Raw genomic sequence first — 72,089 nt, 5'->3', positions numbered from 1 at the left:
CTTTATAACAAATAATAAAGGAACTTCTCTAGGCAGGAAAAACCAGAGAAGGAAAAGACTTACAATAGCAAACCCAAAACAATTAAGAAAACGGTAATAGGAACATACATATTGATAATTACCTTAAATGTGAATGGATTGAATGCTCCCACCAAAAGACATAGACTGGCTGAATGGATATAAAAACAGTACCTTTATATATGCTGTCTATAAGAGACAGACTTAAGACCTAGGGACACATACAGGCTGAAAGTGAGGGGATGGAAAAATATATTCCATGCAGATGGAAAAGAAAGCTGGAGTAGCAATTCTTATATCAGATAAAATAGACTTTAAAACAAAGACTATTACAAGAGACAAAGAAAGACACTACATAATGATGAAGGGCTCAATCCAAGAAGAAGATATAACAATTTAAATTACTTATGCACCCAACATAGGAGCATCTCAATACAAAACACAAATGTTAACAGCGATTAAAGGGAAAATCAACAGTTACAAAATCATAGTAGGGGACTTTAACTCCCCACTTTCACCAATGGGCAGATCATCCAAAATGAAAATAAATATGGAAACACAATCTTTAAATGATACATTAAACAAGATGGACTTAATTGATATTTATAGGACATTACATCCAGAAACAATGGAATACACTTTCTTAAGTGCTCATGGAACATTCTCCATGATAAATCATATCTTGGGTTACAAATCAAGCCTTGGTAAATTTAAGAAAATTGAAATTGTATCAACTATCCTTTCTGACCACAACACTATGAGATTAGATAACAATTACAGGAAAAAAATCAGTAAAAAATACAAACACATGGAGGCTAAACAATACGCTACTAAATAACTAAGAAATCACTGAAGAAATCAAAGAGGAAATAAAAAAATACCTAGAAGCAAATGACAATGAAAACACTATGACACAAAACCTATGGGATGCAACAAAAGCAATTCTAAGAAGGAAGTTTATAGCAATATAACCCTACCTCAAGAAACAAGAAACATCTCAAATAAACAACCTAACCTTACAACTAAAGCAATTAGAGAAAGAAGAACAAAAAACCCCAAAGTTAGCAGAAGGAAAGAAATCATAAACATCAGATCAGAAATAAATGAAAAAGAAATGAAGGAAACGATAGCAAAGATCAATAAAACTAAAACCTGGTTCTTTGAGAAGATAAATAAAATTGATAAACCACTAGTGAGACTCTTCAAGAAACAAAAGAAGACTCAAATCAACAGAATTAGAAATGAAAAAGGAGAATAAATGTCACTGCAGAAATACAAAGAATCATCAGAGGTTATTACAAGCAACTAGAGGCCAATAAAATGGACAACCTGGAAGAAATGGAAATTCTTATAAAAACACAACTTGTGAGACAGAACCAGGAAGAAATAGAAAATATAAACAGACCACTCACAAGCACTGAAATTGAAACTGTGATTTAAAATCTTCCAGTAAACAAAAGCACAGGTCCAGATGGCTTCACAGATGAATTCTATCAAACATTTAGAGAAGAGCTAACACCTATCCTTCTCAAAGTCTGCCAAAATATAGCAGAGGGAGGAACAGTCCCTAACTCATTCTATGAGGCCACCATCTCGCTGTATCACACCAGACAAAGATGTCACAAAAAAAGAAAACTACAGGCCAATATCACTGATGAACATAGATGCAAAAATCCTCAACAAAATACTAGCATGAAGAACCCAACAGCACATTAAAAGGATCATACACCATGATCAAGTGGGGTTTATCCCAGGAATACCAGAATTCTTCAATTTACACAAATAAATCAATGTGATAAACCATATTAACAAACTGAAGGAGAAAAACCATATTATCATCTCAATATATGAAGAAAAAGCTTGTGACTAAACACAACACCCATTTATGATTAAAACCCTCCAGAAAGTAGGCATTGAGTGAACTTACCTCAACATAATAAAGTCCATATATGAGAAACCCACAACCAACATCCTTCTTAATGGTGACAAATTGAAACTATTTCCACTAAGATAAGGAACAAGACACGATTGCACACTCTCACCACTATTATTCAACATAATTTTGGAAGTTTTAGCTGCAGCAATCAGAGAAAAAAAAGAAATAAAAGGAATCCAAATCATAAAAGAAGTAAAATCTCACTGTTTGCAGATGACATGATACTATACATAGAGAATCCTAAAGATGCTACCAGAAAACTACTATCAATGCATTTGGTAGAGTAGCAGGATGCAAAATTAATGCACAGAAATCTCTTGCATTCCTATACATAAATGATGAAAAATCTGAAAGAGAAATTAAGGTAACACTCCCATTTACCATTGCAACAAAAAGAATAAAATACCTAGGAATAAACCTATGTAAGGAGACAAAAGACGTGTATGCAGAAAACTATAAGACACTGTTGAAATAAATTAAACATGATACAAACAGATGGAGGGATATACCATGTTCTTGGATCGGAAGAATCAACATTGTGAAAATGACTGTACTACCCAAAGCAATGTACAGATTCAGTGCAATCCATATCAAACTACCAATGGCATTTTTCACAGAATTAAAACAAAAAATGTCACAGTTTGTATGGAAACACAAAAGAACCCGAATAGCTAAAGCAATCTTGAGGAATAAAAATGGAGCTGGAGGAATTAGACTCCCTGACTTCAGACTATACTACAAAGCTACAGTAATTAAGACAGTATGGTACTGGCACAAAAACAGAAATATAGATCAATGGAACAGGATAGAAACCACAGAGATTAACCCATGTGCATATGGTCACCTTATCTTTGATAAAGGAGGCAAGAATACACAATGGAGAAAAGAGAGTCTTTCAATAAGTGGTGCTGGGAAAACTGGACAGCTACATGTAGAAAAATGAAAGTAGAACACTTCCTAACACCATACACAAAAATAAACTCAAAATGGATTAGAGACCTAAATGTAAGTCCAGATACTATGAAACTCTTAGAGGAAAACATAGGAAGAACATTCCATGACATCAATCACAGCAAGACCCATTTTGACCCACCTCCTAGAGAAATGGAAATAAAACCAAAAATAAACAAATGGGACCTAATGAAACTTAAAATCTTTTACACAGCAAAGGAAACCATAAACAAGATGAAAGACAACTCTCAGAATGGAAGAAAATTTTTGCTAATGAAGCAAATGACAAGGATTGACCTCCAAAATATACAAGCAGCTCACACAATGCAATATCCAAAAAGAAACAACCCAATCCAAATATGGGCAGAAGACCTAAATAGACATTTCTCCAAAGAAGATATACAGATTGCCAGCAAACACATGAAAGGATGCTCAACATCACTAATCATTAGAGAAATGCAAATCAAAACTACAATGAGGTATAACCTCACACCTGTCAGCCATCATAAAAATTCTACAAACAATAAATCCTGGAGAGGGTGTGGAGAAAAGCATACGCTTGCACTGTTGTTGGGTATGTTAATTTGTATAGTCACTCTGAAGAACAGTATGGAGGTTTCTTAAATAACTAAAAATAGAACTATCGTATGACCCCGCAATCCTGCTACTGGGCATATACACTGAGAAAACCATAATTCAAAAAGAGTCATATACCACAATGTTCATTGTAGCTCTATTTACAATAGGAAGGACTTGGAAACAACTTAAGTGTCCATCAAGAGATGAATGCATAAAAAAGATGTGGCACATATATACAATGGAATATTATTCAGCCATAAAAAGAGATGAAATTGAATTATATGTAGTGAGGTGAATGGACCTAGAGACTGTCATACAGAGTGAAGTAAGTCAGAAAGAGAAAATCAAATACCATATGCTAACACATATATATGGAATCTAAAAAAAAAAAAAAAGGTTCTGAAGAATTTAGAGGTAGGACAGGAATAAAGATGTAGACATAGAGAATGGACTTGAGGACCTCAGGAGGGGGAAGGGTAAGATGGGACGAAGTAAGAGAGTGGCATAGACATATATACACTACCAAATGGAAAATAGATAGCTAGTGGGAAGCAGCCGCAGAGCATAGGGAGGTAAGCTCGGTGTTCTGTGGCCACCTATAGGGTTGGGATAGGGAGGGTGGGAGGGGGACACAAGAGGGAGGGGATATGGGGATATATGTATATGTACAGCTGATTCACTTTGTTATACAGCAGAAACTAGCAAAACATTGTAAAGTAATCATACTCCAATAAAGATGATAAAAAGAAAACCAAATTGATACTGCAGAAAATGTCCTATCTTTTAAAAAGAGTTAATAAAAACAGATTATTCATTAATTGTGGTAAGTTTCCAAGAGTTTTATAAAGTATAGGCTGATTGACTATGTATAGTTTTCAAGTAAAAGAAAAAAATAATATTGAGATTTCTGGTAACTTTCTGTATTGTTAAAATTAAATGCAAAATGAAGATCAGACTTGAGAATTCCCTGAACAGACAAAACCATGTAAGCCACATAAACAAAACTAAATCTAGCTTATATTATAACTTTAAGAAAAAATTAACTTAGAATTTGTCTCTGATAATCATAAAATAAACATGTCATTTTCCTAAAGTGGTATAAGATGATCAGTTTTAACCAATTCTCTGCCATCTGGAAACCCAATTATAATAACCAATCATTGTAAAGTTTAAACAACTTCCTCTTTTTCACATTATCAGCCATCCTTTAAGTCATGCCTCTGAGCTTCCTATCCATTTGAGTTTAAAAGCTCCCAGTTTGTGATGTTATATGCACAATAAACTCTTACTAAATATTATTTTACTGCTCTGGTTTTATTTTTTACTATTTCTGGATTTTTGACAGTATTAGTATATGTTTCCAGGCTCTGAAAAAAAACTATTTCTCAATGTATTTCCTTTATATTTGCTGCTTTTTAACCTATGACAACAATAACAAAAAGATTAGTAAATAACATTTTTGAAATGTATATGTCACACATGACATTTTTATGTATTATTTTAATAAAACTATAAAAATACCCTCAAGATTATAGGTCAGTGGTAAAATATAAAATACAACAGTTTTGCGTTTCACTTCTTGAATGTTGGAATACACTTATGGTCGCTAGCAAAATATAAGTTCTTAACGTATTTTTTGTTTCTTTCCTTGAGACTATACATTTTCTTCATGCTCTTGTTTCAGCAGTACTGGTACATATGGGTTCCTATCTATGTTTTTGAAGATAATGACAAGAATGAGATTTTCTGAAGTGAAGTCAACTTTCCATACACATCACCCTAAGTGATTATTATGCTGGCAACCATGCAGCACAGCAAAAGGAAAGGGGTTGGCAGTCCTACAATCTGGATTTTAATACTTAATCCATGAAAGTGTGATCCTGGATAATTTATTTTTCTAAAACTCCATCTCCTCATCTGTAAACTGAGAATCATCATCTATTTTTATACTGTTTTGTGGGAATTAATTAATCTAATGCCTATTTTGATTGTATTGGAGTTAGTGCTTGACAAACGGCTGCTGACATCCTCAGAGATGGTCTTATCAAGGGGACACTTGCCATGTCAGGCTCAGATCAGCATTGCTACAAAGTGTAGCTCTTTTTCCTCCATTTATATTTCTTGATCCATTTTTAGTTTTTGTCTTTTCATTTTTTAAATTACAAAATAACAAAGGAATGCATTTTCATAAAGCATTTAAGGAGCATTAAATTAGGGAAAAATCTCGGAAATTATCCATTATTTCACACTTGCTCTGACAGGCTGTTGCATTTCACTCCACAAACTTGACAGTTTGGTGTATATTTTTTTACAGAATTCTTTTCCTATTCCACTTGTATATATATATATATATATATATATACACATTTACACACACATATACACACCTTCTGATTTGATGTTTAACCATAAATAAAATCTTATCATATGGATTTCCTTTAAGCATATTAAAGACTCTGTGTTAGACCATACATACCTACTTACTTAAGTATATTACATTTTTGCCATTTTAATAGTCCAATTTATTTAACCTAGATAAAAACAAAAAGAGTTTACCCACTTTTCCCTCTCCCCCCTTCCCTCCACATCTGGCAACCACCAATCTGTTCTCTGTATATACGAGCTTTGTTTATAAAAATTATTTATTTATGTTTAGATTCAACATATAAGAGAGATCGTCTGGTATTTGTCTTTCTCTGTTTAACTTATTTTATTCAGCATAATGTCCTCAAGGTCCATCCATGTTGTCACAAATGACAAGATTTCATTTGTTTATGTGGCTGAATAACATTACATTGTATATGTATATATAAAACCATTTCTTTATCCATTTCTCCTATGATAACTAGGTTGTTTCCATATCTTGGCTATTGAAAATAATGTTGCAAGGAACATGGTGTGCATAAATCTTTTTGAGTTATTGTTTTTATTTTCTTCAGATAAATACCCAGAAGTGGAATTGTTGAAACATATGATAGTTCCATTTTTGATTTTTTGAAGAACCTCCATACTCTTTTCTATAGTAGCTACACCAATTTATATTCCCACCAACAGTGCAGAAGGGAAAAATATCTATTCAGATCTTCTGCCCATCATTTGGGCCTTTTGCTATTGAGTTGTATGAGTTCTTTATATATTTTGGATATTAGTCCCTTATCAGATATATGATTTATAAGAATTTTCTTTCATTTAGTAGGTTGCCTTTTCATTTTGTTGATGGCTTCCTTTGTTGTACAGAAGCTTTTTAGTGTGATATAGTCCTTGTTTATTTTTGCTTTTGTTGCTTTTGTTTTTGGTGTCAGACCCCAAAAATCATCACCAAGGCTTATGTAGAGGAGCTTACCACCTATATCTCTTCTAGTAGTTTCATGTTTTGGGGACTTATATTCAAGTCTTTAATCCATTTTGAGTTAAATATTTTGCATGGTGTAAGAGAGTGGTTCAGTTTCATTCTTTTGCATGTGGCTGTCCAGTTTTTCCCAACACCATTTTTTGAAGAGACTATCCTTGGTGCATTGTATATCCTTGACTCCTTTGTCACAAATTAACTGACCATATATGCATGGGTTTATTTCTGGGCTCTTTATTCTGTTCCTTTGATCTATGAGTCTGTTTTTATGGTAGTACCATATTGTATTAATTACTATAGCTTTGTAATATAATTTGAAAACAGGAGGTGTGATGCTTCCAGCTTTGTGCTTCTTCCTCAAGATTGCTTTGGCTATTTGTGGTATTTTATAGTTCCATACAAATTTTAAGGTTGCTTGTTCTATTTCCATGAAAAATTCTACTGGAATTTTGATAGGGATTGCATTGATTCTGTAGATTGCTTTGGGTAGTATGGACATTTTAACAATATTAATTCTTCCAATCCATAAATATGGAATATTTTTCCATTTATTTGTATATTCTTCAGTTTCTTTCATTAACGTCTTATAGGTTTCAGTACACAGGTTTTTTACTTTCTTGGTGAAATTTATTTCTAAGTATTTTATTCTTTTGATGCAATTGTAAATGAGATTGTTTTCTTCATTTCTCTTTCTGACAGCTTACTATTATTTTATAGAAATGCACTGATTTTTTGTACTGATTTGCATTCTGAAATTTTACTGAACTGTTTATTAGTTCTAGCAGTTTCTGGAGGGAGACTTTGGGGTTTTCCATATACAATATCATGTCATCTGCAAATAGTAACAGTGTTATTTCTTCCTTTCCAATTGGGATGCCTTTTATTTCTTTTTCTTGCCCAATTGCTCTGTCTAGGTCTTCAAACACTATGTTGAATAAAAGTGACTGAGTAGGCACCCTTACCTTCTTTCTGATCTTAATGACTGTATTCTTCCCGCCTTCATGATTACTAATTTGGAATCAGGAATGGCTGTTAAATTTATCAAACTTTTGTGGTATGTTTTCCAATTTTTATTTCTTCAGATATTTTAAGTATTCCATAGTATAAATGAACCATTATTAATTCAACTATTCCCACATTTAGTTATTTATAATTTTTCAGTGTTAAAAGCAATGCTGAAATGAACACTCTGGTGAATGGTATCTTTGAATCTGTATTTGAGTGTTTCTGTAGTATGACTTTGTAGTTTCATAAGGCTAGAATTACTGAGAAAAAGTGATATGTACATTTTCTGTCTTGATAATGTCATGTCAAATAACAGGTCTTCAAAAAGATTGTAACAGTTTAGGTTCCTTTAACAGTTTATGAATGTGTTTGGGGCTTTGATTTCAAAAAAAGGATCTTTTTTTCCCTCACTAGGTAAACAGAAAATTCACTCTTATTTCATTCTAATAATTTTTACTTTTAATATTTTCCATCCATTTTTGATAAATCAAATATATTTTTGCATGCAATGTGAGAGAGAAACCTAACTTTACTATTTTACCAGTATAGCCAATATCTCATCACTATTTAATGGGTAATCATCTTTACCACTGATTCAAAATGCTACCTTTAGAATAAAATAGTTTCACATTTATACAAATAATATATGTCTATATATCTATACCTGTGTCAACACCATGCTGTTTTAATTACTACAGTTTCTGATATATTTTTATAAATATCTGCTAAAACAAGTTCTTCTCTATTATTTTTAATTATTTTTCTTTAATTATGTTACTTCTTACAGATGAACTTAGGAATCAAGTTGTGAAGTTATATAAAGATTTGGAATTTTTATTGAGATTTTTATTAGACACATTTATTTGGAAAACTAAGCATTTAACATTATTGAGTCATTTAATTTGGGAACATAAATGGTTCTTCACTTATTCTGATCTTCATTTCTCTACTTTAATAAAGGTTAATGATTTTCTCTACATAACTCCTGAACATTTTTGCCAGTTTTAATCCAATATTTTATATAGTTTTATTGTGCTTATTTGGCCAACTTACTGAGCTCTATTTTTTTAATTAATTTTTTAAAAGATTTTTCTCTTGAATTTTTCAAGATAATTATATTTTCTTCAAATAATGTCAGTTTTGTATCATCCTTTCAAATAGCCTTTTTTTCCCCCCTGTACTTATTGAATCTTAGTGCAAAGTTGAACAGTAGTAAGGATAGCTTTTGCCTTATTTTAATCATGATATTTTAACATTATAATGATGTTTGCTATAGGTTTGTTTCAGATATGCTTTATCAATCTAAGGAAGTTTTCTTCCAATCTTTGTTATTACTAATTTAGAATCATGAATGGCTGTTAAATTTATCAAACTTTTGTGGCATGTTTTCCAATTTTTATTTTTCCAAATGTTTTAATCTAGTGATTATTACCTACTGTTGAAACATATTTTATATTTAACCTTACTTGAATGGGACATATTAGTCTCATGACATAACTGCTAGCTTCCCTTTAATAATGTTTTATTTAAGAATTTAGTGTATATGTAAATAATGAATGAATGTATTAATCACAAGTGGTTTTGTTAGACCTTTAGAAAATTTACTATTTTTTATGCATGGATTTAACTTCCATAGATATTACCTATATTTAATGTCTTACAAAATTTCCTGAAAGGCATCCAGAACTGGTGCTTATTTAGAAATAAGTGTTTGGCTATCTTTTCAATTTATTTTATATATACTAGTCTCTTCATCCCTTTTTCTAAAAAAATTTTGGGAACATATAGGTTTTTAAAAATTATCCATTCCCTCCCAATTTTCAAACATATTCATATAATCTCTCTATATAGTATAATCTTATTTTAAAATATCGTTCATAGTGATAGCTATGCACCTTTTCTCACTTTCAGTGTTGTTGTTGGTGTGTGTGTGTGTGTTTGTCTTGTTATTTTCTTGATTAACCATGTGACATTTGGTTCTGATTTACATCAAAATACAAGTTTCTCCACCTGCATTTGTTGTCTTTGGCTGCTGTAACAAATTAGCACACACTGCATAACTTAAAACAACAAAAATTATTCTTTCACAGTTTTGGAGGCCAGAAGTCTGAAATCAAAGTATCAACAGATCTGGGCTCCCTTCAGAGCCTTAGAGGAGAGTCGGTCCTTGCTTCTTCCCTCTCCAGGTGTGGCTGCATCAGCCCAATCTCTGCCTCACATTGTGGCACTGCCTCTCCCCTGCTGCCTCTTAACTTCCTTTCTTCCTTCTTATACAGATACATGTGATTGCATTTAGGTTCCAGCCATATAATCCAGAATAAGCTTCTCCCCCAAATCCTTCAATTAATCACACTCCTTTTTTGCCAGATAAGGTAATATTAAGAGGTTCCAGGGATTAGGACACAAACGTATTTTGGAGGCCACCATTCAGCCCACCGCACCTCCCTACATTCCACTTCCCATTTTTAGGCACCTATAAATTTTTCCACATTGTTATGGAAATTAAGATTTTCATTCTCTTCTGAAGCCAAATTTAAGTTTTCCATCTCTTAGCTGTGTGCTGATTCTAGAAGGTAAATGCTGAAAATAAAAATAGCATTTACACTATTGTGCCTAAATATGTATTGGCTAGACATGATATTAGGTCTAGATAAGTATTGTTCACTGCAACATCCAGTGTGTGCTAGTTACCTTCTCTGCTTAATGCACCACCCCTCTGCCAATTGAAATATTTTTCTTAGTGTTTAGCAAAAAGGAATTCTTTTTTCTTCTTTTGGTTAATTCCATATTTTACTTTCTTACATAGGCTGTTATATTTTCTTTTCCTCTAGGTTTTCTCATTGCTTTCTTCCTGTTGGTCAATACAAGACATTACATTTTCTTCACTGTGCCTCCAAAGTTCTCCAGAACCTTGATTATTTTCGCTCTCTTTTTTTTTTCTAAAGTCCATTCAGTTCTTCTTCCTTAAGATCTTCTTACAGGTCACTGACTTCTTGCCTATTACTTTCTCCTATTTTATATTCCAAATACTTTTCTCTTCCAAATGTTGTCATCATTTTCTGAATACTTCCTTAAATATTCAGAAATATAATGCATAGGAGGTGATTTTACACAGTCCTTGATTGTTTTAAAATATCTCCATATGGTCCTCACAATTAATTGATACTTTGCCCAAGGCATAGAACTCTGCATTTATGATCATTTACCTTGAAGGTACCTAAGCACCTTGAAGACGATTTTGTTGGTTGTGGTTTTGAAGGTGTTTTTTGCATCCTAACAGTGCTTCTCAGGATGCTGATGGAAGACTGATGACAGTCTGACCCATGTTCCTTTAAAGGTGACCTTTCTCTATTCTCTCTCTTCCTCTGGAAGGTTTTGGGGTCTTTTCTTTTTATCCAAATTATAAAATTCCATAATGCAATTCTACTTAGCACCTGGAGAGCTATTTTCATTTAAAAACTTGTTTACTTCTATGTTGATTTGATGTTTTCAGTTCACTTCAGCTTTTTATTATTGTCATTGCTATTAATGAAAATAAATTCACCAAAAGGATATTGGGTAGGTACCACAGTCTTTATTTCTGTAATTGGTCAAAAGACTATAGCTGATATTTATGCTTTCTTCCTGCACTAATTGTTTCATGATCCATTTGTCTTCAAAAAAATCTCTCAAATTGTCTGTTCTTTATCTGGAGAGATGACCCAATCCTTTATTTTTTAAGGGATCTGAGCCCTTCATGCTCCTAGTTGGGTGGGTTTGCCATACTCTTCCATTAACTTTTACCACTGGTCATGAATCCATTAGATTCTCTTCTGCAGAGGGGACATTTTGTTTGTTTTTGAGTCAATCTGAATCAAACCACTGAAATAATAATTCTTAAGTATTGCTTTCAACTTCTCTCCAGGCTTTCAGTTATCCAACAACAAACTTTAATCCTTCCATCTTTCCATCGCATTATAAGCAAAGGATTACCCAAACACACATGTTCTTTATATTTCCTGCTTTTCTCAAGCCATCTACATATGATGGTAATCTAGCTTCTCCTTCTGCAGGTTAAAAATATTCTTTTCTCTTGAGTTTCATTCTTTTTTCTTTCCTTCAGTTCTATCTTTCCTTTCTTTAAACTCTGAAGTGTAGGGTTAACGGAGTGTTGGGACTCCTTTCAGAAAACAGTGCATTATTATCTCTGCCTTATTCTCTTCCTTTTCATGACAATTCCCTCAGTACTTAATTCCCAGCTTTTTTTTACCTTCCTTCACCACATTATTTCTGCTGTTGTCATGTATATCAACTCTTGGGCTTTTAAACTTCTTAAGAACATCCACCATATTTTATTTATACAGAATCTCCTTATAGGACCAAGTTCTGACTGCACACAGGAAAAATTAGGTAAATATTATTCACACATTTAATGACATTCATCCAACAAATGCTTACAGAATACTTCCCATAGCACAGACATAGCTTTAAGAGCTGAGGATGCAGAACTGCACAGAAGGCCCCTGTCCTCCTGGGGCTTATATTCAAATGCTTCATTACAGGACATGTTATTCTATTTAAAATTGGGTTGAATTTATTTAATGTGATTAAACTCAAACTTGTTGAGCACCTATTCCATGCACACTAATATGTTACTCTCTCAGTGGGGAGAAAATGATGAAAACATGAAGACATAGGCCCAGGCCCTAAAGGTATTGACCAGTTAATGATGCACAACACTGTATAGAGATACAAGTAACCTGAAGGAGGACTTTATGGGTCAGAGGCTAATACTCTGCAGGAATATAGTGAAGTTTTCACAGGAGAAGTAACATCTGAGTTGACCTTGAGGTAGAAGGGATTTGGGTGGGTAGAGTTGAGGCGTTGAATCGAGAATGATCAAAGCTGTGATACTGTCCTCGGCTCATGGGATCCTGGTTTTCACCTCAGAGCTACTATGAATCCCTCCTTGTTCACCACCTGGAACGGCATACTGACCTCAAGGAATGGTCAGTTCTAATGATTACCAAGGCCAGGAACTCAACTGTCCCTGTTCCAACTGTGATCTACCAGATCTATATGCAGCTCCTGTGTAGCTCTGGTCATACAAAGAGTCTTCTCTGGGACATTAAATTTTAATTCACTGTCTGCAAAATATTTCTTTTATTCAGTGTATTTTATTTATGTCCCATTTAAGTTCTCTTTGTATACTTTTGTTGAATTCTTTCTTCTAAAGTATGCTACCTGTCTTTCCAGGGTTATTTTTGAAACCACAAACCCCTCTTGCTATAGTCTTTGTTTTAAATAATTCACAAAGCCATTAGAGTCATAACCTAGAAAGGAATTTTTCTTTCTTTATAAAAGTCTGCCTGAGCCCCTTACAAACCTAACGAGCAAATAAAATCCTGGATCTGAGTTGTTTTAAGAGAGTTTACAGGCATATTTTTGGCTAAGGTTCAAGGTTCTCTTTAAATATTTCATCATAAAGTCTCCTGACTGCCTCTCTTTGTGAAACTGAAATAGCGTGTTGGGAAAATATGTATTTTCATTTAAAATAAAAAACGGTCACACAGTGCAAACTTTTTGTCCCAGGAAGCTTGTATTACAAGCTCACAGCTAAAGCTTCTTTTGAAGTTTTAATTCCTTTGCTTATAAAGAACAGAGCACCAAGCTATATAAATATCCATAATGCAGAAATATGGCCGATGCAAGCATCAATAGCTTTTACTCTGGAACACCTGAGAAAAACGTAAGTATTATCTGAGTATATGCTATTCTTTGTACTGAGACTAGGTCTTTATAATTTTTAAACCTTTTGTAAACTAAAAATAAACAGCAATAATAAAAAATAAAGATGGTACATTTTAAATTATTCAGGGACTAATGGCTCAGTTTCAGAAATATTTGAGCACTAGTATTTTACTCACTCACTTGGTTCTTACACTGCATCCTCACCTAAAAAGAGAATGAAATGGGACAAACCTAAATTTAAGCTCATCTTTTACCTGTGTGAAAGTCTGGTAAGGGGCTCAATGAGAAGAAAGTTGAAAATAATTCAGCAACTTAACGTTACCTACAGATGTGAAATAATGCATGCTTTTCTCCTCATTACCTTAGAAAACAGGAAAGTTGCATAAATTGATCTGAGAAAGAAAACACCAGCCTTTTTGTAATATAGAATCAGCATATTTTCTGCAACCTCAAGAAAGGTATAATCCAGAATATAGGGAGGCTATGGCTACACATTCCAGTTAAATTTATTGCAAACAAAAGGAGTCATTTAAATGTAATTAAATAAAATTTTTTTGAGAAGTAAGATAGCCATAACAGCATTTACCTCACGTCTTCACTCACATTCCCCTGTAAAGAGTCACTCTCTGTTTTGTCAGTTTCTATTTCTTCAGTTTAGTCAAAGGTCACTTATCAGGGCAGTGGACACTGAATATGAGATAATCACTGACATTTGTAGTTCACTTGAGATTTGATAGATAAATTTTAGATACATCCTCTCATTTGATTCTCTCAACAACTCTAGTTTCTAGAAAATGTTTCTATTTTACAAGTGTGAAAACTAAGGGGAAAAATAGATAATAGATTTATATATGGTACCCAGTTAGTTAGAGAGGTGACTATGACCCATTCAATAAAGAAAACCCAGCACTTTTCTTTTGCTTTCAAATAATAAAAAGAACATTTGCTGATTATATATATGCCAGGCACTATACTCAGCACGTGATGATAATTATCTCATTTAATTCCTATAAGACTGCAGTAATGTCATCAGTGTCCCCATTTAGCAGATAAAGACACAACTTGGAGAAGTTACATGACGTGTCCAGGCTGTTCTGTTGGTGAAGGAATGGCTGGCCTCATGTCCTCTTGGTTATACTTTCTCTGGGACCTTATTTTGAGTAATGGGAAATCCCCTAAACAAGCAAATGTGTGTGAGTCTCTTTAAAAATGGATTATCTTTTAGAAAATTCTGGTGACTATTTTCTTGTCAGGACGCCCCCAATACAGTAAATACAGCTTGGTTTTTATTTTAAAGTGCATATTCTAGAGTGTGGGAGGGGTGCTGACCAAAGAGCAACAGGACAGGTTTAGGAGCAGATTAGTTCAATTATAAAACAATTCTTCTCAAGTCTTATTTTACTGAGCTTTGGTTGTTTTGAGCTTTTACTCTTTTTAAAATTTATTTTTCATTCTCTATGGATAGCTGTAATGTGTCAAAGATGAATCAATTCATATTCTTCTAGGTTGTACTTATTATTCTCTGGAAAACTGTATTCTTTTGACAAAATAATCTCACACAGAGAAAATAAATTATGTGTTTATATGGGAACCTGTTGCTGATGAGTTTATCTGGACATGGCTGAGGCAGTTAACTCCTGCAATGGATTCTTTGGTCTGACCCACCCCCACAATTCCTGTTCTTTCTTTTTTTAAATAGCTTGTGCCTCCCCATTAAAAATGTATCTCAACCCTCAGGGGTGGTAGCTGTGATTTTACTCACAGCGGGAATCTCAACTAAAAAAAAAAAATCCAAGTGAGATTCTAATCCCATTATAAGATGCAGGTGGATCAACTGCAGTGTGATAAATTAGAATTATTTAAAATTTTGGAATGTCCTAACACCCTTACGTGATCTATTAATGGCAAGTTATACAGACTTATTCCCAGCCTAAGCCAATATACTAATCAGAATTTTATTATGTGTGTGGAACTACTGAATTTTATTAAATTTTTGAGCATTTAAAAAGAACATTCCCTTCCCATCAGCTTAGCTATTGTCATCCTGGTACCAAAGGACCAAGTCTGAGGTCTTAGAAATTGATTTCTTTTGTACTGTACTTTGGTACATGGTGAGATACATATGTGTGTGTGTGTATATACACACACACATATATAAAAACATTCGCACATATAACTATAACTATGACTATCTATATAGATCTACCTATATAGAAGCAGATTAGTTTCATTGTAAACTAAGTTTTCTCATGTCATTTTACTAAGCTTTGGTTGTTTTGAGCTTTTATCTTTTCTTTTTTTCATTCTGTATTTATATAGATAAGCATAGATACAGACATGATGTAGATATACACAGATACACTAAAGAAAATGAGAAATACTATATTTTAGAAATCCAGGATTAGGAAAAAAAGGTTCATAATGGATCAGAATAGAAAAAAATATAAATATTACATTTAGTTTATAATTATTTTATATAATCTTTTTTGGTTTCCTATATATGATCTTTTTTATGGATTTTCTCTCATAGTAGCAGAGGATAAAGCAGCTACTGATCATTTATTTAAATCACCAAACTGAAAGCAAAGCTTGAAATTTAAAATGTCCATGTCATTTTCATTAATATACAACCAATTTGTGTTATTGACTATTTTAGAAGTAAGTAATTCCATTAGGGATCCCGTGTTTTTAACTTGGTCATATGACCATAAATTTATGTTATGTCTATTTTGCATATTTTGCAAATTTTGCTCATAATAGTAGTAAAAGATAGCCTTTCAACTTTTCAAAATATGGATAAAACAATTAAATCAACTTTGTTTATACTTTAGTGCACAGTTAAGGAGAGGAAGTTGGTTATCAAATAGGTTTGTTCCAGTTAGGAAAAATATATATTTAATGTTAATTAATTAGTTTATTCACTCCTTTACACCAAACACATTTCATGAGCACATTCTGATGTCAGGTACTATGCTAGGTGCTGGGGTAGCAGTGAACAAACAGACTCATTATCAAGATAATATGAAAGAGACTGAATTCATCTTAAAATACTAATGGACATGTTTAGTTAGGCTACATTACAATTAATAATGTCCTTTCCCAAATTCAAGTTAGACTGTATTGTTTTGCTTTTTTAAACATAGTATTTGCTTTTAATTTATGTACTTAATTTGAAACTAGATTACACTGATGACATATATAATTAGAATGCAGAATTATCCTAAAGGTTTATCCCAGATGCAAGCTCAGAAACCTGAAGCACGAGTATACCCATGAAACTCTGAATCTATTCTGAAACTCTGACCTCATTTCCACCAAAATAACTGGACATTCTACAAAATCCGTAATTCAGTGACATCTGTTTAATCTACAATGTCATTTGAATATGAATGCGTGCACTTTCATATACAGGTCAACAATACCCTTTTCTTGTTTTCTATGCAGGTTTAAGTTTCCTGTGTTTGGTGAGTTTTGCCAGATGACTAAGAATGTTTTATTTTGAAAGCTGCTATGTGGCTGACATTTTGGGTCCCTAAGTAAAATTTTATTCAAAAAAAGGCCTTGATCAGGAATTAACTCAGTAAATTCTTTCAGAAAGCTTTCCTGACTTAAGTATCTATAGCATTAAGAAGAAGAAGACGAATAAAAAAGGAAACAAAATCCTCCATACGTTGTCCTGACTTCTTCTTAATCCACTGATGGGTTAGAAGCAGGACAAAGGAAGTTTGCTTTCTGGTCCACTTACTCTTACCCATCACATTGTAAATCTGACTTGCAAAGTTCACAGAGTAAACTCACCTGATAACTGATGCTGCACAACATGTGGCTCACTAACCTTTTCTTTTGACAAACTCTTAACACCTGTTTTTCCTCTTTCATGGCAGGTACTTCATTTATAGTTATTGACACTATTCCACTTTTTACTAACCTTCAAAACTTCTTTACTTTGTAAGGAGAGCATAAGGTCCCATAGGTTGAATATTATTTATTAGCAAATCATAAAAAAAAGAAAAACTTTGTTGTGCTAAAAGCACCAGGTAACTCCATACCCTGGGTCTAGTGATTTAAACTAATTTTGGCTATTTGGTGCTTTAACAAAAGTTGTATTATTTAGTTAGCATCTCATAATATCGCTTTCCTTTATTGTAAGTTGAATTCAATTCATTTACTTGGAGGATCTGAGTTTATTATGTTGGTTATATTATGGTTTGTCCAAATATAATACTTTTATATGGCATCGTGTGTGTTGTAGGAAGTACATTTCAAACGTGATTGCACAGTTGGTTCACAGTAGAATCATTTGCATGCAAAATGCATATTCCAAGGTCCTTTGAATTATTATTGCAAAAATATTGGTAAGCTTTCAGTTTGATTCCCTTGTTTGGTGGAAATATAGAAAATAACATCCTAATGTGATTTGGTGTAATAACTATAATCTTTAAGAGTGACAAACATAAACAGAAGTATTAATAACAGACTCTAGAAAACTAACACGATTTTTTGAATTAACTATGCTTCAAATGTTATTATTTTTAATAGAGGGCAAGTACCCTTAAAATTTCACCCCATTAAAGACTTAGGATCTGGTCCAAGATGGAAACATAGGAGGCTCCTGAACACACCTTCTCCAGTGGGCACACCACATCTGCAGCTACACATGGAACAATTATCTCAGAAATAAATCCAGAAACTAGCTGAGTGAGTCCTCCACATTGGGCAAATGAGAAAATACCCACATCAAAACAAGTAGGAAAGGCTTAGGGACACTCTGCCATAAACCCCATTCCTGGCACAGTGACATACAGTCAGGAAGGAACTCTCAACTCCCAGCTTCTCCCTGAGGAGCAAAGTATTTGCATGAAACATCTAAGCTAAGCTAAATGATGATGCTCATCTACTACACAAGCCCAGTCTGTCAGAGTGGGAGAGGTGACTGTCTTACCTAATTCCCAGAAACCAACACAGTGAAGGAGAATAAAGAAACAGAGTTTATGTTTCAAACAAAAGAACAAGATGAAACTCCAGAAACAGATCTTAATGAAACAAAGGTAAATGATATACCCAATAAAGATATCAAAATAACAATTATAAATATGCTCACTGAAGTCAAGAGAACAGTGCATGAACAAAGTGAGAATTTCAGCAAAGAGATGGAAAATATAAGAAATTGCCAAACAGAAATCACAGAGTAGAATAATATAATTGAACTGAAAGATGCAATAAAGTGGTTCCATGAAAGACTAAGGAGAAGAGAGGATCAACAAACTTAAAGACAGGGAAGTGGGATGCATCAAGTTGGAGCATCAAAAAGAAAAAAAATAAAATAAAAAAGAGTGAAGATAGCTTAAGAGACTTATAGGACACCAACAAGTGGACCATTATACAAGTGATGGGGTCACAAAAGGAGTAAAGATCGAGAAAGGGGCACAGAGCTTATGCAAAGAAATTATGGCTAGAAATTCTCTTAACTTGGAGAAAGAAATATACACCAGATCCAAGAATCCCATAGAATTCTAGGATAAATTGAAAGAAACCCACATCAAAGCACATTGTAGTTAAAGTCAAAAGTTAAAAGAGAGAATCTTAAAAGTAGAAAGAGGAAAACAACTTGTTACTTACAAAGTAACCCCCATAAGACTAAAAGCAGAGTTTTCAGCAGACACTTTGCAAGCCAAAAGGGCTTGATATATCCAAATTACTGAAAGAAAAAAAATCTGTGAATCAAAAATAAAAAGCTGAAGGAATTCATCACCACTAGACTAGTCTTACAAGAAATGTTAATGGGATTTCTTCAGGCTGATAAAAGAATCCTATTTAGTAATAGGAAATAATATAAAAGTATAAATCTCATCAGTAAAGGTAAATAATAAATAAATCTCATCAGTAAAAGTTAATTTAAATTACTCTAATATAATGGTGGTGAATAAATCACTTATAAATTGATTATGAAGGTTAAAAACCATAGTAGCTATAATTATAAATGCAATAATTTGTTAATGGATGCCCAAGGTAAAAAGATAGAAGTGTGACATCAAAAACATAAAATGTGTGGGAAGGAGTAAAAGTATAGAGCTTTAGCATGCACTCAAACTGTTATAAACATAAAATATTTTATATAAGCTTTGTGGTAACTGCAAAGCAAAAATCCTATAGTAGATACACAAAAGGTAAAGAGAAAATAATTTAGGCATACCACTATAGAAAATCATCAAGTTGCAAAGGAAGAGGCAAAGAGAAGAAAGCAACAAAGAAGTTACAAAATAGCCAGAAAACATTGAACAAAATGGCATTTATAAGTCCATACCTATTAATAATTACTTCAAACGTAAGTGGACTAAATTCTGCAATCAATAGAGTGCCTGAATTGATTAAAAAAAAAAAAAACAGAAAGACCAAAAAACAAGAACTAACTATATATTGCCTACAAGTGACTCACTTCAGCTTTAAGGACACACACACTGCAAGTGAAAGGATGAAAATAGATATTCTATGCAAATGGAAACCAAAAGAAAGTGGGGGTAGCTATATTTATACAGGACAAAATAGACTTTAAGCCAAAGACTGCAATAAAAGACAAAGAAGGTCATTATATAATGATTAAAGGGTCAATCCAGTAAGAGAATATACCATTTGTAAATATGTATGCACTCAACACAGGAGCACCTAAATATATAAAGCAAAGATTAACAGACCAAAAGGGAGAAATAGACAGAAATACAATAATAGTTGGGGACGTCAATACCCCATTTAAACAATGGGTAGATCATCCAGACAGAAAATCAATAAGGAAACATTGGACGTAAAAGACATGTTAGACCTGATGGACTTAACAGACATTTATAGAACATTCCATCTATCACCAGAAGAATAAGATTCTTCTCAAGCATACATGGAGCTTTTTCCAGAATAGAACACATTAGCCACAATATGTCTTAAAAAATTAAGAATATTGAAATCATATCAGGCATCCTTTTCTGACAACAATGGTTTGAAACTAAGAGTAAGTTACAAAAAGAAAATTGGAAAATTTACAAATATGGAGATTAAACAGCTTACTACTGAACAACAGGGTGAAAGGAGAAAAAAAACCAAACCTTTAGACAATTGAAAATGGGAAGACAACATACCAAAATTTATGGAGCACTTTAAAAGCAGTTCTAAGAGGGAAGTTTATAGTGATAAATGCCCATATTAAGAAAAAAAATTTCAAACAACCTATCTTTACACCTCAAGTAACATCAACAACAACAAAGAGGACAAATGAAGCCCAAACTTAGCAGAAGGCAGGAAATAACAAAGATCAGAGTGGAAACAAATCCAATAGAAAGTAAAGAGACACTAGAAAAGATCAATAAAACTAAGAGCTGATTCTTTGAAAAGATAAGCAAAACTGACAAACATTTAGCTAGATTTACCAAGAAAGAGAGAGTACTCAATAAATAAGGTTATAAACAAAAGAGGGAACATTACAACTGACACCCCACAAACAAAAAGGATCATAAGAGATTACTATGAACAGCTGTATGTCAACAAATCAGACAACAAAGAAGAAATGGATGAATTACTCGAAATGACACCCTACTAAAACTAAATAATGAAGAAATAGAAAATCTGAACAAACTAATTACTAGTAAGGAGATTGAATCAGTAATCAAAAACGTCACAACAAAGAAAAGTACAGTACTAGATGGCTTCACTGTTAATTCTAACAAACATTTTAAAAAGAATACCATTCCTTCTCAAACTCTTCCAAAATATATAAGAAAACACATTCAAACCTATTTTACAAGACCACCATTACCATGATACCAAAATGAAAGACACCACAAGAAAATAAAATTATATACCAATAAGTCTGATAAACAAAGATGCAAAAATCCTCAACAAAATACTAGCAAACCAAATTCAACAGAATATTAAAAGAATCATACACCAGTATTAAGTGGGATTTATTCAAGGGATGCAAGGATGGATCAACATTGGCAAATAAGTGTGATACACCACATTAACAAACTGTAGGATAAAATTCATATGATCATCTCAGTACATGCAGGAAAAGCATTTGACAAAACTTAACATCCATTTATGATAAAAACTCTCACAAAGTACATATAAAAGGAATGTACCTCAATATAATAAAGATCCTGTATGACAAGCCCACAGCTAAGAGCATACTCAATGGTGAAAGGCTGAAAGCTTTACATCTAATATCAGAAAAAGGACAAAATACCTGCTCTCAATACTTTTACTCAACATACTATTTGTATCCACAGCAATTGAACAAGAAAAAGAAATAAAGGGCATCCCCCCAAAAAGAAAACAGAAATATAGATCAATAGAACAGTATAGAAAGCACAGAGATAAACCCACACACATATGGACACCTTATCTTTGATAAAGGAGGCAAGAATATACAATGGAGAAAAGACAGCCTCTTCAATAAGTGGTGCTGGGAAAATTCAACAGCTACATGTAAAAGAATGAAATTAGAACACTCCCTAACACCATACACAAAAATAAACTCAAGACCTAAAGGTAAGGCCAGACACTATCAAACTCTTAGAAGAAAACAGGCAGAACACTCTATGATACATATCACAGCAAGATCCTTTTTGACCCACCTCCTAGAGTAATGGAAATAAAAACAAAAATAAACAAATCTGACCAAATAAACTTAAAATCTTTTGCACGACAAAGGAAACCATAAACAAGATGAAAAGACAACTCTCAGAATGGGAAAAATATATTTGCAAACGAAGCAACTGACAAAGGATTAATTTCCAAAATATGCAAGCAGCTTATGCAGCGCAATATCAAAGAAACAAAACAACCCAATCCAAAAATGGGCAGAAGACCTAAATAGACATTTCTCCAAAGAAGACATACAGATTGCCAACAAACACATGAAAAGATGCTCATCATCACTAATCATTAGAGAAATGCAAATCAAAACCACAATGAGGTATCACCTCACACCAGTCAGGATGGCTATCATCAAAAAATCTAGAAACAATAAATGCAGGAGAGGCTATAGACAAAAGGGAACCCTCCTGCACTGTTGGTGGTAATGTAAATTGGTGCAGCCACTATGGAGAACAGTATGGAGGTTCCTTATAAAACTAAAAATAGAACTACCATACAACCCAGCAATCCCACTACTGGACATATACCCTGAGAACACCATAATTCAAAAAGAGTCATTTACTACAGTGTTCATTGCAGCTCTATTTACAATAGCCAGGACATGGAAGCAGCCTAAATGTCCATTGACAGATGAACAGATAAAGAAGATGTGGCACATATAGACAATGGAATATTGCTCAGCCATAAAACTGAATGAAATTGAGTTACTTGTAGTGAGGTGGATGGACCTAGAGTCTGTCATACAGAGTGAAGTAGTCAGAAAGAGAAAAACAAATACTGTATGCTAATGCATATATATGATATCTGAAAAAACAGTACTGATGAACCTAGTGGCAGGGCAGGAATAAAGAAGCAGACACAGAAAAGGAACTTGAGGACACAGAGGGGGAAGGTAAATCTGGGAGGAAGTGAGAGAGTAGCCTTGACATATACACACTACCAAATGTAAAATGGAGGGCTAGAGGGAAGCTGCTTCATAGCACAGGGAGATCAGCTTGCTGCTTTGTGACAACCTGCAAGGGTGGGATAGGGAGGGTGGGAGGGAAGTTCAAGAGGGAGGGCATATGGGGGTATATGTATACACAGAGCTAATTCACTTTGTTGTACAGCAGAAACTAACATGACATTGTAAAGCAATTATACTCCAATAAATATTTAAAAATATGTATATAATGGAGAAAAGACAGCCTCTTCAATAAGTGGTGGGAAAGCTGGACAGCTACATGTAAAAGAATGAAATTAGAACACTTCCTAACACCACACACACACACACACACACAAAAAAAAAAACTCAAAATGGATTAAATACCCAAACATAAGGCCAGCCACTATAACACTCTTAGAGGAAAACATAGGCAGAACACTCTATGACATAAATCACAGCAAGATCCTTTCTGACCCACCTCTTAGAGTAATGGAAATAAAAAGAAATATAAGCAAATCTGAAAATAAAATAAATAAAATAAAGTAAATAAAAGCCATCCAAATTGGAAAGTAAGAAAGAAAACTGTCTTTATTTGGAAATGTCATAAAACCCTACAGTCTCTACCAAAAATTGTTAGAACTAATAAATAAATTTAATAATGTTGCAGGATATATAATCTATATAGAAAAATCAGTTGCATATCTATACACTAACGAACTGTCAGAGAGAAAGAAATTAAGAAAACAATACCACTTATGATCACATCAAATAGAATAAAATACCTAGGAATAAATTTAACAAGGAGGTGAAAGATCTGTACAATGAAAACTATAAGGCTCTGGAGAAAGAAATTTAAGAAGACACAAATAAATGGAAAGATATTACATGGTCATGGATTGGAAGAATTACAGTTGTTAAAGTACACATACTACACAAAGCAATCTACTTAATCAGTATAATCCCTATCAAACTCCCAATGACATTTTTTTACAGAAATGGAATAAACAATCCTAAAATTTCTATTGAACTACAGAAGACCTCAAATAGCCAAGGCAATCTTGAGACAAAGAACAAGTCTGAGGCATCATGCTTCCTGACTTCAAACTATGATACAAAGCTGTAGTAATTAAATCAGTACAGTATTGGCATAGACACAGACACAGATCAATGGAACAGAATAAAAAAAAACATACAGATAAACCAAATGCATATATGGTCAATTAATTTACAACAAAGGAGACAAGAATGTACAATAGGGAAGGGTTAGTCTCTTCAATAAATGGTGTTGGGAATAGTAGACAGCCACATGTAAAAGAGTGAATCTGGACATCTCTTACACCAAACATTAGACTCAACAAAGCACTTATTAAAGACTTGAATATAAGACCTGAACAATAAAAATCTTCGAAAAAACATAAGGGGTAAGCTCCTTGACATCAGTCTTGGCAATGATTGTTTGTTTGTTTGTTTTTTATATTGGACACCAAGAGCAAAGGCAACAAAAGTAAAATTAAACAAATGGGACCACAGTTGAACGTTGAACAACGTGGGTTTGAACTATACAGGCCCACTTATAGGTGGAGTTTCTCAATAGAAAATACTGCAGTACTACACAGTCCATGGTTGGTTGAATTCTCTGATGTGGAGGAACCTTGGATACAGAGGGCTGATTATAAATTATACACAGATTAACTCCTGCATTGTTCAAGGGTCAACTGTATGTCAAACTAAAAAAAAAAAACTTCTGTACAGCAAAGAAAACAACACAATGAAAAGGCAGCCTACAGAATGGGAAAAAAAATACTTGCAAATTATCTATCTCATATGGGTTAATATCCAAAATATATAAAGAACTTATACTACTCAACAGCAAAAAGCAAAACAAAACAAATAACATCAAACAATCAATCCAATTAAAAAAAGAAACAAGGTACCAAATAGATATTTTTTCTAAAGAAGACATACAAAAAGCCAATAGGTACATGAAAAGGTGCTCAACATCACTAATCATCAGGGAAATGCAAACCAAAACCACAATGAGATACCATCTCACATCTGCTAGAATGGCTATCATCGAAAAGATGGAGATAAGAAGTTTTGGTGAGGATGTGGATAAGAGGGAATCCTTGTATACTATTACTGGGAATGTAAATTACTGCAAGTACAATAGGAAACTATATGGATGTTCCTCAAAATATTAAAATAGAGCTACCATATGATCCAGCAATGCCACTTCTGGGTATATATAAAAAGGAAATGAAAATAGGATATCAAAGAGATATATACACTGCCATGTTTATCACAGCAAGATTTACAATAGCCAAGATATGGAAACAACCTAAGTGTCATTCATTAGATGAATGGATACAGTAGATGATACTTTTATGTATAAAATGATGGGATATACTTCTTTATCATGGTCTCCTCTGAATACAATTTCATATCTTCCATACCAATATGATATATGGAATGGTATTCAGGGGAGACCATGATAAAGAAGTATATACTGCCATTTGTGACAACATGGATGGACCTGGAGGGCATTATGTTTAGTGAAATAAGTCAGGCAGAGGACAAATGCTGCACAGTATCACTTGTATGTGGGATCTAAAAGAAGTCATACTTATCAAAACAGAGAGTAGAAAAGTGATTTCTAGGAGACAGAGGGTAGGGGACACAGGGGGAGGTTGGTAAAAAGGTACACACTTTCAGCTGTAAAATGAATAAGGTCTGAAAATCTAATGTAAAACACGGCGACTATTGTTGATTACACTGTCTTTTATAGTTGACATTTGCTAAGAGGGTAGAACTTAAATGTTTTCACACACACACAAAAAAAGAAAGATAAATATGTGAGGTGATGGATGTGTTAACTCAATGGAGGGAATCCTTTCACTATACATATATTGAAGTATACATATTTCATATTATATACATATACCTATAAATCATGATATACATTTTAACTATTTTACAATTTTTTTGTCAATCCTACCTCAATAAAGCTGAAATTAATGGGGGGAAAAAGGAGCACAATCAAATGTAATTTGTGGCATTGATTGGATCCTGATTTGAATAACTGTAAAATTAATGTTTGGGGAGAAGTAGTACATTTCAATATGGATTACATATTAAACAATTCTACTTTGTCAAATTTGAGAATGATATTGTCATGATGGTGGAGAAAACCCTTATTTGCTGGAGATTTTTGCATGAGATTCTGAAGCTCAGTCTAAGTTTGCCATATTTTCCTGTCACTTGAAACATGTAAAATTAGAATAAAATGAACGTACAGATGTTTGCACTGAGAAAAATCAAATAATTAAACAGAGAGAAAGAGAGACAGTGATGATATATGGTAGAAGTGGAGAAAACAAAACTCTTTCTCTAATCCTGATTCTGAGCGTTCATTTCATGTATCTGTGACTTACCAGACATATTTGGTGTTTGGTGGGGTAGGGAAGATTGTGTCAAAATTTCGTTTAATTTTCTTTAAGTAGTTCATTAAATATACACACACATAAGAACAATGTGGCAAATTATTATCAAATGTTGAATCTGGGTGGTGAACATATGGGTGTTTATTTTACTTTTCTACTTTACTGTATATTTGAAAATTTTTATGATAAAAAGATAAAGAACCATTGGAAAAATTGATGATCGTTGGAAAACCTTTTATATAGAGATAAAAGGATGTGTTTTTTTTAATTGAAAGATAACTTTTCATATAATTTTATTTTATTTTTATAAATTTATTTGTTTTATTTTTGGCTGCATTGGGTCTTTGTTGCTGCACACAGACTTTCTCTAGTTGCGGTGAGGGGGTGTACTCTTCATTGCACTGCACGGGCTTCTCATTGCAGTGGCTTCTTTTGCTGTGGAGCATGGACTCTAGGCACACCAGCTTCAGTAGTTGTGGCATGCAGGCTGTAGAGTGCAGGCTTAGTAGTTGTGGCTCACGGGCTTAGTTGCTCCGTGGCATGTGGGATCTTCCCAGACCAGGGCTCAAACCTGTGTCTCCTGCATTGGCAGGTGGATTCTTAATGACTCTGCCACCAGGGAAGCCCCAGGATGTGTTCTTTTATTCATTTGTTTATTCATTGCATTTATTTATCAAACATTTACTGATAACTATGTTTGAGGAATTATAGGTTATAAGATTCAGCATTAATAAGCTACATACCTACCATTGAGAAGCATTTGTCTAATGATTCATGAACTTTTTTCCATATAATACCATATAGAAAATAGTAATATTTCTACAGCACAGTGGGGATAAAATGCAGTAGATTTGGAACATCTACATGGGGCTTGGGAAAAATTATTATATTTTCTTTAAATAATAATTTTTGAAAAGGGAAATTAAATTCGAAAGATTAGGGGATATACTGAATATTAAATTTGTATAACAAATCCAAATAAAACTGTTTTAAAAATTTAAATGGCAAAGTTGAACTTACTGTGCTATTAACCAAGCATTGTCTCTTTTATTTCTTTCATTTTTATTAGTCCCATATTACAGTGTTGACAGTTTCCTGGCAGGCTTGTAAAATAAGCAATTCTGTGATTGAGTGAGGCATTTTGACTTCAGATACAATTGAATGACCTTGTATCTCACTTCTGGAGCTTGTTCCAATAGTGTTATAAATAACGAAACTCTGAAAATAACTTTGTTTCTTATTTTGCATGTTCCATCTTTCAAAAAATCTTGTCATCATTTTTTGTGTAATATGTATATAGTTTTCTTGATCCCATTATTTTTTTAAAAATAACCTTCACTTGCAAATAAGAAAAAATAAGATATTTCATCTGAGGAAGAGAATATTTACCAGGCACATAAATCCAAATTTCATCTTATCTTTATTATGTTGCTTATTTAGTGAGTTTAACTTTTTTTTCATTTAGATTACCATGTCTGCCTTATGAATCTGATGACTCACCACCTTTAATCAAAAAGTTGCCATTATTTTTGGAAAATATATATTTTAATGAAATACATAGATTTAAAGATAAACTACCTAAGAAATATATTGGTCTTTATAGTGGCAGAAAATTTATTTTAAAATATTCAACATTCTTAAGAATATTGTAAAAGAAATCCATGAAAGTTTGAACTTAAATGAGAGAAAATAGTATTAGAACATTAATTTTCATCAAATTAACAAATTATAAACATTCCATAAGATAGAAGTTTTATTTTCATTCATGTTTTATCAAATATTTAAAACATATATAATCTGAAAATGTAAAGGCTTATGGGTCACTTTAATGATAAATTGAATGCATTTATTATATTTTAAAAACTAAGCTTTTTTCGTCATTATAAAATGTTTGTAACCTTAACATTTTACTGACACACCTGTGTGCTGCCACACACTGGCTGGTACATAGTCTAGTGAGGAAGAGGAGTGATGCAGTGCATTAAGGACTAAAATGCGCGCACCGAGAATTGCCGTCATGCCTGACTGGGGGTTAAGTGCACTTGCCTGCATGAGTTGGAGGTGCGTGAAATGAACGTGCTAACTCAGCACGGAAAATTTTTTCTTTACTGTTACCTTGTATCTTGTTCTCTCTCTTTCATTTTTTGAATTTTTGTCAACGTAAACATCTGTACGTTAGTTTTCTCCTAATTTTAAATGTTTCAAGGGATAGGGAAGTATGGCAAACGCAGACTGAGCTTCAGAACTCACTCTAAGGGCCAGTTTCATAAAGAAAGGAGTTTAGATGACCATGGTTGCAGACCTCGCAGAAGGGTCACTCTGCTTCCTCTTGCCCCCTCCTCATTTTCAAGCTTAGCTCTTATGAACATTTCTTATGCTATATTCTTCAAAATACAGTATTTTACTCAATTCCATGTCTAGGAGAAACACACTCAGTAATGTCAATAAAAAGCTTGTAAATACTTTTGCTTTCTCACTGTTATTTTAACTGAGAATTTTTATCATCTAGGAGTGATCACTTTAGAATAAAACTATAATTTTGTTATTTCTTACAATCATCTATTGCTGAGTAGATTAAACCCAAGGAGTGGTAGTATGTCAACAATACAGCATTCCCTTTGAGCTTTCCAGTTTTTGCTCTTATAAGTCCTTTTAGAATAAACTTTGCATGTAAAATCTTAATGGCTAAGAAGTGCTGTGCCAGTCCTTGAAGGCATAAAGTAAATGGGGTTTGTTGTTAACAAGCTAATGTACTGAAAAAGACTTAGCCCAGGAAAACTTTGTCTTAATTTGACAATCTAGGCTGGTATATTCAGATGCCCACAAATCCATCATTGTTTTCTTACAGTATTTTCAATGCCACCTTATTGCACTGTTTTTATGCTCCCAAAGAGTCAACAAGTGTAACCAAGCCCCCAGTAGATTTTTACCACTGGGGCAAAGTTTCAGTCATTCCAGAAAATGAAAAAGAAAAGAAATCAGAAAATGATGCGTCACATCCTTCTCCTTGATTTCTGCTTAGATGGACAAAAGGAATTGCAGGTGTACTGCTGAAAGCCTAGGAGCAAAAGGAGTCTTAAGTGACTGCCCAGGAGTGGTACTTACCCCTGTGGTGGGGCTGCAAGTGGAAGTTCATCAGTAACTGTGGGCCAACAGAGCCTCTCTGGTACTCTCCCAGAGAGCATCCAGACCACCTGGACGTGGCCCCTGCTCCTCACCTTTCCACCTCCCCTCAGCTCCTGCACACTGGAGAGGCCAGTGCAGCCCAGTGAGGAGGAGGAGTAGCACTAGAAAGCACTAAGAGTTAGGTCACAGTGTCATCTGTCCCACACAGATAGCCAGGCCAAAAATTAGCTGAATTAAGGAAAGGGAGAAGTTTTTCTTCAAATGAGGTTGGAGATTTTCACTATTACATGGAATAGGGTGCTACTATTTATTAATAGAGAGTGGCAAGAAAAGTCCTGACACTTGCTCTAGATTTCTCCAAGAGACAAGAAAGGTTCTAACCCCACTGAATAAGTTTGATGGGACCAGAGAAAATTAAAATGAGTTGCTTTTATGATTGCACCTCACATCCTTCATGTCGATGTGGCAGGTATGGGGCACAAATGTGGTCACACAGCTGTCACTAGTGATGTTCTAATTAGAGCTCAGGACTGACTTCAGAGACTTTGCTTGACCCAATTCAACAATTCAGATAAGTTGGAATTAATGTGTGACTAAGAAAAGTCAAAAAATAGGAGTTTTCTTTTAATTGGAAATTCAGTCAGTAAACGTTTTTGAATATTTACATTTTGCTTGGTCTTGGGATGGATATAAATATTCTATTGAAAAGACCACTTCTCTCCCTAATTATGCTGCCTAGTTTATAATCCATAATACATAGTTCAGATATTCACTACCTTCAGATGCAGTATCATTAGTAATTAAAGCATAGTATGGACATTAGTGTGAGATGTGATTTTTCTCAACTAAGATTCAATTCAGTTAGGACTGTGAGCCCTTCTTCCATGGACTAGCTCTGTCAGCTACTTTCTCAGACCTTTGGTTTTCTCAGCTGTAAAAAATAGTATGGTTAATGCTACTTGCTCTGCCTACTTTAAATGATTGAATTATAATAAAGATTATTAAGTATATTTATAAATGAGCATAACTATACATAATTTTATGAATATATGTGTATATGTATGTATACATCTTAGTCTGCTTGGGATCCCAAAACTACATAGCATGTAGTGATGTAACACTATGTAGCATGTAGTGGTGTAACATAGAATGTTCTGTGGTGATGTTAACCACAGAACTTTATTTTGCAGTCCCGGAGGCTGGGAAGTCCAAGATCATAGTGCCAGCCAATTCTGTTTCTGGGAAGAGCTTTCTTCCTGGTTGGCTGACATCTGACTTCTTGCTCTGTCCTCACTTGGCCTTTCCCTCTCTCTCTTCCTCTTCTTGTAAAGCCACTAATCCCATCATGAAGGATCCACTCTCATGACCTAATCTAACCCTAATTACATCCCAAAGACCCCATCTCCAAATATTACCACACTCAGGGTTTAGGGCTTCAACATGGCAATTCAGTTCATACAAGATAGATAACAGATGGCCTCTGACTTACAGTGGTAGTTCAACTCATGAGTTTTTGACTTTATGATGGTGCAAAAGTGATACACATTCAGTAGAAACAATGTTTTGAATTCTGAATTTGGAGATTTTATCAGACTAGTGATGTGTGGAATAACTCTCTCTCATGTTGCTGGGCTACAGCAGCCTCAGCTTCCAGCCAGCCCGGTGATCACAGAGGTAAACACCAATATATTTACAACCATTCTGTATCCAGACAACCATTCTGTTTTTCACTTTCAGCACAGTAGTCAGCATGAGATATTCAACACTTTATTGTAAAATAGGATTTGAGTTAGATAATTTTGCCCAATGGTAGGCTAATTTAAGTGTTCTGAGCACATTTAAGGTTGGCTGGGCTAAGTTATGATATTCAGTAGGTTAGCTGCATTAAATGAATTTTATTATGATATTATGGAATCATAATGAAATGATTTTTTCATTTATGATAAAAATGAATTTTTTAGCTTTCACTTTATTTCATTCAAAAATATTATTTAACTTATTGTATTTTTAACTTGCAATAAGTTCATCAGGATGTAATCCTATCCTAAATTGAGGCAGATCTATATAAATAGGAATATAGAAGCCCTAATCCCTAATATGATGATATTTGGAGATGGAGGCATTTAGGAGGTAATACCTATAAATATATTAAAATAAATAAATAAATAATAAATCTATTTAATTCTCTAAATATTTTAGAGCCTTTTAAAGACTCTTTGGGAAATCTAAAAGAATTATTGACACTGTAACTTATTAAAAGGTAGCTTATTATTCAGTTGGAGTGGGGGTGGGACGTTTCTTTAGACAACTCACTATAACACAGAGCAGCATAAATTAAATACAACAACAACGGCCCAAGATACATGCTTATGACAGAGAAGCATAGACGAAATTAATTCCAGGTGGAGGAGGTAAACGACGCCTTCCCAAAGTTATACCATTTTATTCGGGTCTGCAGCAGAAATCACCAATGGCCATTATTTGCAAATAAGATTCTGATAAATTTCAGTGTTTTGTTACCATGGGCTTCCCTGGCCTTACCCTCTGGTCAAGGGGTGAATACTGATTACTTTACACCAGTGTTTGTCAACCTTTTCTTTCAATATCTTACCCCCTCAGGAGGCTTTTCAGACTTGTTTTTCCCTAATACTAATTATCCTTCCACATGAAAATTTAATACCACCAATGTGCTGTGTATCTGTTTGTATACTGCATGTATATCTATCCTTTGAACATAAGGAGAGTAAGATTTTTTTTTGTGTGTGTGTGGTACGTGGGCCTCTCACTGTTGTGGCCTCTCCCGTTGTGGAGCACAGGCTCCGGTCGCACAGGCTCAGCAGCCATGGCCCATGGGCCCAGCCACTCCGTGGCATGTGGGATCTTCCCAGACCGGGGCATGAACCCTTGTCCCTTGCATCTGCAGGCGGAATCTCAACCACTGCACCACCAGGGAAGCCAGAGAGTAAGAATTTTTTTATCATCCAACCACCAGGTATTGCCCTCTTGCATGGGGGTAATATCATTCCTGTTGTTTAAAACCAATCGTGGTAATTCCTTTCCTTTCCTTAGGCAGGACAGGTAATGTAGCAGTGATCAGTAAGCTACAAGCGGAACACTGAGAAAGGATGTGAGCTACAAATGTGACCTTTCTTGCTTTTAAATACAGTCGTGTTAGGATGTGATGATTAGAGCTGTAACGATTTTGCCACCATGAGGGAAAAAATGGAAGGATTCAGGGAAGTTAATGTATCGTTCCGTCACCTTGAGATACTAAATGAAGCAACTCTGGACTTTCTTTTCTTCCAGACTTCTTCTTGATATGTGAGATAATAGAGGTCCTTAGTTTAAAAATCATATTTAGTTGATACTTTGTTGCTTAATGATGAAAGTATCTTATCCAACATGCGTGTTAAAATGTGGTAACACTTTGATAGGCAGAGACTTCCAGAGTCAGAGAACTCCATGGACAAATGTAAGAAAGGCTTAAAAGAGACTGAAATTTCTGGCATAAAGGCAAATATAGAAAATATGATGGGCATAAAAGAATATGAGGCTAGAATAATACAATGAAACCAGATGCTGAAGGCATTGTTTTTCAGATTAAATAATGTTTTTTTTGAAATTTTTTTTTAAAGCAGGACCCTCTGACTCATATTTGGAAAGAATACAAATGTCAGTTTTGTATGGGAAGAGACATTGGAGATAGTGTGAGTATGACATGATTGTGGCAGTGGGAATGTGTGGATGGAAATGCATGTGAAACCTACACAGAAATAGAATATGTAGAACTTGCAGAATAATGAGGAGTATAGAGTGGGGGAGAGAGAAAGAGGAGTTAATGATGATTCAAAGTTTCTAGGCTTGATGTGTCAGAGAAAAATGGCAGCATTAACTGAGATGAAGATTAGAATGAAAAATTTGGGGATTGGGAATAAGAAGCATATAAAATTATAGCAAGTTGGAATATTTTGAATTTCAGATGCCGGTAGAATATGATGATGGAAATACTCAGCAGGACTTGGATATTATAATAATATATTACACAAGTATTTACTCTTCTGCAGTTTTTACTCAATTATCTTTCCAAATCAGCAAACAGGGATTATGGAATAATCCTTTCTCTAAAAATTAACAGGACATTCCAGAAGAATAAATACGAATGTATTTTTCCAAACACCCACACAAAAGCAGAACTTTTGGTCATTAAAAATTCCCAGACTCTTCTTTTCAACCAATTCAGAGTGACATTCATATATTAGTGAACTTCATGTAGGCTGTAATTTGATTTTATCAGTCATTAATCTTTTTGTTTTCTGAATTTTCTAGAATATTCGGAGGTATAGTGTATAAAATAATGTGTAAATCAAATATGGAATCTTTACATGTGTATAAAAATATAAACACTTCCTGAAATCATCTGTCTTCAGAATTGAAAAGCTATAATAAGGAACATACACAGTATAAATCTGAAAATACTCACTTCTAAACCAGAGCTATGTGAGAGTCCTACGTTGGTGCTAGTTAAGAACAAAAGTAATACAGGTTATAAGCCCCCCACCTTCCAAAATCAAAACAAAAAAACACCACCAACGTTTGCAGTGTGAGCATCTTACTGCCCCTCAACTCATTATTTTAAAGAGGACCCTTTTTAAACAGAGTCTTCAGTGTTTTAGATTCTTGCCCATATGGTTTGGCCTGCTTCAGACTGACTTCAAAGGGATGCTTTTGCTGGAAAACTTAGACACTAAAGCCTCAAAAGGAAAATTCCCCAGTAGCACTTCAGAAGAATGGAGGAGGAAGTGTTTCACAAATTCTTAGGGAAAGGAAAATAATTTGTTTGCATGTTTTTATGGAACTAGGGAGTTCATAATACTCAGTACCAGTAGCCTCTATCTCTATTAAAGAGTCCTTTGGTTTGTCCTTTACTCTTTTCACTGCATATGACTACTCTCAGCCTCCCTTCACCAGGGGACCGTGATTCTAACATGTGGCGTGTGGGGTTCAGCCACAAGCCCATGATGGATGCTGTTCGTGGTGGGTATTCTTACATTGTGCATAAGTTTAAAATCTCACCAGACACCGGGAGGGTCCTTGATTTTTAAACAGAATGATTCCTCTCAATTCATATCGACTCTTACCAAGAAAATTCATATATCTTCAACCAAAAGTACTCTTCAAGTTGGAGAGACATAATTTAAAAAAACTCAAGAATACCAAAATGCTTTAAGTAAATTGAACAAACGATACCTTGAAATAAAGTTACATTGAATCACAGTTGTTTTTTTTTTATGTAGGAATATTGCAAGAACACTCTGATTTCCAGATTCCCATTTCAAACACAAAACCACAGAAGCCCCTGTCAAAGAATGGCATCACTCTGAATGAAGTATTTTTAGCTCCATACCACAGGACGCTGTTTTCCAAGCATTGTTAAACAAGGGGAAGCAAATTGTCTTTTCTATTCTGATTCACTACCTCAAGGCAAAATAAAGTAAGAACGACAGGAAAAGGAAAGTTGGAACAAAGTCTCTCACATGTGGGTGTCTACGAATTTGAGAAGGCTGATGTGCAGAAACCAGCTGATGTACAAACTAGTAGTTAGGTCACGCCCACTAGATAAGGGCAAAGAAAAGTTTGATTTTGAAACTTCAGCTAAACAATGGTAGTTTTATAAAAAATTATTTTCACTTGAAAAAATACTTTTTTATGACATTAAATATATTTATTAAAATAATTTATTTCCACTACTAATTCCAAAAGAGTGCTAAAGATAAGGCCCTTTAGATAATTTCTTTTTAATGTCATATTTAAAATATCATAAGCTGCACAAAACTTTTAATTTGAATGTTATTCACAATTCATTTTGCTCTGTAGTATTTAAATTTAAATAACAAAGAGCTTCAACTATAATCTCTTGATTTTTTAAAACAGTTTAATGGTTTTTAGTACATTCACAGAGTTGTGCAACAATCAGCACGATCCAGTTTTGGAATACTTTCATCATCCCCCAAAGAAACCCTGTACCCACTAACAATTGCTACCTATTTCTTCCAACCCCACCCTTTCCAGGCTTTAGGCAACCACTAATCTACTGTCTGTTTCTATGGATTTGCCTGTTCTGGACATTTTGCATAAATGGAATCATACAGTATATGGTGTTTTGTGATTGGCTTCTTTTACTTAGTATGAGGTTTTCAAGTTTCATTCATGTTTAGGACTTATCAGTACTTCATTCCTATTCCTTTTTTATGGCCTAATAATTTTCAATCGTATGGATATACCTCATCACTTATCTCTCCACTCATCCACTGATAGACATTTGGGTGGTTTCCACTTTTTGACTTTCATGAGTAACGTCGATAAGAATGGTCATGTATATATCCATTTTGTGTGGACATATGTTTTATGTCTCATAGATATATACCTATGAGAGGAATTGCTGGGTCATATAACAACTTAATACTTAACACTTTGAAGAACAGCCAAACTGTTTTCCAAAATGGTGGCACCAGTTTCCATTCCCATTGTCAATGTACAAGTGTTCCTATTTCTCCACATCCTTGTCAACACTGTTTGTCTTTTTGATTATAGTCATCCTGTTGTATTATATATGAACTGGTAGACTGTTGATATGTCAATTTGCATTTCCTTAATGTCTAATGATATTGAGCAAGTATTTATGTGCTTATTGTCCATTTGTATAATTTGTTTGGAGAAATATGTATTCAAATCCTTTGCCTATCTCTAATTGGGTTATTTTTATTTTTTTTTATTATAATGTTGCAAGAAATTCTTTCTATGTTCTGGATACAAGTTCCTTATTAAATATGTGATTTGAAAATATTTTCTCCCATTCTAGGGATTGCTTTCTCATTTTCTTGATGGTATAGTTTGCAGACATTTTTTTTTTGATGAAGCCCAATGTATCTATTCTTTTCTTTTGTCACTTGTGTTTTTGGTGTCTCATCTAAGAAACCATTGCTTAACCCACGGTTGAAAAAATTTACACCTGTATTTTCTTCTAAGAGTTGTACTCTCTTGATTTTATTTAAAATCAAGATAGAAGAAAGAAGGATTTCTTTGAAAGAAAAGGAAGATAAATACTAAAAGTAAAGAAAAAGAGGAAAAGGAAGGAAAGAAAAAAAAACATAGGTCTTTTAAATGCAGGAAATGTGTTTTTGCAGGACCCTTTTGAAGCTATTTAACTGATGGGAATTTCCAGAGAACAACTAACTTGCTTTTAAAGACTCAGGGAACCTTAGAGAAGAGAGACTGTTCCTGAAGCGTTTTGTTCACTGCTCCTTTTGCCAACCCTGTGGATCAGAGAGGCTGCTGGAGCTACAGAAGGTGCTGGCCTTTGGGGCCGGGGCTGAGGCCGGGGTGGGGCAGGAGATGGAGCAGGGCTGGAGCTGAGTGTAGGACTGCAGGGGGACAAGGTAACCAAACTTCCCCCAAGCATAAGGCTCTTCTTCCCCTCTTGTGTTAGTTTCTTAGAGCTGGCGTTTCAAAGTGTCACAAACTGGGTACTTAAAATAAGAGGAATTTATAGTTCTGGAGGCTAGAAATCCCAAATGGAGGTTCCATCAGAGGCCCAGGCCTGTCCCCTGGCTTCTGGAAGTTGCTGGCACTCTCTGGCCCTCCATGGCTTGTAGGTGCATTACTGCAGTCTTCCCCTCCATCTTGGATTGGCACCTTCCCTCTGTGTCTGTGCATGTCTGTGTCCAAGTTTTCCACATCTTATAGGTTTCATCCTAATCCAGCATGACCTCATCTTAACTCGATTACATCCGCAGAGTCTTTCTAAATAAGGCCAAATTCAGAGGTTCCGGCTGCATGTGAATTTGGGGGGAATACTATTCAAAACAGTACCTCTCTTTGATATGTCTTTTGGGGCTCGGACTCACGTTCCAGGACCAAGAAACATGACATGTGTGGGAAAGAAGCTAACCAACAAGAGGATGTTGTTAAGACTTCTGATAATGACTAAACCCAAGGTATATCCTAAGCTGTATGGAAATCACATTAAAAATTATTATCAGATTCTACTATTTTAAAGGATCTAGGTTGTATCTTGCTTTGTTAGAGAACTACTTGAACACATTTTATGTTTCTGTTCCCAGTGCTGGCTTTCACTTTGAATGAGTTAAAAGTGTCTGACTTCACACCCTCTCTGAACAGAGCTACTGTGAGTTTTTCAGATGCTACAGAGTGACCTACTTTAGATTACCAAAACTGGAGGTGTGAAAAAAAAGTAAAATCAATTTTGGTAACTAAAAGGAGGAAGTGGAGGTGTAGAAGATCACAGAAAGCTGTTAGTTGCACTCTCATGCTGGCAGTGTGTAGGAAGATCCAAGGAACCATCTGTTTGTAAAGTCTCTAGATATGTTTTAACAGTCATACATACAAGCATCCATAGATATTCACCTCAGAAAAAGATTCTATCACATTAATGTCACTTAGGCGTGCTAGTGGTATTTGATACTATATAAGAATCATTTTTTAAAAATAAAGGTATACATAATAATATGTATAAAGCAGTATGGTAGTCTAAAGTAGCATACAATTTTTAAAAATTTATTTTATTAAAGTATAGTTGATTTACAATGTTGTGTTAATTTCTGCTGTACAGCAAACTGATTCAGTTACATATATGTATACATTTGTTTCTATATATTCTTTTCCATTATGGTTTATCACAAGATATTGAGTGTATTTCCCTGTGCTATACAGTAGGACCTTGTTGTTCATCCATTATGTATATAATAGTTTGTATCTGCTAATCCCAAACTCCCAATCCTTCCCTCCCCAAGCCCCTCTCCCCCTTGGCAACCACAAATCTGTTCTCTATGTCTCTGAGTCTGTTTCTGTTTCATAGATAAGTTCCCTTGTGCAATATTTTAGATTCCACATGTAAGTGATATCAGATGATATTTGTCTTTCTTTGGCTGGCTTACTTCACTTAGTATGATCATCTCTAGGTCCATCCATGTTGCTTCAAATGGCATTATTTCATTCCTTTTTATGCCCAAGTAGTATTCCATTGGTATACAAATTATTTTTAAGTCTCTTATGAGCCTAATATTTGAATACAACTTGGATTTATTATTTGCCCTATCATCTCCATCTACATTCATGATTTGTTTCTGTGTAGTTCAATTCTGTCTCCTGTTAGATGAAGTTACACTGAATTAACAAATACAAACATCTTAAAAGCATAAAACAAATTTTTTCTTCTTATTCCTACAAAGTTGCATGTTGATGGATGTCAGTCTGTTTGGGCTGCTAAAATAAAATACTATACACTAGGTGGCTTGTATACAACTGAAATTTATTTTTAAAGTCTGGAGGCTGAGAAGTCCAAGATCATCACACCAGCAGATCTGGTGTCTCATAAGAGCTGACTCCTCACTGGTAGCCAACTGTCTTCTATCTGTAACCTCACAGGGTGGAAGGAGTGAGGAAGCTCTCCTGGGTCTCTTTCTAAAGGCACAAACTCCATTCATGAAGACTCCACCCTCATGTCCTAATCACCTCCATGAGGACCCACGTCTTAATACCATCACTTTGAGGGCTAGGATTTTGGCATATGAATTTTGGGAGGTCACAAACATTCAGACCATAGTATTGGGTCCATAGTATTGGGTCCTCTCCTTCATCTGGTAATATAGGCAGTCCAGTGGTCTCTTTTTGTATTTATGCCCTCTACATCTCCATAAGTTATCTCCTTTTCTTGAGTAGAGATTGGACTTGTTGACTCACATCAGTGAATAAAACACTGAAGAAGTACAGAGTATCAATTCCAAGATTAGGTTACAAAAGACCATGGCTTTCATCTCTCACTTTCTCTTGGAACACTTATCCCTGGGGAAAGTCAACTGCCATGTTATGAGTGGACCTTAAGGAGAGGCACACATATAAAGGGACCAAGGCATGCCAACACACATGAGTGAGCTTGGAAATAGATCCTGCCTCACCACAGCTGAGCCTTCAGAGTAGACGATGACCCCAGAGAACAGCCTAACAGCAATCTCATGAGAGAGCTTGAACAAGAGGCACCCAGCTAAGCTGTGCTTGGTTTCCTAACCCACAAAAACTGTGAGATAATAAATGTTTGCTCGTAGGTCATCTGTTATGCAGCGATTGATAACTAATACACCTGGCAGCTTAGGGATCCAGGGATTCTCCATCTTGTGGTATCACCATAGCAACATGAGACTGGCTTTGGAGAGTCCCCTCCTGAATTGACACACACGCCTCCTACCCACAGCTCACTGGTTGGAACTGGTCATTTGAGCCTAACCTAACCTACCTCAAGGGAGGCTGAGAGAAACAGGGAAGTGCATGCAATTCTCTGTGGACATCACTGTCTATCACATGGTCATTTACTCCATCCATTCAATCAAACATTCATTCAACAAACGTCTTAAAAATCTCTAGTATGCTAAAAAACAAACAAACAAACAAACAAACAACCTTTCCTCAACACTGTCACCTCATTAAGTTAAAATCCCATTTCCCCCTTCATTGCAGTGTTACACCTTATAAAAGAATATTCCATACCTTCTACATCCACTTCTATCCCCACCCCCAGCTTAATCCTATCATAATCTAACTTCAACCTCCAAATCTAGAGAAAATTACGTTTGAGGATTTCCCATAATTTCTAAATTTAAAAGAAAAAGAAATCCATTTTGAAGCCCTCACACTTGATCTCTATAGCTCTCAATGAAATGTTTACATCAGTCTTGGTAGTGTTTATGTCCTCTTTCAATCTCTGTGATATATTTTATTATCTTACCCAATGATTGGAGATGTAGTGATGGGAACTACTCTAAATGCAGCAGCACATCCTGTTCTCCATTCATATGGCTTTACGTATTTGGCATAAATATAAAAGAGAAAAGGAAAAGTTATTTAACACATCTTTAACAAAATCATATGAGTCATTTTACTTCCCTGACCATCCCTCTGTCAGATACAAGAATAACTTGGAGAGACAGTAAAACGATCATTTCACTACACACTACTACAAACTATAAATAAGAAATTAGGTTTCTCCATTTTTTCCTACTTTCCCATATTTTCCAGTGATGTGGATGATGAAATAAGCCAACTTCATATCCCTAGGAAAAATAAGAAGAAATGACACACTAATTTAGGAAAACTATTTTTAAAAACAGTATTATTTGTCATAAAGATGTACATTACATTTATATAGACACATTTTATTGTTTAACCAAAACAGGGCATTTCATTGGTGTGTATCTTGTGTTTAACATGTCTGTTAAAAATTGGTTTGCAGAATGCAGTCTAAGTCTGAGGAAAAGGTCCCTGAAGGATATTCTAGTGTATCTTTCATAAAAAGGCTCTGATACCATTTTATGTTGCTCTTTTTTTTTCACATGTTCTTATTCTTCCTGTTTCCCTTACTATAGAGGCTTCCAAGTGTTCTGACTTTGGCCGTATCTTTCAGCTCTCTCCTCCATTAGTGATCTCATCCTCTCACTCAGCTCCGCATGACCTGCTCTAGTATAACTGTCAAGAGCGGGTTGCTGGCCTTGACCTCATGCCCAAACTTAGAGCCTGATTTCCAACGCCTGCTGGCTGCTCTTCGGACACCTCCTACCCCACACTGCTCGTCTTCCTGGCTTTATGTTTCTGCTAATGTCCTGAGCCTTCTCCCAGCTGCTTCAGGGAGAAACAGAGTCCTCTAGTTCTCCTCTTTCCCATGTCCAACAGCGAACAAAGTCCTTCTAGTTTTGCCTCAGCTCGCTTCTTTGCCAGTCCCTTAGTATCTTTCTCCTGTTATATTGCCTCTCCTGGAGAAGACATTCAATCAATATTCACTTAATCTGAATCTTTTTTCTTATCTACCTCCAATTCATGGTACATACTGAACAAAGTTTTAATCTTTGTACTCCTGGTTCATACATCTTTTTCTAGAGTAAATGTTACTATCTGGTTGCAAGCAGCCTTAAAAAATGTTCTACATGTGTGAGAGAGAGGGGGAGAGAGACAGAGACAGAGAGAGATGGAGACAGAGCTATTCTGCTCATCTTCCTATGTTCAATGATGTGTGAAGAAGATCCGATGTGTCAGGTGCCCCAGCAAGGGGTGTGAATGGGAGCTGAAATGAGCAGAGAAACGATGCTGTCGCAGAGTTGCAGAGTGGGCTGTACCACTCAGGCACTGAACGGGAGTCACACCATGTCTTAGGAATTCACACCATCTTCAACATCAAGGGATCTTCCACTGAGAAGTCTTTTCCCACTTGTTCTTAGGTTGTTGGCTGAGTAGGAAGGGCTGCTGAGCCCCTCCTGAAGTGATGAATGTGCAGGTCCCAGGCTTAGAGAGAAGGTAGTGAATTGCTTCAGCCGCTGATTCAGCAAGGTGATCAGCTCACAGTCCAAGGACGACTAGCACGGGCTAGAGGAAAGCGAAAGCCCAGAAGCTTCGGTTTTACACAAGTCTATGTTAATTCTGAATTCCACGTGAGAGTAAGGTGTAACCTTACTCTTGTAACCTCATCCTTGTAGGTTGAACCAAGCAGGACTTGTGGGATGGGAAAAGGAATCAATATTGTACCCTCTCCCACTTACCACTGAATGCTTATCCAGGGGTTCTTTGCCCCTAAATGAAAACTTAGGCAAGCTTACGACTTTTCTTATCACACTTAGGTAATAAGTCTTTTGGTCGATTTCAGAAAAGCACATCATTGATTGTCTTCAGTGCCATTTAATTTTCAACATTTCAAAGCTTATTTAAAGTTAAAATTTCTCTTTTGCCCAGATGGAGATATCCCCTCCATCCCCCCTACAGATATCTCCTCTGTAGGCAGGGGATAGGGGTATGGATAAACCTCCCACCTCTGTGCCTTCATCTTTACCTGGGTAACCATGGTTTCTGCCTCCCACTGGGGTCAACACAAGATGTGGGAGGGAGGAAGTGTGGGGTGGCAGGTGAATTCCTAGAGGACCAATGCTGTCATAGAATGATTTCACTCCCTCTGGGCCTGGCAGGTATTTAAAACTGATCCTTCCTCTCCTGGGTATTTTTATGCCTTTCTAAAATATCTCTCCTTCATTTAGAATAATCAAAGGTGTTTCACGTGACACAGATGATGTGTTTTTCTCAGTTAACCCTTGATTATTCTTTAGTGATCCACTCAAACAGACTTCTTTCTCTAGATTCTTGGCAGAAGTAAAATCACACCAGGTCAGCTCTCTTTCTGGAAAAGTCCACATTCTGTCCTTGGGAAACTTTCATTCCTTCTTTGCCTTGATGCCTCTTGGAGCCAAGACCTTCAAGCCAATACTCCAGCAGCAGGGTCTTCTCTTTACTATCCTGTGAGGGCAATTGGCTGGCCCATCCCTGCTGGTTACTTTAGTTTCTTTAGCTGGAATCAGATTGAGCTCTTCATTTCTCTTGAACTTCAGGATAATCTCTCTGCATAGTTCCATGGAAGCTAGAAAATTAACTGAATATCTTGGATCAGAAAGGGAAAAGCATGTGAGTTCATGGATTAGTTAAATTATATAGAGATAAAGAAACTTATGTTTGACTTCCTTCACTCAGTATGAAAATCTCTAGATCCATCCATGTTGCTGCCAATGGCATTATTTCATTCTTTTTTATGGCTGAGGAATTTATTGTCTATATGTACCAGACAGAGAAAGACAAATGTCATGTGATATCGCTTGAAGGTGGGAATCTACAAAAGTGGTACAAGACAGAAATAGTCACAGATGTAGAAAGCAAACTTATGGTTGCCAAAGGGGAAAGCATCATGGGGGAGGCATAAATTGGGAGATTGGGATTAACATATACATACTACTATGTATAAAATAGATAACTAATAAAAACCTACTGTATAGCACAGGGAACTCTACTCAATACTCTGTAATGGCCCATCTGGGAAAAGCATCAAAAAAGAGATGCTTTTATGTATATATATATACATATATATTATATATATATATATATCTGATTCACTTTGCTGTACAGCAGTAACTAACACAACATTGTAAATCAACTATACTCCAGTAAAAATTGAAAGAATAAAATTTATATTTGCATGTCTATATTGCAAATATAAATTTTATACTCACCACACTACATTTAGGGATCTTCACTTTATTCACCTATGTATCCCAAGGACTTATAAGAGTGTCTGTTGAACAATACATGGGTTTAATGGATGTTTGTTGAATGAATGAATTGGTTAAGTTAAAGAGCAGCCACTGAGCCTCGTTTTCTAGGAAAGTAAGTTGCAAAAGCCTGTTTTGAGCCAGTAGTCTTTGCTAGAAGAGCCAACTCTCTTTCTCCTTGGCTCTGTCTTTGCTCTCTGGACTCACTTATGTGCTTGGAACAACCAGAAGAGCCAGGTTTTGTGCTTCCTCTTTGTAAGGCCCTCGTCTCAGAAGGCTGAGACACATGACCATGAGCACTGGTTCCCGCTTTCCCTCTGATGGTTTCACTGTCTCCTCATTCTTTACTCTGCAGGTATTCTCTGTGTAGTTCTTTCTCTGTGTCATTGGAAGATCCAGATCCTGAGCATGATCTTATTGGGGAAAGGGTAAAAACACAATTTTGTATACTTTGGCCCTGAGTTTGAGACTGACTCTCACCTAGAGGAAGGATTTCTCTACTTAGGTCAATTTCATTCACTAAGGCATTACATTTGTGATTGCAGTCACAGCCTCATGGAAATAAAGATTATTCTTTGGTTGGTCATTGCCTCTGTGCATACATGTCTTCTGGTGACCTTGTGAGAATCAGGAATCAGGTAGCAAAGGACAAAATTCTGTGCTACTTGGTTACTTGATGAAAAGACATCTTCATCTCATCTCCTTTACTTCCCCCAAATAAGTTTGTTTTTTGCTTTCCCTGTATATTTGCTCTTATTCCTCCTTCTTGGTGTATCCATCCCTGAAAACATCTTTTCCATCATTTGTAGTTTTCAGCCAAATGTCATGGGAACTTTCTTTTATTTCAGTTAGAAGTGGATTCTCCCTTCCCTGAATTCCATAGGCCATTCACTGCAGTTGACACATTCTGACCTGTGTGATACTTACTGCTATACATGTTTTTCTTTTCCTTCCCAAATAGCTGGTTAGCTTAATTATCTTTGTTTTCCCCACAGTGCATTACCTAAAGCCTAGCACGTAATAGATTTTTTAAAATGGTTATTGAATGTATGAATTCAGATTAGTGAATATTAGAATTTATAATTTATTTCTGTTAGAGACTCTGTAGAATGAGGTGACATAAATTTTACATGTATCTGAAAAGTTATTCCATCCCAGATTTTTGTCTCTATACTCTATTTATGGGTAACTCCTTTAGGGCTGACATTTAATTATACATACTTTAGTAGAGTGCTGAAATGACTTCATATTTATAAGGTTTCCTCCTTCCATTACAAGCTCAGAAGGCCAGGGGCTTTTTAAATATTTTGTATAGTCCTCTTGGCACTTAGTACAATATTGAGCCCATTGAATACACATAGATTAGTTGATTGAACGTTTTATGTAAGATTCCCAGCAGGTTGATATCACTATAATATTGATATTATAATACATACTCTAAGTATTGAACATATTTTTAAATTAGACTACGTAGAGATTTAACACTCTGTAAATTATTGGTGACATTTATCCAAACCTACATGTTCACTTTAAGTTTGGTCTCCTTGGAACCAAGATATCTGAATAAAAATTGAAATCTTTACTTCTTCAAAATAAGGTAACATTTTAAAGGTATTAAGTGGTTACATCAATTGTCCTTTCACTACTGAAAGCATCAATATTAAAGAGTATGATATCTTTATTTCAAAATTTCTGAATAGCTGGCTTTTACTTAGCACAAAATTAGATACCTTAAAATAAGTACAGAGAAACATTTTTAATTCAGAATTTTGATGCCAAGTATAATAATACATCAACCGAAGCCAATGGAATCTCTTGTTTTAAGACAATTTGTACATTTTCAACAAGGAAAAATGTATCTGATGGTGTAATCTATTCAATCACATTGCCTTCTTGATGAAACAACATTGTACTTTTTGTTTTTCTTGTTTCCTAAGTTATAAAATATAATTTAGGAAAAAGTCTAGAGAAAAACATTCTTAGATGTCACAATAGTCCATTATGTATATGAATTAACTTTTAGCTTGAAAGAAATTGAAAGTCACTTCTAACACAGACATATAGAGAGATCCATAGTTTCTTCAAGGATGGTCAGCTCAGTTGTTTATAGACATGTTCAGGACATAAACAGATATCTCTATCTGTCTATCTATCATCTATCTATCTATCTATCTCCCTATCTATCATCTATCTGTTTCTCTTTATATGTATCTATCCACCCAAACATCATCTATCTATCCATCAATTATCTATCTATCTATCTATCTATCTATCTATCTATCCATCTATCTATCTATCATCTATCAACAGAGACAGAGGAAGTGAGAAAAGTAGATATCTAGAAGTAGGAATAAAACCCACAAATAAAACTTAACACTTTGTTACCTGAAATTTTAGCCTCATTCAACTAGAGATTATTTTGTAGGAAGACCTTGGTGTTAACTAGTGAATGATTGAAAATCTGACAGCCATACTCAAATGTAGAGATTCTGCAAACAGAAGAGTAGGAAAAAACCAAAAACTGTTAACATCAGTCTCCTCAGCTGTTGATGAGAATCAAGGTTGTCCTGGGGAATAATAATTTAGTAGGTAGGTTGTGCTTAATACCTGGCATACAGATAGAGTTCAATAAGTCTTAACCATTATTTCTGTGGATAATATGCCCATTTCAATTCTATCAGTCTCAAGTGTTATAAATGGATTTAGATTTTCCTTCTACTATCTGTAAAGTATATACAACAGCTCCTTTACATACAATATCATACTAACAATGAAAACCCAATGAGATTTTTAGGAAGTAATAACTATATTCATGTTTTGTTTTGTTTTTAAACAGATATTTAGTAATTCTCTTATACCCCAACAGCTAAAAAAAGTGGCAGATATAAGACTAAAGTCTTGCTCTTTTTGATTCATCATTTTTTTCTACTATATGTTACTTTTGATGACTGACACTCTAAATGATTAAATTTAAACTCATTTATTCTGGAGAATTTGCTGTAGATTAGTATGTGATCATTGGACATCCTTGTTTAAATGATGAAAGAACAGTTGAATTGTATCTGAATTCACTAATCATAGAATAATAATACTAGTTGAATGTTTATTCATATAAGGAAGAAGAAAATTAAAAAAACATTTCTAGCTGTCATGTTACTAACCTGCATTTTGATGTGAAGCAAATTCTCTCAGCTTTCACCTGACATAAATAAAAATTGAAAGTAGGGTTATGTTATTTGCTATATACCTCACTGGCTTAGAGTTATATTCAACAAGTTAATATTTTAGATTTTTACATAAACTTTTTGGGGAAGAAGAGTGTTTTTCTGAAGGTTTTTCTATATAAATACTATATTAGTCATTTTACAAGAATTTTTCCCCATTTTGGAAAGGGTATTTTGGCAGAAGTCATGAAGCTAAAAGAACAGCAAAACCACTGACAGAAATTAATGCAATAGTTAAATGTGGTCATGTTTGTAAGAATCAGATAAAGGTTTCCATCCATTTGGAATCTGTATATTTTTACTTCCAAAATATCACTAATATTTCAGTTGTTTGAGCTCTGTCTCTCAGGCTGTGAAACTTGGTTTGGGCATGAGATGAGAGGGGCTGGGGGGTGGTGAAGACAAGTGGCAAATGGGGGTTCATTTAAATTCAGCATTTAAGCATCCAGCCCAGTGTTTGTTTGTGAGCTTGGTTTTCAGATTTATTTATACTAGGAAACTAATGTTATGTCACTAAAGTCAGTGTCACTAGAAAATTCTTAAAATAGGAATTGTGCAAAAGAAATATACCCTAAGGGCAAAAAGTATTTCACATTTGTTCGAGAAGACCATAGCTTCTTTGGGAATTTATTGAGGTCTTCAAACACTAGTATTTTTGTTTGAATTTCCTGGAACCACAAATATATGTTGTCAAAAGTTTTTGATTCCATTTTGGGGAACATGAAACTTTTAAACCTTGGGATTTTTTTTCTTTTTTTTTAACACCTTTATTGGAGTATAATTGCTCTACAATGGTGTGTTAGTTTCTGCTTTATAACAAAGTGAATCAGTTATACATATACATATATCCCTATATCTCTTCCATCTTGCATCTCCCTCCCACCCTCCCTAACCCACCCCTCTAGATGGTCACAAAGCACCGAGTTGATCTCCTTGTGCTATGCAGCTGCTTCGCACTAGCTATCTATTTTACATTTGGTAATGCACATATGTCCATGCCATGCCCTCACTTCGTCCCAGCTTAACCTTCCCCCTCCCTATGTCCCCAAGTCCATTCTCTAGTAGGTCTGTGTCTTAATTCCCATCTTGCTCCTAGGTTCTTCATGACCATTTTATTTCTTTATTTTTTTAAGATTCCATATATATGTGTTAGCATACAGTATCTGTTTTTCTCTTTCTGTCTTCACTCTGTATGACAGACTCTAGATCCATCCACCTCACTACAAATAACTCAATTTCATTTCTTTTTATGGCCAAGTAATATTCCATTGTATACATGTGCCACATCTTCTTTATCTATTCATCTGTTGATGGACAATTAGGTTGCTTCCATATCCTGGCTATTGTAAACAGAGCTGCAATGAACATTGTGGTACATGACTCTTTTTGAATTATGGTTTTCTCAGGGTATATACCCAGTAGTGGGATTGCTGGGTCATATGGTAGTTCTATTTTTACACTTTTAAGGAACCTCCATACCATTATCCTTAGTGGCTGTATCGATTTACATTCCCACCAACAGTGCAAGAGTGTTCCCTTTTCTCCACACCCTCTCCAGCATTTATTGTTTGTAGATATTTTGATGATGGCCATTCTGACTGGTGTGAGGTGACACCTCATTGTACTTTTGATTTGCATTTCTCTAATGATTAATGATGTTGAGCATTCTTTCATGTGTTTCTTGGCAATCTGTATATCTTCTATGGAGAAATGTCTATTTAGGTCTTCTGCCCATTTTTGGATTGGGTTGTTTGTATTTCTGATTTTGAGCTGCTTGTAAATTTTGGAGATTAATCCTTTTTCAGTTGCCGCACTTGCAAATATTTTCTCCCATTCTGAGGGTTGTAATTTCGTCTTGTTTATGGTTTCCTTTGCTGTGCAAAAGCTTTTACGTTTCATTAGGTCCCATTTGTTTATTTTTGTTTTTATTTCCATTTCTCTATGAGGCAGGTCATAAAGGATCTTGTTGTGATTTATGTCATAGAGTGTTCTGCCTATGTTTTCCTCTAAGAGTTTTATAGTGTCTGGCCTTACATTTAGGTCTTTAATGCATTTTGAGTTTATTTTTGTGTATGGCATTAGGGAGTGATCTAATCTCATACTTTTACATGTAGCTGTCCAGTTTTCCCAGCACCACTTATTGAAGAGGCTGTCTTTTCTCCATTGTATACTCTTGCCTCCTTTATCTAAAATAAGGCGACCATATGTGCATGGGTTTATCTCTGGGGTTTCTGTCGTGTTCCATTGATCTATATTTCTGTTTTTGTGCCAGTACCATACTGTCTTGATTAGTGTAGATTTGTACTACAGTCTGAACTCAGGGAGCCTAATTCCTCCAGCTCCGTTTTGCTTTCTCAATATTGCTTTGGCTACTCAGGGTCTTTTATGTTTCCATACAAATTTTGAAATTTATTGTTCTAGTTCTGTGTAAAATGCCATTGGTAGTTTGATATGGATTGCATTAAATCTGTAGATTGCTTTGGGTAGTATAGTCATTTTCAAAATGTTGATTCTTCCAACCCAGGAACATAGTATATCTCTCCATCTATTTGTATCATCTTTAATTTCTTTCATAAAATATAATTTCTTTCATAATTTCTTTCAGTGTCTCATAATTTTCTGCATATAGGTCTTTTGTCTCCTTAGGTAGGTTTATTCTTAGGTATTTTATTCTCTTTGTTGCAATGGTAAATGGGAGTGTTTTTTAATTTCACTTTCAGATTTTTTATCATTAGTGTATAGGAATGCAAGAGATTTCTGTGCTTTAATTTTGTATCCTGCTACTTTACCAAATTCATTGATTAGCTCTAGTAGTTTTATGGTAGCATCTTTAGGATTCTCTATGTATAGTATCATGTCATCTGCAAACAGTGACAGCTTTACTTCTTTTTTTTTTCCAATTTGGATTCTTTTTATTTATTTTTCTTCTCTGATTGCTATGGCTAAAACTTCCAAAACTATGTTGAATAATAGTGGTGAGAGTGTGCAATCTTGTCTTGTTCCTGATCTTAGTGGAAATGGTTTCAGTTTTTCACCATTGAGGACAATGTTGGCTGTGGGTTTGTCATATATGGTCTTTATTATGTTGAGGTAAGTTCCCTCTATGCCTACTTTCTGGAGTAGGCATTTTTATCATAAATCAGTGTTGAATTTTGTTGAAAGCTTTCTCTGCATCTATTGAGATGATCATATGGTTTTTCTCCTTCAATTTGTTAATATGGTGTATCATATTGATTGATTTGTGTATACTGAAGAATCCTTGCATTCCTGGGATAAACTCCACTTGATAATGGTGTATGATTCTTTTAATGAGCTGTTGGATTCTGCTTGCTAGTATTTTGTTGAGGATTTTTGCATCTATGTTCATCAGTGACATTGGCCTGTAATTTTCTTTCTTTGTTGCATCTTTGTCTGGTTTTGGTGTCAGGGTGATGGTGGCCTCATAGAATGAGTTTGGGAGTGTACCTCCCTCTACTATGTTTTGGCAGAGTTTGACAAGGATAGGTGTTTGTTAGCTCTTCTCTAAATGTTTGATAGAATTTGCCTGTGAAACCATCTGGTCCTGCGCTTTTGTTTGTTGGAAGGTTTTAATCACAGTTCAATTTCAGTGCTTGTGACTGTTCTGTTCATATTTCCTATTTCTTCCTGGTTCAGTCTCGGAAGGTTGTGCATTTCTAAGAATTTGTCCATTTCTTGCAGGTTGTCCATTTTATTGTCATATAGTTTCTTGAAGTGATCCCTCATTATCCTTTGTATTTCTGCAGTGTCAGTTGTTACTTCTTTTTTCATTTGTAATTCTATTGATTTGAGTCTTCTCGCTTTTTTTCTTGATGAGTCTGGCCAATTGTTTATCAATTTTGTTTATCTTCTCAAAGAACTAGATTTTAGTTTTAGTGATCTTTGCTATCCTTTCCTTCATTTCTTTTTCATTTATTTCTGATCTGATCTTTATGATTTCCTTCCTTCTGCTAACTTTGGGGTTTTTTGTTCTTCTTTCTCTAATTGCTTTAGGTGTAAGGATAGGTTGTTTATTTGAGATGGTTCTTGTTTCTTAAGGCAGGATTGTATTGTTATAAACTCCTCTCTTAGAACTGCTTTTGCTGCATCCCATAGGTTTTGAGTTGTTGTGTTTTCATTGTCAGTTATTTTTAAGTATTGTTTTTTTATTTCCTCTTTGATTTCTTCAGTGATCTCTTGGTTATTAAGTAGTGTATTGTTTAGCCTCCATGTGTTTGTATTTTTCACAGATTTTTTCCTGTAATTGATATCTAATCTCATAATGTTGTGGTCAGAAAAGATACTTGATACGATTTCAATTTTCTTTTCTTTTTTTTTTTTTTTTTTTTTTTTTTTTTTTTGCGGTATGCGGGCCTCTCACTGTTGTGGCCTCCCCCGTTGCGGAGCACAGGCTCCGGACGCGCAGGCTCAGCGGCCATGGCTCACGGGCCCAGCCGCTCCGCGGCATATGGGATCCTCCCAGACCGGGGCACGAACCCGTATCCCCTGCATCGGCAGGCGGACTCTCAACCACTTGCGCCACCAGGGAGGCCCTCAATTTTCTTAAATATGCCAAGGCTTGATTTGTGACCCAAGATATGATCTATCCTAGAGAATGTCCCATGAGCACCTGAGAAGAAAGTGTAATATGTTGTTTTTGGATGGAATGTCCTATAAATATAAATTGTCTATCTTGTTTAATGTATCATTTAATGGTTGTGTTTCCTTATTTATTTTCATTGTGGATCATCTGTCCATTGGTGAAAGTGGGGTGTTAAACTCCCCTGCTATGATTGTGTTACTGTTCATTTCCCCATTAATCACCGTTAACATTTGCCTTATGTATTGAGGTGCTCCTATGTTGGGTGCATCAATATTTACAATTGATATCTTCTTGGATTGATCCCTTGATCATTATGTAGTGTCCTTCTTTGTCTCTTGTAATAGTCTTTTTTTAAAAGTCTATTTTGTCTGATATAAGTATTGCTACTACAGCTTTCTTTTGATTTCCATTTGCATGGCATACCTTTATCCATCCCCTCACTTTCAGTCTGTATGTGTCCCTAGGTCTGAAGTGGGCCTCTTGTAGACAGCATATATATGGGTCTTGTTTTTGTATCCATTCAGTCAGTCTATGTCTTTTGGTTGGAGCATTTAATCTATTTACATTTAAGGTAATTATCGATATATATGTGCCTATTACCATTTTCTTAATTGTTTTGTGTTTGTTTTTCTAGGTCTTTTCCTTCTCTTGTGTTTCCTGTCTAGAGAAGTTGCTTTAGCAACTGTAAAGCTGCTAAAGTTGTAAAGCTGGTTTGGTGATGCAGATTTCTCTTAACTTTTGCTTCTCTGTAAATATTTTAATTTCTCCATCAAATCTGAATGAGCTCCTTGCTGGGCAGAGTAATCTTGGTTGTATATTTTTCCCTTTTATCACTTTAAATATGTCCTGCCACTCCCTTCTGGCTTGCAGAGTTTCTGCTGAAGGATCAGCTGTTAACCTTATGGGGATTCCCTTGTGTGTTATTTGTTGTTTTTCCCTTGCTGCTTTTTATAGTTTTTCTTTGTGTGTAATATTTGATAGTTTGATTAATATGTGTCTTGGCATGTTTTTCCTTGGATTTATCCTGTATGGGACTCTCTGTGCTTACTGGACTTGATTAACTATTTCCTTTCCCATAGTAGGGTAGTTTTCAATTATAATCTCTTTGAATATTTTCTCAGTCCCTTTCTTTCTCTCTTCTTCTTCTTAGACCCCTATAGTTCGAATGTTGGTGCATTTAATGTTGTCCCAGAGGTCTCTGAGACTGTCCTGAGTTCTTTTCATTCTTTTTTCTTTATTCTGCTCTGCAGTAGTTATTTCCAGTATTTTATCTTCCAGGTCACTTGTCTGTTCTTCTGCCTCAGTTATTCTGCTATTGATCCCTTCCAGAAAATTTTTAATTTCATGTATTGTGTTGTTCATCATTGTTTGTTTGCTTTTTAATTCTTTTAGGTCCCTGTTAAACATTTCTTATATTTTCTCCACTCTATATCCAAGATTTTGGATCATATTTACTATCATTATTCTGAATTATTTTTCAGGTAGACTGCCTGTTTTCTCTTCCCTTATTAGGTCTGGTTGGTTTTTACCTTGCTCCTTCATCTGCTGTGTGTTTCTCTCTCTTCTCATTTTGCTAAACTTACTGTGTTTGGGGTCTCCTTTTTGCAGGTTGCCAGATCGTAGTTCCCATTGATTTTGGTGTCTGACCCCCATGGCTAAGGTTGGTTCAGTGGGTTGTGTAGGCTTCCTGGTGGAGGGGACTAGTGCTTGTGTTCTGGTGGGTGAGGCTGGATCTTGTCTTTCTGGTGGGCAGGTCCACGTATGGTGGTGTGTTTTAGGTGTCTGTGACCTTATTATGATTTTAGGTAGCCTGTCTGCTAATGGGTGGTGTTGTGTTGCTGTCTGCTAGTTGTTTGGTATAGGGTGTCCAGCGCTGTAGCTGCTGGTCCTTGAGTGGACCTGGGTCTTGGTGTTTAGATCGAGATCTCTGGGAGGATTTTGCCATTTCATATTACATGGAACTGGGAGATCTCTGGTGGACCAATGTCCTAAACTTGGCTCTCCCACCTCAGAGGCACAGCCCTGATGCCGGTATGGAGCACCACGAGCCTGTCATCCTCAAGGCTCATAATAAAAGGGAGAAAAAAAAGATAAAATGAAATAAAATAAAATAAAGTTATTAAAAATAATTATTAAAAAATTTTAAAAAGTAATTAAAAAAACAAAAGAAAAAAAGAAGAGAGCAACCAAACGACAAAACAAATCCACCAATGATAACAAGTGCTAAAAACTATACTAAAAAAAAAGAAGAAAAAAAAAAACAAAAAACAGACAGACAGAACCCTAAGACAAATGGTAAGAGCAAAGCTATACAGACAAAATCACACAGAGAAGCATACACATACACACTCACAAAAAGAGAAAAAGGGGGGAAATATATATATATCTTGCTCCCTAAGTTTACCTCCTCAATTTGGGATGGTTCACTGTCTATTCATGTATTCTTCAGATGCAGGTACATCAAGTTGATTGTGGAGATTTAATCCGCTGCTCCTGAGGCTGCTGGGAGAGATTTCCCTTTCTCTTCTTTGTTCACAGAGCTCCCTGGGTTCAGCTTTGTATTTGGCCCTGCCTCTGCATGTAGGTCGCCTGAGGGTGTCTGTTCTTCGCTCAGACAGGATGGGGTTAAAGAAGCAGCTTATTTGGGGGCTCTGGCTCACTCAGGCCGGGGGGAGGGAGGGGTATGGAGTGTGGGGCGAGCCTGCGGCAGCAGAGGCCTGCGTGACGTTGCACCAGCCTGAGGCGCACTGTGAGCTCTCCCGGGTAAGTTGTCCCTGGATCCTGGGACCCCGGCAGTGGCAGGCTGCACAGGCTCCCAGGAAGTGGGGTGTGGATATTGACCTGTGCTCGCACACAGGATTCTTGGTGGCAACAGCAGCAGCCTTAGCATCTCATGCCCGTCTCTGGGGTCCGCACTTTCAGCCATGGCTCACGCTCGTCTCTGGAGCTCCTTTAAGCAGTGCTCTGAATCCCCTCTCCTCGAGCACCAGGAAACAAAGAGGGAAGAAAAAGTCTTTTGTCTCTTCAGCAGCTCCAGAGTTTTCCCCGGACTCCCTCCCGGCCAGCCGTGGCACACTAGCCCCTTCAGGCTGTATTCACGCTGCCAACCCCAGTCCTCTCCCTGTGCTCGGACCAAAGCCCGAGCCTCAGCTCCCAGCCCTGCCCACCCCGGCGGGTGAGCAGACAAGCCTCTCGGGCTGGTGAGTGCTGGTCGGCACCGATCCTCTGTGCGGGAATCTCTCCACTTTGTCCTCCGCACACCTGTGGCTGTGCTGTCCTCTGTGGCGCCGAAGCTCCCCTGCTCCGTCACCCGCAGTCTCTGCCCGCGAAAGGGCTTCTAGTGTGTGGAAACTTTTCCTCCTTCATAGCTCCCTCCCACTGGTGCAGGTCCCGTCCCTATCCTTTTGTCTCTGTTTATTCTTTTTTCTTTTGCCCTAACCAGGTACGTGGGGAGTTTCTTGCCCTTTGGGGGTTCTGAGGTCTTCTGTCAGCATTCAGTAGGTGTTCTGTAGGAGTTGTTCTACATGTAGATGATTTTCTGATGCATCTGTGGGGAGGAAGGTGATCTCCGCCTCTTACTCTTCTGCCATCTTGAAGCTCCTCCTACTGTTTTTTTTTAAACATTACTAAAAGATCTGCTTTAAAGCAAATGTTTAGGAAATGTCAGCAAAAGAGGAGAAATATAATAAGGTTCTGAAAAAACTCGGGGCAGGACAGGAATAAAGATGCAGATGTAGAGAATGGACTTGAGGACACGAGCAGGGGGAAGGGTAAGCTGGGAAGAAGTGACAGAGTGGCATGGACATATATACACCACCAAATGTGTAATAGATAGTGAGTGGGAAGCATCTGCATACCACAGGGAGATCAGCTCGGTGCTTTGTGACTACCTAGAGGAGTGGGATAGGGAGTGTGTGGGGGAGACACAAGAGGGAAGAGATATGGGGATATATGTATATGTACAGCTGATTCACTTTGTTATAAAGCAGAAACTAACACACCATTCTGAAGCAATTATACTCCAATAAAGATGTTTAAAAAAATTTAGGCTCAACTCTAAAGGATCACAGAATATTTTAAGTAATAATCAATCCTTTGTTGTTTCAAAAGATGTTGATTCATCTGACTAAGAAATGGGTAGGTGGGAAGCACGTCTATTTACTCCACTTTTAATCTTAGAACAGTAGAAAAAATAACTAAATCAGATAAGAAACAGACCTCTCTTGTGTAGGGGGCGCTCAGTCCCCAGGAAAGTGATGCAGAATTCATTCAGAGTGAAGAACTTGTGAGACAGGGATTACCATCTACTCACAGGTGTGGAGGTGATTGCCAAATGGAACTGGAAGGATGTCTCACTAGAGCATCATCCTCTCTTCCTTTGTGGATGCTTGAAGTTCCTAGAATAGATAAACTTTTTTTATATTTAATTTACAATGTTGTGTTAGTTTCAAGTGTACAGCAAAGTGATTCATTTATACATATTTTTTTCAGATTATTTTCCCTTACAAGTTATTACAAAATATCAAGTATAGTTCCCTGTGCTATACAGTAGGTCCTTGTTGGTTATAGAGAGGTAAACCTAAGTCCACAAGCTCAGGTGGAGTTACAAGGTTAACACCTCTAGGAGAAGGAATATAATGGTTTGATAGATAACTTGGACAAGGTTATGTGATTATTTGATCAGCAGATATTGCCCACCTACTACATGCCATGTTCTTGGTGAGATTCAGTGAAATTGAAGCTTGAGGGTCATATGAATCCCCTCTGATGTCTTACTGGGATTCTCCAAGCTGAACTCATTATTTCCTTCCTTCTTTGGGCTATAGCTATGGTATCACATATTTCTGCAACCTGCAAAAACACTGCTTTTATTATGGCCTGTTTCTCCCACTGGATGGTATGCTCTACACAAGAGCTGAGACTAGCTATGTCCTACTCACCTTGACCAGATTATCTGAGAATTGTGGCATTCAATTGACTTTCAGTTCATTTTTATTGAGTATGTTAATGAGAGTGAATGGGATATTAATGCTACCTTTAAGGTACTTGACAATTAAGACAAGAAATGACATGGGCACAGAACAGACTTATTGGGAGATTAGTTGCTTTAAGTTTATCATGTAGAGTTAGAGAGAAGACACCTACAAACAAGATCAAGAAGCCCCCAGAAGACTTTGCTCTCTTCATCCCAATATAGCTGTGCAAATATTATGTTCAGGTTTGAAAACAGCTAGGTAGCCATTACCTTGCCTTCAGATGTTCAACAGCAATTATTGTATATTACTCATTTATTTACTAGAAATTGACTGAAGTTTAACTGATTTATTGAGAGAAGTTCAAAGCAGTGATATGTACCAGAAATCTTTACCTGTTTATCCATTTTTCTGTAGGTTCATCCTGAAACTAAATTTAAAATTAGAAAAAGTCAGTTGCATCAGAAACTCCTAGTTCCTCTGGAAAACAGGAGAGTTGACTTGAGTTTCAAAAGTCATCATGAATCAAAGATTAACAAGTCAGTTCAATCCTGGTTCTGCAATTTGATACGCTTGAGGTCTTAGACCACACACTCAATCACTTCGAACCTCAGTTATCTATAAAGTGGTGATAATGATGCCTACCCTGTTTATCTCTGATGGGTCTTATGGATAAGAAAATTCGTTGCACGCTATGAGATGCTATATAAATGCAAGGGGTTCTTGTTGTTGTGATGACAAGAGCACAGCTGAGCACAGACCTGAAGGCACATCCATGTAATGAAAGCATCTGCCTTAGGAACAGCTATACACGGTTCCCATCTGTGAAGCAGCATCTAAGTCCTTAAACTCATCAGACGAAGTATACGTTGATGTTCCCTGAAGAATTATCGGCACATTAATTTGCTTGCCTGGGAACATCTGGATTGTCTAAATTTAGATGCCTGATGAAATATTCCTGAAGTGTCACCAGATTTCTGTGTAGATAATTTTCTCTGGCTCAACAAACATGAATTGGATGCCTATTACAGATCAGGCATTGCTGGAGTCAGCAGAGACTCAGAGAAGTGAGCATGGTTGCTACCTTCAGAGAGCTCACAGTTTATGGGCAGAAATAGCTATGCAATTAGATGTTCACAGAAAGTAAAGTGGAGTTATGTGCAATTACTACATAAATTATAGTGGCACTCCATGAGGGGTCTTCAGTGAGATCAGAGCCTTTCTTGATGGAAGGGTTGCCTAAGTTGAATGTTAAAAAGTAAGTAGAAATTAGACACAGTAAGTCCCCTACATATGAACGAGTTCCATTCTGAGAGCATGTTCATAAGTCCAATTTGTTCGTAAGCCCAACAAAGTTAGCCTAGTTACCCAACTAACACAATTGGTTACAGAGTACTGTACTGTAATAGATTTATAATACTTTTCACACAAATAATACATAAAAAAACAAACACAAAAATAAAGAAAACATTTTTAATCTTATGGTACAGTACCTTGAAAAGTACAGTAGTACCAGCTACATCACTGCTGCTTTTATGCCTGCTTCTGGACATCCTGGGCTTGAAATAAAGATACTGCACTACTGTACTCTACACAGTCTTGTACAGTAAAGTACACAGAAGCACAACCATTTGTAGAGGATGCACGCATGTCACAACGTACGCCAGACCCGTGAGCTACCTTATGTGACAGGACATGGGAACGTACGTTCACATTTTGAAAGTTCGCAACTTGAAGATGCGTATGTAGGGAGCTTACTGTCGTCAGCATGGGTGTCTGGGTGGAGGATGTGGATGATTCCAAGCAGAGAGAACAGCATGAGCAAAGGAGCCAAAACTGGGAAAAATACTTGGCCATTCACTGTTGCCGGAGCAGAAGTCACGGTGAAAGGTGGAGAGTGAGGGAAGGTTAGAGACACCTGGAGAACAGAGGAACCGTCCCTGCAGGGCTTCTGGGTCAAAGCCTTGATGCTGTGGCAAATGGAAACCATGGACGGTATGGAACAGAGACATAATGTTTTGAGATACAGATCATCAATTAAATATTCTGGGTATTGGATTGATTGAAGGACATTAAGATTTGGAAGCAGGAACCTGGTTAAGGAGTTATTGTAGGGATTCAGAGGTGAACCAAGGGAACAGCGATGAAGATGGGCACCAGGAGTGCTGAGAAATAAGTCAAATCCCACAGGAGTGCTGAGAAATATGTCAAATCCCAGTTTCTCAATTTATCACCCCCCTTCGTGCCCCCCACCCCCCCCGCTTACCCCCTGGTAACCATAGTTTGTTTTCTACCATCTGTAACTGTATTTCTGTTTTGTAGATAAGTTCATTTGTACCTTTTTTTTTAGATTACACATATAAGCAATATCATATGATATTTGTCTTTCTCTGTACAGCAGAAACTAGCACAACACTGTAAATCAACTATACTCCAATAATTTCTTCTTTTAAAGGGTGGTGAGAAATACTTGGATGAACACACAGGACTTGATGAGTGACCTTGAGAGTTAGAAAGAGGTCAAGCCAACTCACTCAGGCACAGTACTGGTGTGATAGATGTGAATCTCAATGCATGAAATCAAGAGCACTGACATATAATTTTATTTTTATAAACTATCTAATTTCTGATGCCAGTCCAAATTCCACTAGTCTGTTGGAGGAAAAAGGCCCCAACTCCAAAGCCCCAAACCTTATTGAGGTCCCTCTACTCAGGCTTGTGCTAGAGTTTTGAGGTCTTACTGAAGGAGTTGGGGATGCCCCATTTGGTTGTTGGTCATCAGAATACACAGGGAGCAGCCGGGAGCAGCATTGTTCTGGTTCATTGGCAAAACTTTAGGGAGAAGGTGTATGTTCTCTTCTGCCTAGAAGCAGTATGAGCCATTTTGGTTTTTTTGATGTGCTCTCCTAGGAAATAGGAGATGAGATGCCTTCTGCCACAGAGACCAGCCTGCCACTATTGCCTTTTTCTCTTCATGGGAGGAGAGATCATTCTCTGGAGAAAATCATTTTCTTTTGAGGTCACTCTGTCTTCCTGTGTTTATGTCCCAACTTTTCTTCCCCTCCTCGAGGTTGACTTTTGGTAAAGAAAATTTATCAAGGCAGTCTCTTCCTCAGTGCTCATATTTTGTCTCATATATATATATATATATATATATTTGTTTTTATTTTTGCTGTCTGGTCCCTTACTCTCCATGAAGTGGGACTTTTTTCCCTTGCTCTTTATCTTTAGCATCAGGCATCCAGAATACTTTGGCACATAGTAGGAATGCACACACATGCAAATTTGTTTTGTTGAATAAATGAATATGAGCATGTGTAATGAGCTGGCATGAATTTTCCAACATATTTACAGGGAAAAGATGCTACTGTTTTGGAATTCTCTCAGGAGTTCCACATATTGAAAGAGTGAATTAGTTTTTTTTTTTTTTTAACGAATGAAATGATGGCTGCTGACTTTTGTGTTCTCTGCCTCATCCCTCTCCTGAGGCACTGAGCACAGAGCTGACTACATGCTGATGAGAGGAAGAGAAAGGAAAGCAAAAGGTGGTGGAAAGAAAAAGAAGTAATTAAAATATTAAATGATCCAGCCAGGTGAGTTATTTCAAAGCATCAACTAATACAAATCAAAATACCACTCACTAACTACCTAAATAAAATATCTCTATTAGAATGTATAGTTGATTTGAAAGGTGTAAAAAAGATGGAATTGCGGAAGAGGAAAAGAGCTTTTCTTAGAGACTTGCAAATTTATTCCTAGTTAACCAAAATATGTAGAGAAAATGTGATTTTTAAATTTTATCCATGACCAATCTGAGCTTACTCCTAGGTCCCTGGCCTTCTATAGCTTGCTAGGTAGGTTTTGTTTTGTTTTGTTTATTTATTTTGTTGTTGATGTTGAGGAAGGAACCACCAACCTGGGGCAAAATCATTCAAATCTGGTGGTAAAGTTTGCTTAAGAAGAGAACATTGGATCAAAAAAAAAAAAAAAAAAAGCATAACCAAAAACAAAAGATTAAAAAAAATGTAAACTAAGAGTGTTACTTTATGGGCTAAGGAGCATAGGATAGAGAATCAAGAGAACACAGGTGATTCAAATACAGATCACAATTCCTCCCTCCAGGCTGGGCTGGGAGAGGAGGTATGGGAGGACTGCCTCTGCTCTTCGACCCCCATACTGATGTGATGCACCAGCCTCCTCTGGGTTCTCTTACTGTCTCACTGCTGGTGGTGCCTGGCTGTCACAGGCATGGAGGAATTTTCTCCACCCACATCAGAGATGGTTTAGTCATTAATATGTTCAAATGGGAGAGGGTAGGTAGGATGAAGAAATTTGGATAATTTTCTCTCAAGACATTAGCCTGTCTTACAATGCTATTACTTTCCTATACCTCCTATTTTGCATTTGAGAAAATACTTTCCTCTTTAAAAAAATAATTTTTATTGAAGTATAGTTGATTTACAACATTGTGTTAGTTTCAGGTGTACAGGAAAGTGATTCAGTTATAGTGATATATTCTTTCTCAGATTTTTTTTTCCATCATAGGTTATTACAAGTTATTGAGTAGAGTTCCCCGCGCTATACAGTACGTCCTTGTTGTTTATCTATTTTATATATAGTAGTGTGTATTTGTTACCCAAACTCCTAATTTATCCCTCCCCCCTTTCCCCTTTGATAACCATAAGTTTGTTTCCTATCTCTGTTGTTATCTTTGCTTTCAGATCATCCCCTATCCTGTAGGCTATTGGGCTCCAATTTGGATCAATAGACTCAGAAAGGCAACTATATTTTCAAGATATTTTTATATTATACCAATTTTAGAATGATATTTTGAAAATTACCCATTCTCTACAATTGAGTATTCAACAACTGAGCACCAAGTACCACGTTAGGATTTTATGTTCATTTTTTCACAGTATCAAATACATACTACAGATTTTATGTCCATTTCTTCCTATGAAGTGGATATCATTGGTTTTCAGAGGTAGATATTGAAGCTTAGAGAGATGAAATAATTTGCCCCAAATTATATATCTCTTAAATTGCTGCATTGAGATTTAGACCCAGGTGAGTCTTGTTCAAAAGATCCATGATAAATAAAAACATAAAAAAATAAAAAATAAAAATGCAAAAGATCCATGAATTTTTCAGTACACTTTGGTGTTCACTCAAATTTTTGTATTGAGTCCACAAGAAAGTTCTCAGATATTTTATAGGACTATGTCAGGCATAGTAAAAACAAGAAAAATACACTCAAGGTCAGAAGTCTTGGGTTCAAATTCTGCCATCTTACATTTTTCTGTTGATAGTATGGTAATAAGAGACAGAAGATGAGCTCATATATCAATTTTGTCATTTACCAGCTGTGTGAACTTGGGCAAACTCATCTCATTTTTAAGTCTCCAATTTCTTATGAGCCCAAGAGAGAGAAAAACAATAAAGTGGCTATGAGACATAAACATGATAACACCCTGTAAACAGCACAGCACCACCCATGGCACACAGCAGGCACCCAATAAGTGCCATCACCTCATCTATTTCAGCTAATTCTGACATTTGTGAGGCATGCGTTATGTTCTCTCTGGACTTTTAAGTTGTTTGGTAAACATATGGTGTTTAGTACCAATGCTTTGATGTAACTACAGTAAAAGCAGGAGAAATAAGTATCCAAGTAAGGAACTCTTTTTTTTTTTTCTCATTTCTCTAAGACATTGGCCCACCATTTCTAAGTTGTAGAAATGAAACGACAGTAATTTATTATTGAACACCTGAACAAGTATTTATTACTGAAACCACTTCTGGACCTACATTTTAATGACAGTAATTCATAGCTTTCTCCAGTAGCCTAGAGCCCTGGAAGGATGGGATAGGGTTGAATGTGAAGCCACCCTCTGAGTGAAGCCACTGGCCTCCCAGCCCAGGGCACTGAGCCAGGAGCCCAAGCCAAGCATGTGACATTCCATCTGCTGTCCTAACCAAAGGTAAACGACCCTCAAACCCCAAGGGAGTCATTCAGATTCATGAAGGAGATCTTACCTTTCACAGGAGACAGGATTGAGAGATGCTTTGCTTAAGTGACGAAAGAAGAAAAAAAAATTGAGATCTCGTTAACAAAATGTATTGAGGTCATTTCCACCATACATTGATGGAGCTCAAAAGCAGAAAGTGTCACGAGGGCTATAATTAGGAGAATGAGTTAAAAATTTAACAGCACTCCAGATTTCAACTACACCTATCATTTTCCCAGCCATAAATGTCTTCCCCTTTACACTTTATGGGACCTATAGTCATCCTTCTTTTTTTCAGCATTTGAGAGAAATAGGAAAAGAAAAATAATAAAGGAGAAAAAAAGGTGATGCTTTGAAGTGATATTTGGGTGGAGCCAGAGAGTACCTGGGAGGCAGGCTCTGTTCTGTGTCCTTCTTTCTCTGCACTGCGATCTATTCTAGCCCTCTCTGACTGTGCAGTCATCTGGCCCTGAGTGCATGGCCCCCCGTGCATGCCCTGAGAGTAGCCACCTGCTCCTTGTGAGTCCCTATAAATGGAAAGCACACTTGGTACAACGTGCATGCAGAAAGGCTAGTTTACAGTGATGCATGATAATTATCCCTGAAGATTTCAGGCTTCAACTATCACACACCTTGCATTTTTTTTTTTCCTGGTAGACTTTATTTTTTAGAGATTTAGGTTCACAGCAATATCGAACAGAAAAGTACAGAGAGTTCCCATATATTCCCTGACCTCACCTACATAGAGTTTTCCCAATGATCAGCATCCCCACCAAATGATACATTTGTTATAATCGATGAATCTACACTGACACATCATTATCACCCCACATCCACAGCTCACATTAGGGTTCACTCTTGGTGTTGTACATTCTATGGGTTTGGACAAGTGTATAATGGTACGTTATCCGCCATTATTGTGTTGTACAGAATACATTCACTGTCTTAAAAATCATCTGTGCTCTGCCTATTCATCTTTTCCTGCCACCAACCCTGAAGAAGGATTGATTTTTTAAAATTTTGCTATCTTCATAATTTTGCCTTCTCCAGGGTATCATATAGTTGGAATCATATGGCATGTAGACTCTCTAGATTGGTTTCTTTCACTTAGTAATGTGCATTTTAGGTTCCTTTGTGTCTTTTCATGGCCTGATAGCTCATTTCTCTTTAGTATGGAATAATATTCCATTGTCTGGTTGTACAACAGTTTATTTATATCTTCACCTACTGAAGGACATCTTGGTTGCTTCCGAGTCTGGACAATAATGAATAAAGCTGCTATAAACATCCATGTGCAGGTTTTTGTGTAGACATAAGTTTTCAACTCTGAGTAAATGCCAGGGAGCCCAAATGCTGGGTTGTATTGTAAGAATGTGCTTGGTTTTATAAGAAATGGCCAAACAACCTTCCAAGGTGGCTGCACCATTTTGCATTCCCACCAGTGGCTCCACATTCTCACCAGCATTTGGTGTTGTCAGTGTTACAGCTTTCGATTATTACAGCTTTCGATTATTCTCATAGGTGTGTCATTATCTCGTTGTTGTTTTAACTTGCAGTTTCCTAATGACATATAATATAGAGGGACTTTTCGTATACTTATTTGCCATCTGTATATCTTCTTTGGCAAAGTGTCTGTTCAGATCTCATTTTGGTCATTTTTTAAGTGAGTTGTTCATTTTTTTAAGGTGGAGTTTTAAGAGTTCTTTGTATGTTTTAGATAACAGTCCTTTATCAGGTGTGTCCTTTGCAAATATTTTCTCCAAGTCTGTAGCTTGTCTTCTCATTCCCTTGCTCCCTCTCCTTTTTGTGTCTAAGAAAAACTTAAAAAAAAACCCGGTAAGTATTTCTGTGTCTGTCTTCATGTGTGAGACAGCTATCCAAAAGCAACAGGAACTAAAATATTTGACTTATTGTAGTGTCAATTTCATGAATTTAGTGAAAACTGCTTAGAAGGGTGCAGTTCTCATAATTAGGGGTGTAGATAAGAGTTAGTCATTATTAGTAGTACAAAAGGAGTTAAGGTAGTTCCAGTAACATTTATCCAATTGCCTTATTTTGGTGTTAATATGACTTTTATGAGAAATTCCTAGCTAAAAGCTTTTGGGAATGGTTTGGATTAAATTAGTGGTTCTCAAGCAGGACTGATTTTTGTCCACCAGGGAAAATTTGCCAGTGTCTGGAAACATGATGACTGGCGGAGGGGAGACAGCACTAGTTGCATCTAGTGGGTAGAGGTCAAGGAGGTGCTAAACTTGTGTGGTGCTCAGGACGGCCACCCCTCTCATCCCCCACCTACAGAGAATGATCTGGCCCTAAATGCCAATAGTGCCAAGGTTGAGAAATCCAGAATCCAATCCAATCAAATATATTCTCTTAGTATAACTCCTCTCAGCCATTAATATGCAGTTGGCTCAGTAAAAGTTTGAAAGCAGGCTACAGTGAACAATATTTTCCGAATACGTACATATCTGACAGACACTGGAGTTCTCCCATGCACCAGGCTTCCTGAGTTTATCCATAAGTTATTATCGCAAACATGTTCTTTCCAAACCTTGGAAATTGAAGCTAATACATATATTTTAATTTTGTCTAATGTTAGTGATTGGCAAATAATCTAAACTATTTTCCACAGGGAAAACACTGCAAAAGAAAGCAGCATTTGCTTAGTAAATATAGAATATCTAAAAACAGCCTCGCTAAAAACAGGTTAATGCTTTAAATGACACAATTGAATAAGTCATAATTAGGGATAACTATTTCCTTCCTCTCATTTTAGAAACACCATGAGCCATTGGCACAGGGGTGAGAGAGGGTGATGTCATGACTTCTATGTGGAATTTTTTTTTCAGTGTTGCCATTAAGTTGTTCTTACACAAAATGGTATCAAATAGACCAAACTTCCTTATGGTCTGTAAATCCAGTTTGAAAAGAAGTTGTTTCATGGCCAAAGAAGTTGGCAATAATTAAATTACTGTTTCTGAAGTCCCTATTTCTTCTTTGAAGATAATATTTGGTATATGTACATAAAGTATGGAGAGAAGGGATTCATTTTAAAATGCATCTTTGGCCAAGATTCAAGAGTAGTAAGTTTTCCCATGCCCAAATGAATGGCCGATAAGGATATCTTTTCAATTCAATTCTATTTCTATATGTTTATGAGTACTCAATACACTATGCTGGGTGCTAGAAGGACCAGAGAAGACTAATACATAGTCCTTTTCTTTGAGAAGCTAACAAATTAATGGAGGAGACATGCACACTTAGTTACTGCAGTGTTAGCATGAAGGGCTGAGTATGATCAGGTGAGTGACTTGTTTGGAATGTGGAAAAGGACCACAGAGAAGATACCACTTAAATAGGCCCCTCATTGGGAGTGGGACTCAGAGAAGACAGACCTCGCAAGAAGCTAAGTGCAAATTCCCATGGCTAACTCAAAAATAACTTGATTTCCTAACTACTGATTTCATCTTTTCTCGCCACCTGTTTTGTGCTGTTTCTTCAATAATTCAGTGAGAACTGGGTTCATCATTTAAACTCCACATTTTGGGTGGCTTCCCTGCTGATCCAGTGGTTAAAGCTGTGCTCCCAATGCAGGGGGACTGGTTGGGGAACTGAGGTCCTGCATGCCATAGAGCGCAGCCAAAAAAAAAAAAAAAAAAAAGAAACAACCAAAAAATAATTCCACCTTTATACTTGATTTCTGACTTTTTGTTTACAAGTTTTGCATGATATACACACATAATTTGCTCTCCGTAAAAATATTAAAAATTACAAAGCAGATAGCTTTTACTCTCAGAACGATGTTTCTCTTTCCTTACATACTTGCTGAGTGGCATTAATTTTTTTATTTTTTGAGTTTTTAAGAAATTTATTTTATTGAAGTATAATTGATTTACAAAGTTGTGCTAATTTTTGCTGTGCAGCAAAGTGATTCAGTGATATATATATATATATATATATATATATATATATATATATATGTGTGTATACACACATATATATACATTCTTTTTCATATTATTTTCCATTACGGTTTATCACAGGTTCCCTGTGCTATACAGTAGGACCTTGTTGTTTATCCATTCTATTAATAATAGTTTTCATCTGCTAACCCCAAACTCCCAATCCATCCTCTTTATGCATTTTTAATGTCACATTTATTTCCATGCAATTTCTTTAAACATCTTTATTGGAGTATAATTGCTTTACAATGGTGTGTTAGCTTCTGCTTTATAACAAAGTGAATCAGCTATACATATACATATATCCCCATATCTCTTCCCTCTTGTGTCTCCCTCTCTCCCACCCTCCTTATCCCACCCCTCTAGGTGGTCACAAAGTACCGAACTGATCTCCCTGTGCTATGCGGCTGCTTCCCACTAGCTATCTATTTTACATTTGGTAGCGTATATATGTCCATGCCACTCTCTCACTTTGTCCCAGCTTACCCTTTCCCCTCCCCGTGTCCTCAAGTCCATTCTCTCGTAGGTCTGCATCTTTATTCCCGTCTTGTCCTTAGGTTCTTCATGACCATGTGTTTGTTTGTTTGTTTGTTTGTTTTTAGATTCCATATATATATGTTAGCATACGGTATTTGTTTTTCTCTTTCTGACTTACTTCACTCTGTATGACAGAGTTTTGGTCCATCCACCTCACTACAAATAACTGCTGAGTAGCTTTAGATAACAACCTATGTAATCTTTGAAAAAAACAGGTTCTTTGAACATAATGAACAGTTTCATCTTTATATTTCTGTAGCAGGGAATATAGTGCAATATTCAGTATGCAAAACTGGATTGTATAAGGAAATGAAGAAACTAAAACTTGAAATAGCATAACAAAAAAGAATCTTATTTCACAATTGACGATTAATAATAAAGAATATCATTAGGAAAAATAATGCTTCTGTTTTAAGTGATGTGCAAAGTTACTGCAAGCTCACCTGTTTCTATCACATTTACATCCTACATAATATAAAATTCAGCAACGGTCTGAGTATTAGAGAATCTTGAACTTATTACTCAAAGAACATAATGTTCTTTCTGGATATTGTGACTTTTTCTTTTTCGTTTTTTTAGTTGTATTGAGATATACTTGACATACAGCACTGTACAAACTTAAGGTGTACGGCATAATAACTTATATATATTGTGAAATGATCACCACAATAAATTAACATCCGTCATCTCATATAGACATAGAAAAAAAGAAAAAATACTTTTGCCTTGTGATGAACACTTTTAGAACATATTCTCTTAACTTATATATTTATTTATTTATTTATTTATTTATTTAAGTCTTTAATCCATTTTGAGTTAATATTTATGAGTGGTATAAAGGTCTAATTTTATTATTTTACTTGTGGATGTCCAATTCTCCCAGCACTATTTATTGAAGAGACTGTGTTTTCTCTATTGAGTATTCTTGGCTCCCTTGTCAGATATTAGTTGACTGTAAATGCTTGGGTTTATTTCTGGGTTCTCGATTCTGTTCCGTTGGTTTATGTGCCTGTTTTTGTATGTACCATATTCTTTTGTTTACTGTAGCTTGAAATCAGGAAGTGTGATACTTCCCATTTTGTTCTTCTTTCTCAGGATTCTTTGGCTCTTTGGGGTCTTTTTTGGTTCATATAAATATTATGATTGTTGTTTCTACTTCCATAAACAATGCCATTAAAATCTTGATAGAGATTACATTGAATCTATAGATGGATTTGGGTAGTATAGACATTTTAATAATATTAATTTTTGTAATCCATGAGCACAGGGTACTTTTATAATTATGTGTGTCAATTTCTTTCACCAATATTTTGTAGATTTTAGTGTAGAGATCTTTTACCTCCTTGGTTAAATTTAGTCTTAAATATTTTATTGTTTTTGATGCTATTGTAAATGGAATCATTTTCTTTATTTCTATTGCAGATAATTCATTGTTAGTATATAGAAATGCTACTGATTTTTGTATGTTAATTTTCTATCCTACAACTTTACTAAATTAGTTGATTAGATCTAACAGCTTTTTGGTGGTGTCATTAGGATTTTCTATATATAATATCCTGTCATCAGCAGAGACAATTTTACTTCTTTCTTCCTTACTCTGATTCCTTTCGTTTCTTTTTCTTGCCTAATTGCTGTGGCTGGGAGTTCCAGCTCTGTTGTTGAATACAATTGATGGAAGTGGGTACCCTTGTCTTGTTTCTGATCTTAGAGGAAAGGCTTTTAATCTTTCACCACTGAGTATGATATTAGCTGTAGGCTTGTCATATATGGCCTTTTTTTATGTTGAGGAATGTATACTTAATTATACCTAATTTATTAAGCGTTTGTATCATGAACAGATGTTGAGTTTTGTCAAATGCTTTTTCTCTGTCAGTGAGATGATTTTATGATTTTTTTCTATTTATGTGATATGTCACATTTATTGGTATGCCTCAGTTGAGCTATCCTTTCATCCCAGGGATAAATCCCACTTGATCATGGTGAATGATCCTTTTAATGTGCTGCAGTGTGTTTTTTTTTTTAAAATGAAACATGTTTACAACTATCCACCTGCTATCTTTTTCTGATTCACTTTAATTTAGTAAAAAGTAGGGTAGAGAAGGAGGTATACACCACCAATTCATAATAAATTCTTGTAATTAATAAACCACAGGTGATTTATTCCTTTAGAAATAGAATTCTCCTAATCAATTAATAATGTATAATTTAAAAATCAGTTTGAAAATAATCTCAATTTAATAAACTAATAGTTTATTTATGAAGAGATGTGAATAATTCTGTTGATACTTATATTGAAAAACTTCATTTTTTTTTCTAGAAAATTTAAGCACTGATGGAATATACATTGTATGAAATGGGCCAATAAACATCAAGTTAGTAACTGGCTTTGGGCCTGTAAATCACTTGTAAATATCTCATAACTTTATCATATATATTAAGTGTGAGTATTGTAAAGATAAGAGATTGGGACCAAGAGAGATGCTTCTCTCTTGCATTGGTTACAAACATTGTTTTCTGACAAATAAAAGTAGATGAAAAGTTTCTAAAGCCATCAAGTAAGTGCTCATTATGAATCATTCACCTATAATGTGTGAAAAATAGCCCATCCTAGTTTGAAATTTTGTTTTCACTTTAAAGATAGGAAATATATGATAAGTTCACAGAGAAATACTGTAGATTAGAATAGAGAAATACTTGGAAGAAATTCTAAAGTCAATAAACATTAGTTAAAAGATAAAATAAGTGTACACAAGTAATAACTTTCTTTTCTCCAACAATAATTTTTAAATTATAGGAGTCATAATTTGTAAATTTCCTCTTTACACACTCTGTTTTTTGTCTTTTCATATTACTGACTTCTACTCATACTTAACCCTTGTTTTGACATATCATTGCTATACTTTAAAGTCGCCAGAAATTACAAAAGTTTTAACATTTTGAATAGAAAAAAATTGAGTACAAATTTTACTTTTATTGGAAAGCAATTCCAGAAAATTATTTTATTGAATATTAAATAATTATTTGCTTCAAGTTAATGATTTTTAACAGGAGAAAATCGTTCTGCAAGTAAAAAATTATTCATTTTAAACACTGCACTTTTATTTTAAGTAATGTTTCTAATACTCTCAAACAAATTATCAGTGAACATAATCCCCAATCTCTAAAGAGATGATTTCAAAAAGTCTTACCACCATATTAAGTTTATAATAGTATTATAAAAAATAGTTGTAATAAATCTTAACCAACTTCTTCAAATTTTGTTGTTCGGAATCATGGTTAAAAGGCTAAAATTACATTTGATATATTATCAAGTATGAAGTGGACTTCTAAGGGTAAAAAACGCAGTCTATCGAAGAGGAGTTTCACCTTTGACCTGCTCCAGTGAGAGCAGTGAGCATGAACAGGCTTTGGGAAAGGCAGTAAAACTATTACTTTTCCTCCCTCTTTAGCTTTTCCAGGACAGAAAAAGGAGAAGGCAAAACACAGAAAGCCATGCATGACAAGCAACCGCAAACCACTGTGAAAGGGAGTCTTTGGTGTCTGAGATGACAGAATCAGATAAAGACAAAAGGGTGCAGTGGCCGAGGGAGAGCTTCTTTCTGTAAGGCAGTCCTTCCCGCTCACATCTGAGTAAATGCTCTTGTGTGAATACGAGGAGGAAATCAATGTTTTGGTGTTCAATATTCAGCTCGGGGGCAGAAAAAAGGCTCTCATTTCTGGAGTATTAGTCACAGATGTTAGCAGACTTATCTGCGTTACTTGAACAAAGTTTTATAGAGGAGTTGTGCATATGGGTTTTATATTTTTTTAGTTACAAAATTATACTAATGGGAATTGTAGGATTTGTACAACCCGATTCCTTTCCATTTTTACTTAATTTCAGTAAGTTGTTGTTTTCTGGCAAAGCAGTAAGGCAATATTAAAATATGAGCTGTATAATATCACATAAGCCTTGAGAAGCTCATACACTTTGAATGAACCCTTAACTACGACTTTAGGAAGGTGAAAATGACAAGAGGAGGAATGAATAACTTTGTGAAGTGAACAAAAGAAGGTCAAGTGATCTACAACCTTCACTTCAGGGAATGAATCTATTTAGTGTACTTCGTGGAGAAAAGGTCTGGAATGGGTCTCTCTCAGGAGCAAGTGACCAGTAGAAAGATGTAGCTGGACAATGAAGCATGTGGCTAGAAAATTTTGAAAATTTCAACCTAAAACTTACCATTCTCAGGATTTCAAGGATTTATAAAATAAAGGGAACATGGCCAAGTGGAAAAAGGATAAATATGTAATTCATGAAGCAGCCCTTTCTGACATACCCTGCTGCTTTTGGCTCCTAAAAATAGATCAGTTAAGGGCAACATGTAATAATTTCCTTCAGAAAAATGGTAAAGATATATTTTATTTGGAAGTGTTCTAATTTTTTTCGGTATAAGCTATAGAGGAATCTTCAGCCTATTTTAGAGAAAGACACGGGGTATTATGGAGAATATATTTGAAATAACTTTTTTTCCCCCCTGAGGCATTATTAGCATCTAGCTGGAAAACATTGCATGCTTCTTTGCTTCACTGTGTTCTATGTAAATTACCAGGGTGGAAAGTGCCCTTACTAATATATTTAAAATACACTTTAGAGTGATGTGGGTTTTTTGTTTTGTTTTTTTATTCAGATAGTGTATTTGACATGGTATCTTCAATTGGGGGTAAAGACATTAACCATCAATTTGAAATCCAGAGAATGTAGTGACACATCAAGTAACATAAGAAGTTATTTCAGAATAATATAGAATTTAAAACTTGACCTGCATAAGTGAATCCATTATCACTCTTCTCTAAATTCTAGCCTTCTGATACATTTTAAAATATGCTAAATTTGTTAAGTATAACAATACAGAAGTATTAAATCTACATAGAAACTCTTTTTTAATATAACATT

The sequence above is a fragment of the Mesoplodon densirostris genome, chromosome 2 (genome assembly GCF_025265405.1).
Source record: "Mesoplodon densirostris isolate mMesDen1 chromosome 2, mMesDen1 primary haplotype, whole genome shotgun sequence".
Lineage (NCBI taxonomy): Eukaryota > Metazoa > Chordata > Mammalia > Artiodactyla > Ziphiidae > Mesoplodon > Mesoplodon densirostris.
Note: the sequence above shows the minus strand (reverse complement) of the source record.